We start from the raw sequence: 72,089 nt of genomic DNA, 5'->3' as shown, positions 1-72,089 counted from the left end.
TTGAAATATACACATTTGACTAAATCAGGAACATCAAAAAGATTATTTACAACTTTATACAAAAAAACCAGATCAGATACTACTCTTCCATCACTAATTTTAAGTCGATTCAATGTATATAAGGGAAGATTATATTTTCTCGCGGTAAATGCGGTTTAAAATTTATGAACCGAAGAAATTTCCGCTGGATTTTGTCAATTTCGTTACAATGGGTATTTTATGTGACTATTCCCCCGCCCAAAGATATATCTTTCCACTAGATGCGACACTAAACACCCGACTTGTGTTTCATTCGACATAGGTTCCGGAGCTTATCTTGTATTTGGTGGGAAATAGTATTTTTCCTTGTATACGCTAAGCAAATGAGAAGCAGAGCGAAGGGGCTCGACGTACAGTTTTGCATTCAGAGTAAGCGGTATAATCAGTTGGTCCTTTTTACTCCACTACGCGTTTGTTTGCAATGTTGTTTGAATAGAATTAAGAATAGTCCGACAGACAGAACAGAAGGCGACCAAATTACTCTTAGAGGAGTAGTTTTACGTTTTGAGCATTAGTTTCTTAAGAGACGTCGCTCAGTACGCAACTCCCGATTTGAATTCAACTATGCCGTGTTGTATCGTTTTAAAGTGTAGAAATACTGCTGGGATCAAAAAGAAACAGGATGGGATTACATTTCATGTGTAATTAGAAAATGCATGTGTTAGTAGCAAATGCATTACTTTAAAATTGAATTATTTTTCCATCTGTCAGATTGTCAAAGAAAACAAAATGAATATCTTGTTAGTGTTGCCAAGGTAGTAATTTTTTTGCGCTACTTTGCTCACCATATATTATTTAACCTGACATAAAAATATCTGCTTTATATAAAATAAAATTAGTTACATTTTTTAAGTTCAAAGTTAATTAATTAAATTACTCTTATTAAATAACCTTTTTTTATCTACACTGTTGTGTCATTCAATGTTTCGCGTGTACAATAAAACTTTAGAGAACTTTAAAAAATGTATATAATTATCTTACGTAATGTGTTATGATTATATTTTTCACGATCTGGCAACATTACGCGGTGACTTCACGCATGCGCGCAGCGGAAATGGGGCGAAGTGGGGGGTTTTTTAGACACAGTCTAATGTATTCAGATATGATTCTATGCTCTTTCTGGACTATTCTTTATTCTATGGCTGTTTGATATTTTTAGGACATGATTTCAAGTTCGCATTATATGAAGCGTCATCTTTATTTAATTATGTCTCACTATGATCTTAAATTGTTGAAGGCAACGCAATATTTGTTATATCTTAGATGTAACTAGTATAGAAATAACGTATCCATTTATTATACATCAATGGTGCTAGTAACGTATCTATTTAATTATATGTTTATGTAATATTAATCTATTTAATATGAGTCATTGCCATGCAAACCTGGATTTATTATACGGCCTATCACAACCTATTCAAATATGTGTTTTTTTTACTGCTTAAATTGAACACATAGTTCTCAATTATCGGAACTAAATATTGCAAACATATCCGCGTAGTATTAACTTTGCACAATTTCTAAATATGCAAATATGCGTCTACATAGTAGTAAATTGTTTTACACTTTTATTGTAAATGTCTTGCCTAAACCTAGATTAAGTCAAAACTGACCTTTATAATTCTGTACCTCAGAGGCAGACGGATGCAAACCCAGAATTTGTTGAAATGACATTTCGATTTTCGTATCCAGTTTATGAACATGTCCATTGATTTTAAAGAAATGCACGTTTTACAATAAAATAACCAATGTGTTTGGGTACTAAAAATACAAATTAATGGTATAAATTATTAGAAATCACTTAGAGAAAGTAGATTCTTTAGGCTTGTATTCAACATTTGATGTTTGGATTTGCATCCGTCTGCCTCTGAGGTACAGAATTTAATGTTCAGTTTTGAAAGGAAAGAGACATTCAAGTCTAGCCAATATTTCGTATTAAGCTTTGTACAAATATGCATGTTAAGCGTTGACTGTATTTGTCCTCCCATAAACCTCGTAATTTAAGGACTATTGGTAAATCTGAAATAATTCATTAATATCCATAGATTTTTTACTTTTTTTCTTTTAAATGTTACATAATATTTTAAACCTATAATATACCTTTCCAAATAATGTAAAAATGTTTTATCAGTATCTAAGAATTAACTCATAATAAATATAAATATTTTCAGACAAATAATAATAGCTAAAATAAATAGAAAATATATATCATTAGTGAGAAATTTTCAATTTTTTAATTTACTTCTTAAGACAAGTATTTTAATACATTTGAAATGTGACGTGTCTTTTCTGACGGGGCCGTTATAATAAATATTTACATTTATAATAAATAAATAAATCATTATTAAAAATTCCATACTAATTAAAGTTTTAATAAGAATTTTGTTTACGAAAAATTTATTTTTATTGGGGTCTATCGAAGAATATTAAATGTTTATTGATAAAATTTAATTGTATGAAATTTCATAAATTTGTATAATTATATTGAATTGTTTCTTGGTCAACTATTGTACATAATTAAGAATAATTTGTAACATTTTTATATAACTTCTATTTGCCACACATCTCCATGTTTTTCATCACAATTCACTATTTCATAAGTATTTCAATGTTATTCCACTCGTGTAAATATTTTGAAAATTATTGTTAAAAAATGGTGCTCATTTGTTACATTATTATTCTTGAAATTCTTTTTATTGTGGTCTGCATTAAATCACAAAATTGATATTCTTGTCTTTTATTTACCCTCATCAAAACTCATAATTTTTCTGTGCTCATGAATACAGTTCTGTTATATTATTATTCTTGAAATTCTTCTTATTGTGGCCTGCATTAAATCACAAAATTGAAATAAAAAAAACAAAAAACAAACCGACACGAGCGTTGACTTAGAGATTACACACATGTTGACTCATGACTGCGATAACTTAAGCATATTCATTATTGTTCATTGTAATAGCTCAAATGCTTAGCATGTTTTTAAGCACGTCAATAGTAAAAATGTATTTCGTAGTCCCTGGACTGGCACCTGAAGCGTAAGACTGATCATCTTACCTTCATGTAACAAAAATGATCGAGGCACTGCGACTGGTGTACCAATGAATGACGACTGTAAATCGAGCGATAAAATAAAAGATCGGTCAGTGTTTAGCAGAGTAGTTCGAAGATAGAACAATAGCATTTAGCAATTCGTGAAATCTTATTTATTTATTATTTATTTTACAGAAACAAACAGTCAACAATGATTTAATAACATAAAAAAGATACGACTTAAAGAGAGACCAGCGAAGTTTCTAAATAAAAATCATACATATTAAATTGTGGTACAACAAAAGGGTGGGTTTATGTACATTTGTATGTGAGTAAGTGTAGAGGTGTGTATTTGTGTGGGAGTAAGTGTTCAGGTGTGTTTAAGTGTGAGCATCATTAAATAGCAAGTAGGATCGTATCACAGCCAGAAAAAATCAGTCTTAATTTATTTTCAAATAAATTAAGAGGAGAAATTAAGAGTGTTAAATATATCAATAGATGAAAAAAAAAACATTATGGTTAGAGCAAGAACGATAGAAGAAGAGAGTGTTGTGCATAGTTAGTGCTACAGACTGGCAGATGGAATAAATACTTACTTCTTGTCACGCGAAAGGGGACTTTAAAATTAATTTTGGAGAGCAGGTCAAAAGAGTCTACTTTATTATTTGATAATTTATATAAATGGCATAATTCAGATATAGTGCATCTATTTTCAAGGGTATAAAATCCATTTTGTTTAGCAGATTGACTGTAAGTGCAAAGCATTTTATTGTGTTTATAATCTAGGTATTTAAAAAAAAATTGTTGAACATTTAGACTAAAAGTCAAAATTGTGTCCCTGTTTGAACATAGTCGGCTAACATCTTCCGTACGGCAGCTTGTTGATGGTTTTCAAATACGCTTTGATGAAGCGAAACAGAATTTTCATAGGTCGCTCCTGCCATTCCAATAGTACTGATTTTGGTGTGGTCACCTTTAACATAAAAATAAAACATCGTTGAAAAGTGAGGAAGTTCAGTGGATTTCAATTTTTAATTTATTTGTTAATAGACTATAAAACTTAACCAAAATTGATGCAATAAATATATTAATGTATTCTTTTATCAGCGCTATGATTTTTTTAAGGATTGTAATTTTGAAAATACTATGCGTGTGACGTCTCAAGTTCTCTTCGGTGAGGTCCGGCGATCGAAGAATCGGCTTCCTATGAACAATCTACCACAACACTCTATCGTTCAAAGCACGAGGCATATCCAGAAAGTACGAGTACTCAATTTTTGTATTGAGAAAGGAAAAAAAAAATTAAAATACAATTCTTTGTTTGTATTTACATATATTACTTATTTTTCCATGTAGTCGCTTTCTCGTTCTATAGCACAAGCTTTTTGATGCCTCTATCAAAGAACCATCACGCAGTTTCCCCGTAAGGGCAGGCAGAGGACAGAAAGCCGCATCACTTGTTATCTTTGCATACAGATTTCGCTTTGTCTACGTTCATACATCTTCTCATGCTTCTCATGCCATCTACATGTATTTGGTCATGCCATGTCTTTCTCGGTCTTCCTCTATTTCTGCTTCCATCAACATTCACATCGTAAACATTTTTAGCCGTTCTTTCGCTGTTCATTCGCTCTAGATGTCCAAACCAACACAGAACTCCTTTGATTAAGTCGATAATGCATATCTCAGCCTTACATAATGTACAGATCTCAACATTTGTACATCTATCGTACATAGTTTTACCACAGATTCGCCTGAGAGATCTTATTTTAACGACAGTCAGCCTACTTTCATCCCTGTTTTTCCAAGTCCATACTTTGCTCCCATACATAAGGGTCGGGACCAGGACTACATTGTGAACTGCTAATTTTGCCTCTTGCGACAAACATTTATTTGTCACGGTGGATTTAAGTGCACCGTTCACTCTGTTCCCGGCACTCACCCTCCTTTTAATACCTTTCTTAGTCATTCTGTCCCTAGTAAACATACTTCCTTGTACTCATACTAACTTGTTTTAATATCTATTTAATATAATATATTACCACTTCCCCTGTTTATCTGAGAGAGCCCCTCCAACCTCTTTCACAACACGGACTATCTCTTCGGTCTGGTAACGAGAGAACCCTTTTAATACCCTGTCATCGCTCAAATTTTTTTGCCTCCTCTTTCACAGTAGTAGCCGATCGATTGTGGAATAATCTACCCACTTATGTTAGAGACGCCCCTTCTTTATTTACATTTAAGTCAAGATTGAAATGTCACTATCTAAATATTGACATTTGACAGAGAGTGACATTTCGTAGTCGTTCGAGAGAATTTATCTTCAACTATACCATCATGGTGAAAGTATTAGGCCAGCCACACGATCGACGAGTGGCATGGGAAGTAGCGAGGAAAGGAGGCAGAGACGTAGTGTGGCAACATTTCTCGTCATGCCGCACGTCATGCTCTTCGTCATGCCCACCGCTCCCTATTTTGTCGGTTTTTGAGCGCGAGTCAAAGGACCGGCAATATGAGCTCGAGTGGATGGCCACATAATGCGCGGTCGCAGTACGCATCGAGCGCTCACACAAGACGCACGCGTCATTTTTGGATGATGTCTATTTCTTTGAATGACATCAACAGTTCTACATACATATTTATAGTAAACAAACAGATATAGTGTATAAACCCAGAATTAATAAAAGATTTCCACAAAGTATACAAAGTTAGTAAAGAAAATATATATCATATTAAATAAATACATATAAGTTGATACATATAAAAATATTATTTTCATGTACTTGTAAATATTTTTTAATAATCAAAGAATTTTTATTTTTTTACGAACAGTAAGTTATTGTTAATTGGGCGGGATTAGGACAAGAACGCTTAAAGAGAGGATAAGGAGGGGAGGGGGAAATGTCTACTAAGTTACATAATACATTTTTAGTGTAAATTTTAAATCTGACAGAGTGATGTTTGTGTAATCTATATCTTTAAATTTTGTATTGTACACTGAAAAAGTCCTACGAAAAAAAGCATTTTTAACATACAATGTTTTACTTATTGGTACATGAAACAGGTGGTACTGTCTACAAATCCTGGCTGGCACATGTATTGTTATTAAACTAAGTAGTTCTGTACAGTCAACTATTCCTGTCATAATTTTATGAAGCAGTAGTTGGTCCGCACACACTCTGCGGTATTGTAGAGAAGTAATTCCATGGAAGGTTGAGGCGGTGAGAGTTGATACATAAGAAATACCGGTTTTGTATTTAAGGTACTTTATAATATAATTTAGCTATACTAAAAATGCACAGCGCGCACGCTGCCACAGTTTCATTGTCCATTGTATAGCAAAGACAAATGACATGTGCGATTAATTGCGCGAGTAGAGCATGTGTGTGTGGGCAGAGAGGGCTACATCGGGCGAGAGGGCGGCAGCGCGAGGAACATAGTGATGGGCAGCGCAAGGAGCATAGTGTGGCGAGAGCACCTGAACGGGGTGTGTATATAGCTCTAGTATCTCGGGAACAAATCTGGACAAGCTTTAAGTATGTGCCTGTTTTCTCCATCATGCAAACAAACATATAATAATACTAAACAAAATTACCTGATCTCCATGTAACCGGTTTAAGTAAGTGACACATAGAACAGCAGCTTTAATTCCCGCCTTGTGAGTTAGGGCAGCCAAACACGTCACTTCCATTTCTATATTCTTTATTCCTCTATCTTTCAATTTGTTCAAGAAGGCCATTTTATCTCCTTCCGTGTAATCGCAAAATGGTCCGTCCAATCTCCCTTGACCTATTGGAAACCAACAATATTTAACCTATAGATATTTCAACACGGGTGAAGATTCTTTTTAAATAAAGCATATAGAAGAAGAGAGGCGAAAAATATAAAATTTTACAAGTCATTCTACAGGGAAAGATTGAAAGGAGACGCAGTGCAGGTAGAAGGCGCATCTCTTGGCTTAAAAACTTGCGCGACTGGTTCCATTGCAGCACTCAGTCCTTGTTCAGGGCAGCTGCCAATAAAGTAAGAATCGCAATGATGATTTCCAACCTCCATCGGGGAGAGGAACCATAAGAAGAAGAAGAAGAAGAAGAAGAAGAAAAGAATGTCATAGACTCATCTTTAGTTCAGTTAGTCATAATTCTAGTAATGAGAGAACCCTTTAAATATCTATTCACCGCTCTTATTTTTGTGCCTCCTCTTTCACTGTAGTCTCTGCTCGATTGTGGAATAATCTACTCATTTGTGTTCGAGACGCCCCTTTTTATTTACATTTCAATCAAGATTGAAATGTCACTAGCTAAATATTTGAGATTTTTTCTTTTCTCCTTCTTAGTTCCTTCCTATCCCCCTTCTCACTTCATAGTAAAGCGTAGATTTTTAGATTATTTTGGTTTCAAATTTAGTATAAAATTATAAGATTCTGTATTCTATACCTAGAATTTGTCCATATACATCTTATTTTCTCAAACTGAACAATTTGGGTAGGTAGGAAGAAATTGCTTTAAGGCAATATGCCCGCCCTTATATGTACTCGCATGTAAGACGTAGATTTATGTATACAGGATGTTCATTAAACCCTGTCACATCCGAAACCGCGGTAATCAGTATGAGCAAGAAGACATATTGGCACATTAAAATTAATTTTTAGAACAAATATTTTTTTTTTCAAATATTCAAAAAAGCAAATGGTTACTTACTTCTGCAGGGGAGAAACGAGGAAGGGGAGGGGAGAGTCTGATACACCACCAACCGCGCGGCCACGCCCCCCTCGCTTCTCCCCTGCAGAAGTAAGAAACCATTTGTTTTTTTTTATTTTTAAAAAATTTCTTCAATATTTTTTTTAATATGCTAATATGTCTTCTTGCCCATACTGATCATCGTGGTTTCGGATGTGACAGGGTTTAAAGAACACCCTGTATAAAGTGTTAAGGGGATTCTAAAAGAAAATATCAAACTTATTATTCATAGATGGCGCTTTTATCATTTTTTTATTGAAAAATGCCATTTTTACGTTTATTTTAAAAGAAAATTTTACAAAACTTGGTTTGCGGAAACTTTACAGTATATTGATTGTAACAAATACCATAACAATATAATTTCGCACCTTTTCACAAAATGGTGTACAAAACAAAAAAAAGATAAGTGATTTTGATGTTTTTTTAAAGCTTATCATGAGGAATGTTCCTCTGGAGTTTCGCAGTCTGGCCCTAAAAAACCGTGTATATAAATGGAAGAAAAATGGAAACAAAATCTGTTTGTGAAATACTTGTGCATTACAAGCAAGGTCAATAATACTGGAACTACCATTTGAAAAGTACCTACCATTGTAAAAGTCATTAGCACACATGGTTCCTCCTATAATTGTTTTAAAGTCATCATCATCCTCGGCCATCGCTGCAATTTCATTAGCCAATCGGAGATCCAAAATGGCTGGAGTTGATACCACTCTACCCAATACTGGCTGAAACAATTTCACAAATCTAAGCTTTTCAGCAAAAAAATATTGACATTAACATATTACAACAGAGATGGAGCACATTTTAGAGAACAGAACATGAATGGCTATGGCTTACGACCTGTCATTGGCTGATTTAAGAGGCCACTTTCCGCCCTACGTAACATTCGCATTTTAATTTTTGGTGGGACACAATTTTTTAAGACAGGTTTATTTTACATACTTAAATAATATCATACACATTTATATCATCATTCCCTTTCCGCTCCTAATGGTGCATAGGGCACTGCATTGGTACACCATCGCAGCGTATCTTGATATTTTTTGTTACATGAAGGTAAGATGATCAGTCTTACGGTTCAGGTGCCAGTCCAGGGACTATGAAATAATAATAAACATTTCATCTCAACCAACCGGGCAACCCGAGACCTCTTGTATGGTAGGCAAACGCGCTGACCACAACACCACGAGGCCGACAAACATACATAACGATACATTTATATATTACCTTTTAACTCTAAACACATACCAGGGCTGCGATTCTGAACAATCTTCCGGCCGTAGAGAACGCTTTTATAGCGCGTATGTACATATTAAAAGCATTCTATACTGCCGTGAGAATGTTTAAAACAGCAGCCCAGCTAATACTATGTATTTGTCTGCAGAAATACTATTAATATGTTGATTAAAAACGTGGTTTTTCACTGCAATATTTCATGTTCCTGGACTGGCACGTAGTAGTAGACTGAAGCGTCAGCTTGCTCACCTTACCTGATGATCTATATACGCCGCATTTAGTGCTCCGAGGCAGTGCCCTATGCACCATTAGGTGTGGACTTGACATTTTAAAAACCTGTCCTGATTACAAAGTCTGGCTATGGCCTTTTTCAGGTTCAGACTTTAAGACCACCCGGAAATAAATGCCCACTGTCAGCTGACCAACTATCGTAATAAAGACAGTGCAGAAACGGAACCACATATGTAAACAATTGATTAACAATACACCTAAATTACTGACGACAAATTATTGCTGACATGCGTGGATATCAGCCATATCGATAAAATCGCTGACAGCCAAGGAAGTAGTACACGAAATCAAGCTCCCACTAGGAAGTAAAGTGAACACTGGACAATATGTAAGCTAGTAATACCTTTAGTTACACAGTGAGAAGTAAAGGCAAGTCGGACCAGTTCAGTCAGCCTCAGTTACTGTTTTATACAGTTCATTAAATGCAGGTACAAAATATAGTTCGGACAACTTACAGTTCCAACATGTCGCACCTTTAGGACGAAAACGACTCAACTCAAAAAATCTACTTTTTGGGAAACTGCAAAAGAAGAATGTAAATTGTGACACCTTCGTATTCTTTCGTCGATTGTTTCGTATTTTTTGAAGTGAGCACCAAATTTTGAATTAAAAATTATATCAAAGGCATTCAGCTATAAATCTATGAAAAATAAACGTAATAAAAATAAATTATTATAAGTTAAAACAAGACATTTATTTAATGAGTTATTGTTAGATTGAAAAAAAAAAACAAATGCGCTTTGATAAATAATATAATAAAATAATTTTATTAGGTCAGATCAGGTCACCAAACACATGTTTTTGTATATTCACGAAATGACATAAATTTTAATAAGTTACTAAGATTATCGGTAAGTCGGAACGAATCAATCACAAAACTAAATTGGTCGTTTTAATTTTTTTAATTCAGTAAAGCTGCGTGACGTCCACTGCAGACTGTTCGTCGGCAGTTTTTGTCAGAACTTCGGGACGAGAACCTGACAGCCGATAGAGATGCATGGAGGCTCTTTTTAAATACCATATATATCCAATAATCGTGTGTTCATTGTACTATACGACATTTCTTAGGCATCCAGATGTTTACTAACTAGGATGGATATGTTCTCATCATCGCTATGGCTGCATCATCTGCATGGCATGTGATGTTAATGACCTTATCATTAGTGGATTCACTACATTTTTATTCTTAAAAGCGTTTTTTTAATATATTTATTCGGCTTGTGTAAGAAAAGGTTTTTGGCGTATATATTGTTGTGCTATATTTATTTTTAAAGGTGCTAAACTTGCTTTGTTTCTTTGTTGTTCTCAACATGTGTTATTTTTAAATGTTAATATTATTTATGTCCCGAATTGAGTTGTTGTAACTCCTGTGAATGTAATTCAACGTATTATACTTGTAAAATACTTTGTGGTATATGATTTATAAATAAAATAAAAAATATGCTCCAACCAGGGAGAGGACAGGGAATGAACCATACTTTACAAAAATTGCTTAAAGCGTAAATGAATTTAAGGAATAAATTATACTTACCAGATCATAAGTATTGTTTAACATTCCATCGAAAGCTTGACCAGACACAACGACAGTTCCTGGCTCTATGTCAATACCTCCACTGGTTCCTACTCTTACAATAATGGGGTCCCTCGCTCGTGCATACTGGAGGAGTTTGATGACCTCTTGGAGAACTACAGAGAGCGTAGTGACTCCGATACCATGCTACGAAACAAAACTAATTGTAATAAACACAGAAAATAATTGAGATGTGTTTTCAGCATAGAATTAAGAATAGTCCAGAAACCGCATACGGGCATCAAAGAAAAGGCGACTAAACTACTCTTAAATTAGTAAGTAAGTAGTTTTACGTTTAGACCATTTGTTTCTTATGAGATGTCCATCAGTACTCAACTCCCAATTTAAATTCAATTATGCCGTGTTGTGTCATTTTAAAATGTAGATTTAAAGTGTTAAACTGCTGGGATCTTAGAGAAACCGGATGGGATCACATTTCATGTGTAAGTAGCAAATGCATGTGTAAGTAGCAAATGCATTACTTCAAAATTTAATTTTTCCATCTGTCAGATTGTCAAAGAAAACAAAATGGACATTTCATTAGTGTTGCCAGGGTGGTCAATTTTTTTACACTACTTTGCTCACTATCCGACATTATCTTTAACACATTAAATATTATTTTACATGACATAAAAATATCCGTTTTATGTAAAATGAAATTTGTTTCATTTTTTAAGTTCAAAGTTCATTAATTAAAAGCCCTTTCCTTATCTACTCTGTTGTGTCAATCAATGTTTCTGCAATACAATAAAATTTTAGAGAGAGAAACAATTATTTTTTTTTAATTTAATTATCTTACGTTTGTATTATGATTATATTTTTTGATTTGGATTCAACTATGCCGTTTTGTATCGTTTTAAAGTGTAGAAATACTGCTCGGATCAAAAAGAAACAGGATGGGATCACATTTCATGTGTAAGTAGCAAATGCATGTATATGTAGCAAATGCATTACTTAAAAATAAAAAAAATTCCCTTTATCAGATTGTCAAAGAAAACAAAATGGCCTTTTTTTAGTGTTACCAAGGGTCAATTTTTTTACGCTAATTTGCTCATCATATATTATTTAACATGACATAAAAATATTCCCTTTATGCAAAATAAAATTTGTTTCATTTTTAAAATTCAAAGTTCATTAATTAAATTACTCTTATTAAATGACCCTTTACTTATCTACACTGTTGTGTTGATCAATGTTTCCGCGTGTACAATAAAGTTTTAGAGAACTTTTTTTTTTTTAAATATAATGATATTACATTTGTGATATGATTATATTTTTTGCGACCCGGCAGCATTACGCGGCGATTTCACGCATGCGCGCGACGAAAGTAGGGCAAAGTGGGGTTTTTTGGACACAGTCCGATGTATTCAAATATGATTCTACGCTCTTTCTGGACTATTCTTAATTCTATGATTTTTAGTGAAAGATAAAATAATTGAAGAGCACAAGTAAAAACGGCTAATGGACCAATAATATATTTTACAGATGAACAAAAACAGGAATGAAAACTTTTGTAATCAGTAAGCTATAATCTACATATTTAAAAGGCAATATTCGAATGGTTCTCCTCGATGGACTCGATAACTACCGGACCGATTTACGTGCGGTTTTCCGATAAATGTACATCTTTGCCGCGAGAAGGTTTAAAGCCCATAAAATCTTCAATTTATTAAGTACAAAAAAGTTAGGGGCGTAAATGTTCTCACTGGCGAAAAATCGGCATTTGCTACAAAAAATAATATAATATATTGCATTTGCAAAATAGTAAGGAGTATCTAATACAAACAAGTGAAAATTAAATTACAATTACAACGGGGACTGCTTTTCTTGCCCGCTGGCTAAATGCAATAAATAGCATGATAAATAATAAATTGATAAATAAAAACAGAAGTTTTGGAATATTTTATATATTTACACCGGTAAAATTCAAATATGTGATTGCGCAGCAGGATTATACGTCACGAAACGTAAATATTATGACATTTAATATTAGGCGTTCACGGATTTTTCATTGTGATCGCGAATACGATAAACAACCATGGTGAGAAATTGTTATCACGTCGCTTATTAGCACGTCGATAGTTATTTGTGATTGAGCTACTGGGCTGGTATTCCAAACGCTCTCGCGGCCGTATTATCTCGTGTATTTACATACAAAATACACGAGAAAAGCTGTTTTTCGTGCCGCGAGAGTGGTTCAGAATAGCATGTCAGGAGGGATCGCCAGATTTTTCCTACTCACAGAGGGGTAGCGTATTCAAAAAGGTTGAAAAACACTGTTATAGATAAATTTAATATGAAAACAACACAACGCGGCGTTGCGTCAAGGAAACAAATCGACAAAGAGTTTGAAGTTGCTTGTAATTTGGATGTGTGATAAAATTTAAGAAATTACATAATAAAAAAAATTTAACTGTAAGATAGATTATCTTGCTGTGATGTATACTAAAGCCGTTATCTATATATGGTTGGAAAACAAATTGCCACGCGGATGCGGGGCGAAAAATAGCGGGGGGCGAAGCCCTAGGGCTCCTACGATATTATTTAGCGGAGAGGACTGTATTTTAATTTAATGAAATAAGTTAATATACTCAATGTGCGGTATGCAGTCAATCAATCGGTCACAACCCCAACAAATGAGATGGATTAGGAATGGATGACACTACCTGGTTCGTTCTTGATGGAATCGCGGTGGTCCGACTGGTCAATTGCGAACATCACCAACACTAGGACAGGCCTCTGATTTGGAGTTGAACACTGGTGGTTGGTGGAAACAAAAATTCTAAGGTGCGGCACACGTTCAACAAAATAAATGCGCGATTCACGACACGAGGTTTTATTGTGGCGCATGATCAAAGGATACTGGCGGGAAGTGAACAGTAGTTGTAGGTACAAAAAAATGTTGAAGTTGTGACAATATTTTAACAATGCATACCCACATAATTCTCAACCAATATAAATAAATGCATAGTTTAGTAAAGGTATTTTTATATTATTTATTAATAAATCATACAAATCCTTACATTTATGGATATGACAGGTCCAACTTTGTAGAGGCAATAGCGCTGTGAGGCTACTGTCATGTCCACTAATCCACAGCCACTCGAGAACTCTATTCCCAGTTCTTTGACTGCAAGTTTTGCCAAATGTTCCATTCGGCTGGGTGTGCCTCCCATACAAACAAACTAATTTCATAAATATATATTTTTTTAAATCAGAAGCAATTTGTTAAACAATGAAAGTTCCTTTAAAAAATTAAATTAGTAAAAAGGAAAATATTTGTTTTCTTATGATTTACTTAAATATTTTAATTTTAAGGACATTTTATTTGAGTTGTAAATAACCCGTGTAAAAAATAGGAAGCAGGGTTTGAACCTAGGACCACCTGGGCCGCGATTATAATGGGAAGCTAAGGACGTCATACCTTCACCATGACGGTATAGTTGAAGATAAATTCTCTCGAGCGATTACGAAGATACATTACCGACCCCCCACCTTCAAGTTTTGGGTAGGTACATCGATATGTAACAAGAGGAAACGTACGTCACGGTACACATATCTACGCACTAAAGTGACGGATTAATTATGACGTCATAGTTGAAGATAAATTCTCCCGAGCAATTACACAGATACACTACCGACCTTCAAGTTTTGATGTAATTACATCGGTGTGTACCTACCGACGGGTTGAGTACACTTCGATACGTATATCTATGCGTTAAAAGTGTCAAAAAAATTGTTTCCCCTGGCAATTTTTCCTTTAAATACGATTAATTTTAATTTTGAATGGTTCTGAGGTTGGCACTTTTTTTCATAAAAGCCTATTAAAAATATAAGAGAGAAATGAGTAAATTTTAATGTCGAATGGAATTCTGACATAACTGTCAGTTTTGAAAACTAACGCCTAGATTCACAGATAACGTGACTAGATTCTGCTCTATTGACATATAAGAGCATCTAGGCTTAAAGTGTTGCAAGCTTGTGACGTTTGGCGGTAAAAATATTGTTTTAAACTGGCTGTTTGAACCAATTCTAAACCTAATCTATACCTACCTACCAGTCCTTCTCATTTCCTAGCGCACTCCATGTAACAATAATGTATTATCAGTACTAATATAACATCAAACAAGTGAAGTGTTCAACTAATCTTTCCTCAAGCGAGCTGTGCCTGCGTCATTTTAGACCGCCAGATCCATACAAGCTGTGCCAGCGTCTCACGACCGCCAACTTCACCAGCCAGTTTCCAGCACTCATCACGCCTCATCATCAGCAGGTTAGTGGAGTTGCACAACCTTCCTTCCTAATAATACAGTCCACTTACTTAATATTCCTCCTCCTAGGACGAGGTATTCTCAACACCTCGTCCACTGCTCAACACTGGCCATTCCCTCTATCCAATTTTTTTCGGTTAGATGAGCGAATCGCAGTACGTTTACAAGTAAAAAAAAAACTGAAATTCTGAAAGCGACTCAGATAATCAGCGATTCGGATAGTCGGAGTTCGGATAGTTGGAGTTCTACTATATTTCCTAAAAATCATTTGGATTTGTCAATAGTGGCGCCAACTTTATGTCATCCTACAAACTAATTAGTGATGTAATATGTATGTATTGTTTTACCTTAACATCTCCAAATAGTTGTCTAAGATTATGCGTTTCTGTATCCAGAGCAAGATGGTACAGACAATCTCTTTGCAACTTCAGCAAGTATGGATTAATGTGTTGCAATCTACCTTCGATGTCCCTACAGAAAAACACTATTATTATTATGGATAATTTAAATAGTGCTATTTTTGTGAAAATCACCTCAAGGCCACTGTACAAAAAGTATCCTAACACTCTTGCCGCTACTTAACGCATGGACGGTTGGGATTCTAGTTTCTCATTTCCAATTATGATAAAATTTAAAAGCAGATATGAGCTAGAATACATTGTTTATTTACAATATACATAAGAGGTAAAACAGAGTATTAAAAAAATAAAGGATAATTACATATCAATGAAATACATATTAACAGTGAAAATAGTAAACAAAAAAATCCCACAAAGGCATGGCCTGTTCGTGGGTATACAAGAAATGTTTATGAATTTTTGCTCCTGTAATAAATCGACAGTTATAATATTTTTGTGTAACTTAAGAAAGAAAAAAGATAATATTCTGTAAAAGATTATAAGGTATTTTCTTTTTTTTATAGTAATTAAAAAACACATATAAAATATTTAAAAAATTATAAACGGTGTTTTTAATCAGTGCTAGACAAAGAAGAATTATAAATGTAACTTTTCACTTCTTTCATTCCCGGCTGTACTTTTTATTTTCTTAAAGAGGGAATATCGAGGTCTAAGCATTTACAGGGTTTACGACCTGTCATTGGCTGGTTTAAGTGACCACCTTACACACTGCATAACATTCACTATTCTGCCTTTGTTTTAACATCCACATTTCCTCAACTCTTTCATTTGTCGATGTGAAGTAAAATAGCCGAAACTTTTATTGATGTGCGTGAGATTCATCGGGCTGAATATTCACCTACTAGGCAACGCCTGAAAATACTTTTCATTTTTCTTACTTCTTTTTACACCGGTTAGTTTAAACATATGACAAAACTAAGCTTTAAGAATTATTTTGAAAAAAAACTAATACGCGATTGTAAATTTGATGTTACATGAATTAAAAGTACTTACAGTATCTAGGACCTCAAGAATATATTTAAAAATAAATCTACATATTATGAATTGAGTATCATAGAATATTTACAGAAGTCCTCGCTTTTGGCCATTACTCATAAAATATTACAGATAATGGTCATACATTAAAGGTAGGTGAAATATGTAGGTGAAATAATTCAATTAGATGAATCTCACCCGCATAAATAAAGGTTTCAGCTCTTTAACTTCACAAACATCAACAGATGAAAGAATTGAAGGAATATAGATGTTTAAATATGGGAAGAATGGTGAATGTTACACAGTGTGTAAAGTGGCCACTTAAACCAGCCAATGACAGGTCATAAGCCCTGCAGATGCCTAGACTTCTATATTACTTTCTCTTAAATGTTCTTCATCTCTGTTGTAATATGTTAATATAAACAGCTCCCCAGGGAGTTGAATCCAGTCCTTGTCTACAAAAATTTGGACAAACTTAAAATATTGTTAATAAAATTTAACCTGAAATTTTAAAAAAAATAAAGTGTTTCAATAATTTATTCTACTCTAATTTAATTATCTAGTTTCTTACCTTTCCAACGCAACGGTACTAAATTTGTATTCTAAAAATTGCTAATTTGAAAAAAATACCAGATTAGTTGTGTAATTACTTAATGTAATTACTTTTAAAAAATACATCATTATTACACAAATAATTATGTATTTTTTTAAAGTTATTAATTTTTAGAATACAAAAGTACCGTTGGGACAAACTAGATAACTAAATTAAAGTAGAATAAAGTTTAGAAACACCGTAGTTTTTTTTATTTATTTAATGTTGAATTTGATTGTAAAGTTTTTTTTTAAGTATTTATTTTTGAGAGAAGTTCCGACGTATTTTACCAAAAAATAATTTTAAAAATACTTAAGTAATGAAAAAAACTAAGTTCTGAATGCTTGAAGGTCAAGTTTGGGAAAAATCTCAATAAAGTATAAAAATGTACATATCTCTCAAACTATAAAACTTTAAGTAAGGTACAATAATTAGCAAATGATCTCCTATATGTGCGAATTTGCTATGGCGGGTTCAAATATTGATTTCATTTATACAGGTTTATTTTGAAAATTATTGTTGAAACTCTACATTGGTGTTTTACACAGGTTTCATTCATGTTTAATGTCAACTAAGGCAAAAATACATTCAGATTTTATAATATTATTTCATTTTAATTGAATTGATTGGGAACATGACAAGTTTTTGTATATTTAGTAGGTATATAATAAAAAGTTTGTTATACTCGTATATAATATGAAATAACAAATTTACAATTACAAGATTACAATAATTTCGTTTTTATTTTTTGAAAATATTAAGTAAAGGTGAATTAACTCTGTTTAACTGTTTATTTATAAGTATATTAGTTATTGTCATTTTTTTATTTCTAGCTATTCTAACAGATTGAGTATATAGCCTTTATTTCCTATGTGTAATGAATGGTTCAGGTTTATTTTTGTTTGTCAAATTATGTTTATTATTGATGAGGTGTTTTGTAAATTGGGATTTTTCGGGCTTTTGTTTGATGAATGCACTTTCTAATATACTCAGTATACCCTAATTGAATTTTAATTACTCTACTTATTTTGGCTTGTATAGAAATCCACAAACACAAAATAGCAATTATTTTTAGTATATAAGGAAACTTTGTAAATATTTTAGTTAGTTTGTTTGAAAATGTTCTAACAAGACGAAACGCGTCACAATATACCCTTTGTATATTTTATAAAAAATAAAGTAGAATTATAATCCAATAAACTTGTTTTATTTTAGATACATTACCAAATTATGGAATATGGAATTCTACCAATTGTCTGCATACACAATAAATATATTTCTTTTATTTTAATATATGGTATATTTATTATTTATATAATTTAAACCGTCGTCACTTTATTAGTATAACTTAGTGAATACATATTATTGGATGGCAGGCCCTACTATGTATACATTTTCTATAGTTTTTATTTATATTCAATTAACCTGTACATTTGTTTGTATTCGAAATAAATAAAATAAAATATTTGTGTATAATATTATTAATTTTTAAAAAGACACAGAATTTTGGAAAAAAAATATCAAAGCCAAAATGAACATGATCACAATACCAGAGAAAATGTAAAAACCAGACTCCCATTTAGAAAAAAAGGCGAAGTCACAAAATTCAATTTTATACAACGTAATAAAAAATATTATGAAATGGGAAAGAAACATTTATGAAGAAAAAAAAATCTAAATTAAAACAGAAGGTTAAGAAATATGTGTTGAAAAAACATATAAATTAAATATATTATATATGTGTACTATCTCAATATATAAAATAAAAAATAAATAAAAAACATTAGCCAGCTAATGACAAGACTTTCATATTCCCAGAGGAGACTAAAAGAAAACAATAAAAAACACTCAGGAAATGTCAGTAGAAAAAATCAATCTTCTTTACCTAGGAAGTTGTAATTTAAATTCATTTTTCCTTTCTTCCAATTTGATTGCACACGTATTGTAATGCTCGGGAACATCTTTCCGGCTAAATTTCGTCACAATAAATTCACAACTGCATTTGGCGTTTAACATGTTAAAAGATTATGGAAACCGACTGATGATCTATAGTGTTGATTGGTTGAGCTCTCACTTATCTGTAAGGCAAAAATTAAAGGAAAAATTGATAAAAGTATAATGAGCACAACATATTGGGTTTGAAGCATAGAAGATCAAAACCTACAGTACATTAATTATTTATTTGTTTGATGTTTTGGTATAAGATAGAAATACCACATTGTAAAACGAGGCTAGCACAGAAACATGCATATTTTATAGGCCCAAAAACGTTTCATTTATTTATTTTTATTTATTTATTCACTTAAAGATAGTTCATTGCACATTGTTTGAGACATAAGTCCCAACTCCATGGGACTAAAAGTTCTGTGTTGAGTTGGGACGAGCAATTGTTTACACAGACACATCACAAATATTTTATAGAACCAGAAACACATCAGGTCATGCAAGGGATACAGAACAATCTCCTTGGTATATCAGCACAGGTTTTGAGTGGATTCACGCCACTCGATCTAAGGATCAGGGAGCTTGCAGAAGCATTTGAGGTGAAGAGGAGCCTCACCTTGCGAGGCTTGCCGCAGGACAGATTTATTAGACAGACATTATTAGACAGACTATTTCTCACTTCCTCATCCGGCGGAGCGCTATCCGATAGATCATGGCTACGATGATCAGGTTCTGCCTGGGACGGCGCAGGAAGAGTTGAGGATCTACACAGATGGCAGTCTCTTGGACGGCAAAGTGGGTGCAGCGTTTGTACCTTACGATGGCGTCAGAGAGCTACCGTCGAGAAAGTTGAAACTCGGCGATTTTCAGGCGGAACTCTTTGCGATCAGAGAAGCCCTGATCTATGTTTTGAAGAAGCCACCAAACAGATGGAAGAAAATAACGATCCTGACAGATTGTAAATCTGGCGTCTATGCAATAACTGACCGAAATTCGGTCAACCCTATAGTAATGGACATTAGAACCGATATCCTGAAGCTAAGATGCAGACACCAGGACGTGTACATCAGCTGGATACGGGGACACTGCGGAATCCTTGGCAACAAAAAGGCTGACGAAAAGGCTCGGGAAGCTACGCTCAAGAAGACAGCCCCCAATTTTGCCGATTTCCCGCTCAGCTTTACCAAAAGGAAAAAAGAAGCTGAAAACTTTAACTCTGGAACGATCGTTATTTAAGTGAACCTACCGGAAGTATAACTAAAATGTTTTTCCCTACCATTTTCCATGAAATTAAACAAAATTTTTGACATTTTTAATGCGTAGATAGACGTATCGAGGGGTTCTAGACCCGTCAGTATAAACCGATGTACTTACATCAAAACTTAATGGTGGGGGGATTGGTAGTATATCTTAGTAGTCAGTCGGGAGGCTTTTATCTTCAACTATGACGTCATACTGGAGCTATGTCATTTCGGTGCGTAGACATGTGTACCGTGACGTACGCTTCCCCTTGTTTCATTTCGATGTTCCTATCCAAAACTTGAATGTGGGGGTCAATAGTATATCTTTGTAATCGCTGGAGGAAATTTATCTTCAACTATACCATCAAGGTGAAGGTATGACGTCTTTATCTTCCCATCATAATCGAGGCCCAGGTCTCTGACGAATAAACATAGCGTTTTCTTTCCGTCTTTGCCTTGGGTATTCTCCGCTTTCTGTTATTTGCCTCCGCTCTGCCCGCCAGTTGCTTTAGCCTCTCTACACCGCTTGAACCGAGTGTAAAGTCCTTTTCAGGGCTATTGAGGGCTTCTGTTTACACTGAGCAGCATGACTGAGGTAGATAGTCACTGTTCAGCATGTATTTGTTTTAAAATATTGTCTATAAACAGTTAAGGCAGGTTTTGATGCTCTACGATTCGTTTAATCAATCAATCCTTGACATATGACATAATCTAGTTATGACATACTATATACATAAGATATCAAAGAGTTACTGGTACGTGCACCTTATTAGGCTAACCATAACTAATTAAATAAGAAGACAGAATTTTGTGATTTTCGAAAATATTATTAGGAATAACCTGTTAGACCTCTATTTTAGAGGCTAGTCAGCAGGTGGGAAAGCGAAGATGTGGAAGGAAGTAATGAAAAATACAACACATCACACAGAAGAACTGAGAAAACATATTTTTTAGATTTTTCCTAGCAACTGGCGGAAATCGAACCCACAATACCAGTTTTACAGTCGGCCATCTAAATAACTACACCACGGCGCCTGTCATGATAAGGTTTGTTATCAATGTTACTTAATTTGTTATATTTATTAGATATCAAACGGATGGTAGCTTAATATCCAGCTGATACCTAATATTCAGTTAACTGCAAAAATTTCATTAAATAAACGCCGCTACGTGGATTCATAAAACAAACAAAACAACAAACAAACCATCACGCCGTTTCCCCGTGCGCAGAGAGGATAGAACGCCACAACACTCTTTATTTGCATGCAGATCTCATGCACGCACGCCGATTATTCCGACTTTTGACAAGTCCATCTTTAAGTATTTGTTGGATTTGGAAATGCCATGTCTTTCTCGGTCTTTCTCTATTTCTGCATCCATCAACATTCGCATTGTAAATATTCCTAGCCGTTCTTTCGCTGTCCATTCGTTCTACATGTCCAAACCAGCGCAGAGCTCCTTTCTTGATTTTGTCGATAATGCTTGTCTCAGCCTTACATAATGTACGGATCTCAACATTTGTGCATCTATCGTACATAGTTTTACCACACATTCGCCTGAGAGCTCGCATTTCGACAGCATTCAGCCTACTTTCATCCCAGTTTTTTCAAGTCCATACACCAGAGACGGGACCAGGACTCCGTTGTGAACTGCCAATTTTGCCTCTTGTGACAAAAATTTATGGATTCATTGATATCGCAAATAAAATATGTTTATCAAAAATAATTATTTAATTAAAAATATAATTGCGTAAAAAAAATTAAGCGCAGAGGGGGAAACTACCATTAAGAAACCATTATGATTATTTCATTAATAATCTTATAAACCATACTAATATGCAACTCATTGATCGATACGTGACCATTAAAAATATCATTAAAATATTTTAACCGCTTTTTATTTCATGGATATCAAAACTTTTGTTTTAACTGTGATAGGAATTCGAGTGCCGGGGTGTTGATATATATTTTTTAAACAAAGAGTTGGATATCTGGTATCTGGCCAAGCCACTATCTGTTTCATATACATAGCATTAAGAATAGTCCGGAAGGAGCGTGGAGTCATGTTTGAATACCTCTGACTGTGTCCAAAAAATTGTCGATCGTACCCCCGTTTGGCCCAACTTTCACCGCGCGCATGCGTGAAGTCGCCGCGTAATGTTCCCAAATCGCGAACAATATTATCATAACACAAATGAGGGCATCGGAAGCAAAGATAGCAAACTCCCGTTTTGGTGTTTTCGAGAAAAATAATAAAAGCTGCTACACTAATAAATGCCAAAGAGAGTCTTTATGTTAGAAATGTTATTTTCACTGAATATACACTGTAATATACTAATAAATTAGTTTTAATAGAAACATGAATTCAAAAAACTTTAATAATATTTGTATGGCACGGCCATTTTGAAAATTTAAATCTCAAGCGAATAATATGGCTGATGGATACTGCCATGTTTGCTTCCAAAGACTATTTTCAAACCATCAGAAGTATGACTTTAAACTACATTTGCAACTCAACTCATGATTTTTATAAAAATAAAGTTACAGAATGACATCATAACTAAAAAAAATTTTTTTTTGGAGGTTGCTGTCTTTGCTTCCAATGCCCTCAATTGTAGGATATATAGGTGTGTAAATATTTTTAAAGATAATAATATTTTTTTAAAAGCAATTTGTTAATTTCTCTAAAATGTTATTGTGCGCGCGGAAACATTGATTGACACAACAGAGTAGATAAGTAAAGGGTCATTTAATAAGAGTAATTGAACTTTGAACTTAAAATTTATAACAAATTTATTTTACGTAAGACGAATATTTTTATCTCATCTTCTTTCTATATCTATATATATAAAAATAAGTTTATGATAGTTTGTCCTTTATAGACTCGATAACTAACTGGATTTTCCGTAATGCTAAAATAATACATTTTCGCATTACTGACATTCAATATATTTTCGATCATATTCCTACATTATATGCACCCCTGTTGGTAAAAAGAGCAAAGTTTGACATTTACAAAAATAATTCTGTATTTGAAAATGAATTATTTTTAGTTTTGGGATTTAATCATAAACAAGTATTTAGGTAGCTACTGACCAATAAAAAGTTACACCATCTTTGTTACAAAACGTATTCCCGTATTTTCTCCCTGGAATATGGCATTAAAGCAATTTTTTTTCACACACATTATTCTGGATAAATAGTTTATTACGGGAACTTTAACCATCTAATAAACTCGTAAAAACGCCAAGTTTTATCAGTTTTCCTTGGGCGCATGGTAACATATAAATATATGGTAACTATTAAAAATGCAAAACATACATAATCGCATATCAATAAAATTACCTCCAAAGCATTAAGCATGTTAGGTTTCACAATTCAAATGAGTAAACACTTTGATAATCCAAAGGCCCTAATTTCATTATATTATACATTTGTCAGAAGCCATTTGGAATACGCCTCTCAGATATGGAATCCCCAGTATGCCATATATATAAGTAGAATAGAAAATATTCAAAACAAATTTATTAAGTACCTTAAATACAAAACCGGTATTTCTTATGTATCTACTCTCACTGCCTCCACCTTCCATGGAATCATTTCTTTACAATATCGCAGAGTGTGTGCGGACCAACTACTGCTTTACAAAATTATGACAGGAATGGTTGACTGTACAGAGCTGCTTGGTTTAATAACAATACATGGGCCAGCCAGGATTTGTAGACGGTACCACCTGTTTCATGTACCAATAAGTAAAACATCATATGTTAAAAATGCTTTTTTTCGTAGAACTTTTTCAGTGTACAATACAAAATTTAAAAATATAGATTACACAAACATCACTCTGTCAGATTTAAAATTTACACTAAAAATGCATTATGTAACTTAGTAGACATTATAATAATAAATATGTACATCTCCCTTCCCCTCCTTATCCTCTCTTCAAGCATTCTTGTCCTAATCCCGCCCAATTTACAGTAACGTTCTTAAAATAAATATAAAAAATTCTTTGATTATTGAGTACATGAAAATAACATTTTTATATGTATAAATTGTACGTATTTATTTGATATGTAATATATTTTCTTTACTAACTTTTTATACTATGTGGAAATCTGTTATTAGTTCTGAGTTTATACACTATATATGTTTGTTTACTAAAAATATGTATGTAGAACTGTTGATTTCCCAAATAAAATTAAATTAAAATAAAATACCGGCAATGAAAATTTTAAAACTAAAAAAAACTTTTACATAAACACAAAAAAAAACTCACGAAGGCATGGTCTGTGTGTGGATATACATTTTAATTTAAATTTAAATAAAGGCTACTGGAAGAAAACCATACATTTTTTTAAAAGTGCTAATGTTAGAACATTTTTTTTCTCTTCTTCTTCTTCGATTTTTAAGGGCCTTTTCACTTCTCAACTCGGGTGTTCTGGCCAGTGTCGAGTTTTTGTTTTTTTTTTTCTTTATATAATTGGTACACATATTATTTATATTTTTATGTATTTCATTGCTTTATATTTGTTTTATTATATATTATACTATGTTATTTATGTTTAAGCAACATGTATTCTTGGCACATATATATACTTTATATTTGTATAATAATGATTTTTAATTTCTTACATTTGATTAGCTAGGTATTTATAATTAAGTAGATTTAGTTTATGTTATTGTTTTATTAGTATATGACTACTTACGCTCTAAAGATAGAAAATCTCCATCTTAGAACAGGCTGTGCCATGTTAGAAAGAGACTATCATAAACAGAGAACACTCCGTTTTCATTTTACATTAATTGGTTTTAAATGGATTCCCTGTTATTAAGTATGTATATTTTTTTTTGCAATAAATTTATAAATAAATAATATATACAAGTTAGTATTTAATATAATATAATAATATAACATATTTACATAGAATTTTAAATACATGTTTATTGGGTGGGGACAGGATAGTAAGAATATGAATAGGAAACGGGACGTTGATATCGGAGAGGTCGGATAGGAACTCAGAATAAAAATCATTTATGGGGCATCTAAAAAAAACATGATTTAGATCTTCCTCCTCAAGCTGACATTCGCACATGGCATATTCCCGGACAAGATTCTGAACAGGTGAGAACCATTACAACAGTGTCCAATACGCATTCTGCCTATGGAAGATGTCTCAAATCAGTTCAGAATCACTTTGGAAAACCAAGGCTTCTCTGTTACATTTGGTTTTAATTGGAAAATATGTCTTCCCTTGGCTTGAGATGAGGCTACCCAATATTAAAAATGAGAAAATTAATAATTTACAAAAAAGAAGCTGTTTAAATCTGCTTTTTTATTATTGTTATTATTATTTAATTAATCTCTATAATAAAGATACAAGTCTCGAAAATGTCGCGAAAGCGATGAAACCGGTGACTGGTTTTTCCAAATTTATAGATTGAAGTTTAACTCGTCTTTTGTTTTTATAATAAACCTAATATTTTATACTAAAATAGTTATAAATTTATATATTTAAAAAATAAAATTATATACAACCTCCACTCGTCTGCTAAAATAAATCGGCTCCAAAAATTGTAATGTCTCATTTCATCATCATCATCATTCCCCTTCCCACACCCAGTAGGTGCATAGAGCACTACATTAGTAAACGAAATGCAGCTTATTCCGATTATACGTGTATGATTCATATCATTAATTGTAGTGCTTTCACACTTATAGATTACGCAGACAGGGTATAGTCTAAGCTTATAACCGAGTTACACAGTTTAAACCCGCGCTGTGCCAGCGGGTACCCTGCAAGACATCGGACCCTCCCATTATCTCATTATCTGTTATTATCTCTCCAGGTGCCAGTCCAGAAACCTTTAAAATCAATATTTCAAGTCCACCCTGCCAGGAATTAAACTCAGAACCCAAAGCATGGTAGGAGAAAGCGCCGATCACTACACAACGAGGGGGAATTATCTCCACTCAATTTTCTTATCCAGAATTTTTACCTGAGAGCAGCCATCAAGTTGAAAACACACGTTCGGGGTTCTGGCTCTCTTTTAAACTGTATTCGATTTCAGGAGAATGCAGAATGCTGGCTACGAGCTCACCCAGATGCTTACGGGTCATGGTGGGTTTATGAGCTACCTGCATCGCTTCAAGCTCTCCGAGATCGACAGCTGCCCATACGACGATGAAACTCCTCAAGATGTCCCTCACCTGTTGATGCATTGCCCCCTTTTCAGCTTTCAAAGACAAGAGCTGGAGGCACGATGCAGAAGCTTGGATGAAGATCTATGCGACATCCCATTGGTGATAGGTAATAAAGAACTTACACGAGAGGTAGTATCATACATGGTCAATATAGTGCAGGCAATTGGTAAAATAAACCAAAGTAGGGAAGAAAATGCCAAACACTCCTCTAGTGGAACGGAAGGCCTGTTGACTACTGCCAACAGGCCGGCTTCTCCTGAAGAGTTTTAAGTGGTTTCCTCTCCACATGAGCAAATGCTGAAAAGTTCCTGATTGACCCACATTAGTATATCTCTCCTGATCCCAACAGTTTAGAGAAATTTAATTGCAGAAAAATCCACTTTTGAAATATAAACTTTGTATATTATAAACAAGGTAAATAATAAAGCAACTCCTATATTAAAAATAAATAAAAAAATTCTTCATCTGCCTGCACGTAGATTTGTGCCATTAAATATTTTAGAACCCATTTAAAACAGTTAAATAATGGTTGACCTGAATATTAACAATATTTCATAGTAAATATTGACTGAAGCATTTATCATTATTTGATATGATTCAATCACTTTTATCGGTATCTAGTAATTTTCTCCTTTGGGTAAATGTCAACAGTTATTATTTATTCAAAGGGTAATGACCAAAACGAATTATTATTTTCTGTGTCCGGGCATATGAGAATACGGTTTGAGTGAAATAGAGCTGGAACCCCGGGCGAACGTTTTTTAACTAATCATGTATAGATTTAAAAAATTACAACAGGGATGGAGAATACCTTAAATAAGGGAATATGGAAGTCAAGGCATTTACAGGGCTTATGACCTGTCATTGGCTGGTTTAAGTGGCCACTTTACACACTGTGTAACATTCACCATTTTGCCTATGTTTGACCATACATATTTCTTCAATTCTTCCATTTGTTGATTTTAGTAAAGTTAAAGATCTAAAACCTTCATTGTTGCGAAGAGATTCATCTGACTGAATTATTTCACATACTAGGCAACGCCTGAAATTTTTTTTTCAATTTTTAAACTTCTTCTTGGACCAGTTGGTTTCATTACAATATTTGAGTTTGTCCAAATGTTTGTAGACAAAAGACTGGATTTCACCCCCTCGGGGGACATTAAGATTAACAAATTACAACAGGGATGGAGAATACCTTAAATAAGGGAATATGGATGTCAAGGCATTTACAGGGCTTATGACCTGTCATTGGCTGGTTTAAGTGTACGATTGTTAAGTACACCGTCTTGGTAATTCTCAAAAGTCATGTAAAAAGCATGTTTAAGCGAGAATTTTTTGCTTGAATTGGGAATTATTGGAATTTATAATGGCTTTGAAGTAGGCACTTTTTATCACAGAAGCCTATTTAAAATATAAATGAGAACTATTTAAAATGTTAATAAAGCAAGAAACGCAGACTAATTTTTCAGGGTCATTCATTGGTTCTATTTGATGATATGGAGTCGAGATAACAAGTCAGTAGAACATACCGAGGTAGATACAGACAGTACAGAAGTTAAGTATACCGTCTTGATATGTAAATATGAAAATAGCGTTCATAATCGAGGCCCAGGGGGGTTAAAAACGATAGATAGAGGTTTCACTATTTCCAAGATGTAGCTAGTATAGAAATATTGAGTATGTTAGGCGCGTTCCATCCATAGATACTGTGGATGCGGCGCATCCCTTGAAAATTAAAAAATAATACGAATTTTACAAAAAAAAACATTATAAATACGAAATAAAACCTTCAAATATGTATTCCTAAAATTCTCACTGAGAACGTTCGGGTGCACGCGATTCAAACAACATATTCAGTATACATACCCAGCTACATATTATGCGAATTTTCTATATCAACGTACGTACTAAATATCTAGGTATCTTGTTCTTGATATTTGTTGTATACGCGGGATGCTGCTTGTCGAGCTGTGTCTAGTTTCTAGTTCCCATAGCAATTGTCCAAATTTTCGCGCACGATTTTAGATTTCTCTGTCGAGACTCGGAGAGATAAGAAGCATCCAACTTGTATAATGCAAAGAAAAAACGACTCTATTAACGTTTATCATAAAGTTTGAAGTAGCGCATTATTGACACTTGGCCCAAATTTAAGAACGATTCTCTCTGGTCTTGTTTTAGGTGTTTTGATGTTTATATTGTTTATCTCCTTTTCACACCTATGGGGACCGTCCTGGAAGACCATCGATGGCGATCTTTCAGCTTTGTTCGGCGGAACTAAGGGACGCGGAATTGACATTGGAGGAGGCGAGAGTGCCGGCTAACGATAAGGTCTCCCGGAGGCGAAAATAAGAAAAATTACAGCTTCACCTTTAGACGTGCATGTGCTCTGTCAATTTATTGATTATCAACTGTTAATTATTATTATTCTAATAGACAACTTATATAGAGTATTAAATAATTCTGAATTGAATAAAACCTAGTAAAATTGAGAATATGATGATTTTTTGTCAGCATCCTTACTGATAAAAGTTACCGCACGCGCCTGGTGTAAACGTATATTTCAGTGCTGGCCACATAATGACTTTGCTCTATTTACTTAGCAAAAACATCAAAATTCGAATTATGCGAAAATTCAGCATTCAAATTATCAACAATATTTTGAGTATGTCCAAATTTTTGTAGACAAGGACTGGATTCAACTCCCTGGGGAGCTGAGAACATTAACATATTACAACGGAGAAAAGGTAATATTCAGGTAATAACAGATAATAACAGAAAAGGTAATAACAGGTAATTCAAGGTAATGACAGAAAAGGTAAAATTCACCTGGTCCATGAAGAAGTATAGAAATTGAAAAAATTAAACTTTTAGGCGTTACCTAGTATATAGGTGAATTAATTCAATCACTTGAATCTCACCCGCATAAATAAAGGTTTCAGCTCTTTAACTTCACAAACATCAACAGATGAAAGAATTGAAGGCATATAGATGTTCGAATATGGGCAGAATGGTGAATGTTACACAGTGTGTAAAGTGGCCACTTAAACCAGCCAATGACAGGTCATAAGCCCTGTAGATGCCTAGACTTCTATATTACCTTTTCTGAAATGTTCTTCATCTCTGTTGTAATATGTTAATTCAAATTATGTTTGAAACGACAAAGCTCAATTTTGTTTCAAAGCTCGAAAGGTTAATAAAAAAAACTGCAGTATTTATTTTTTGGAGCGAAAAATTCATATTTACAATAATAAATATACTCACATTGATCGATCATTCTACAATTATGCTACAAGTATGAATTGGGAATTTAAACATCGGCCAAAATTATTTCCTTTTCAATATCTGATAATTTAGGGGCTGTTTTCACTGTGGTCAAGTCAGGTAACTCTAAATTTGTATACATTCCCACAAACTTGAACGCTTCCGGCGAAATGGAGTATAATATTAATCCAAAGTCATAGACGGGTAAAACTGTGTTATCTGGAACACCTAGAATGAATAAAATGAAAAATGTAAGTTATTTTATTTTACGTATAATATGCACCCCGAGACTTATTTTTAATACGATAAATCAAGATGTTAATAAATACAAAAGAAAGGAGAAAAAGACATGGTATCATAGGTTCAGTTGATACAGAGAAGCAGATACTCGCTTACAGGGGAGGAGGGAACAACATGCTCGTATCAAGGGGTAAACCCACTCCAAAAGCTTAAGCCGCTCGACAATCTTTGAAGTCAACCAGTAGCTCAATCACAAATAACGAAATAACAATTGACATGCTAATAAGCGACGTGATAACAATTTCTCGCCATGGTTGTTTATTATATTCGCGATCACAATGGAACATCCGTGAACACCTAGTATTGCCTATGGCCTAATACGAACTCCGTGGTGTAGTGGTCAAGACGCTTGACTCACACACGGAAGGTTCCGTGTTCGATTCCCGGTGAGAACACAAAAATTAAATGTGATTTTTCTCAAGCCTGGGTGTTATGTGATGAAATTCACCACTGTAATTGGGCCTCCTGGCCTCTTATGCAAAAAACGCGTTTCGCGATGTATAATCCAGCTGCGCAATCACACATTTGAATTTCACCGGTGTAAATATGTAAAATATTCCAAAACTGCCATGTTTATTTGTTTATTTATTATTTATCAGGCTATTTATTGCATTTAGCCGGCGGTTGGCAAGCTAAATGTCAAGAAAAGCAGTCGCCATAATAATTGTAATTTAATTTTAAAAAAATGTATTAGATACTCCTTGCTATTTTGCAAATGCAATAGTATATTGTATTATTTTTTATAGTGAACACTGATTTTTCGCCAGTGAACTGTATTTATTTAAGAGGAAAACAAAAAACATACTGGGAAATTAGAAAAAGGTGATTGTGCTGACCATGCGTATTTGATTGATCACAGATTGACAATACTGCAGTGAGGGGTACAATGAAAGCTTTTAAAGTTTCTTTGTTTTGTTATTTTTGCGGTTTGATTGTAAAGAAATAATACATTTTCGCTTGATTAGTTTTTGAAAAATTGATAGTGATATGTGAAACTGAAGAAAGAGACAAGTCTTTATGAACAGTTTCGGGAAAGGGGTGGATGCTTTCATTGTGCAAATACTCCCAGGCAGAGACACGCATTGTCGACAAATTAAAAGTTTGGATATGAAGAGAGAAAGAATGACTATGCTTTAAACTATGCTCGGGGACCTTTTGGCTATACTGTATTATTTGATAAGCTAATCATTTTACTAGTCATGTGTCAACCGTTCCATGACAAGTTAATAGATAAAACAGAGTTATAAATCTGCCGATAGATAACATCCCCCTAATTGACTTAATCCTGCCATAGACACACATACTCAAAATAAAAAATCTTTTGAAAGGCAATAAAAAAATAGATAATGGAGGCGGGTAAAAGTTAAATGGATTGCGTCATTAGGCCAAACCAATTTTAAATTCTCTACAGCATTAGAATTAATTTTGTAAATAATAAAAAAAAATTACAATATAAATTATACATTTAAAGAAAAAGTTGCAAAACAATGTTATTGCTATGATATACAACAACAAACCATCACGCCGTTTCTCCGTAGCGGTAGGCAGAGAGGACAGAACGCCACATCACTCTATATTTGAATTTACACCTCACTTCCTCTACATTCATACATCTTCTCATGGACGCATGCCGATTATTCCGACTCTTGACAGGTCCATCTTCAAGTATTTGATGGACTTGATCGTGCAATGTCTTTCTCGGTCTTCCTCGTTTTCTGCATCCATCAACATTCGCATCGTAGACCCTTTTAGCCGTTCTTTCGCTGTCCATTCGCTCTACATGTCCAAACCAACGCAGTACCCCTTTCTTGATTCTGTCGATAACGCATGTCTCAGCCTTACACAGTTCACGGATCTCGACACTTGTGCACCTACCATACATCGTTTTTCCACACATTCACCTGAGGGATCGCTTTCGACAGCATTTTACCTACTTTCATAATTTTTTTTCCAATTCCATACTTCGCTCCCATACATTAAAGTTGGCACTAGAACTCCATTGTGAACTGCTAGTTTGCCAAAGTAGATTTCAGTGCACCGTTCACCCTGTTGTACGTATATAGGAGTTACATCCAAAAAGAAAGTTCCGTTTGACAGATTAAAGAAAACAAGTACATACTCAGAAAAAAAATCCTCGGGACAAAATCTTAAGACCTTAAACTATTTTCCTACATATCGTCCACCATTTTGTAAGCACTTGTCATAGTGCGACACTGGTTTTTGTATTCCCCCTCCATAAAAGGGGACGACCACTTGTATCATTGCTGTGCACAATATCACAAACTTCATTGAATTGTCTCACTCATCTTCTTATCATTGAATCATTCATCACATGTTCTCCGTACACCTCACAGATCTATCTGTTGATGTATGTGGACTGGTTTAATGTTCTCTGCATTAAGGAAACAAATTACAGACCTTATCTCACAAACGGTGAGATTATCAATTCAAATTTTTTAATAAGGAAAACATTCGTTCACATCACCCAAGATTTGTTCCTCAAAATTTATAAAACATATGTTCATCCACTCCTTGAGTATGCCAACCAAACCTGGAGTCCCTATTTTAAAAAAAGACAGAGTTGTTGGAGAAAGTCCCGAGAAGAGCAACTAAAATAGTAGTTTCTCTAAGAAATAAATCATACGAGGACCGCTTAAGGGAGCTCGGGTTAAGTTCACTGGAAGAGCGGAAGCAGCGTGGCGACTTGATTGAAACATTCAAAATCTTAACTGAGCAATATAATGTGCCCAAGTTGAAATCAATGTTCACTATGAATGAAAACCGCCATCTCCGAGATCATTCATTGAAACTAAACACTACCTCCTTCTTATCCAACCCCAGGAAGAACTTCCTGACAAACTGAGTTGTGGAGAAATGGAATGGCCTTCCCGAGAAAATGATTGGTGCTAGTTCAGTTAATGTTAACTAGATGCACACAGAAATGTATAATGTTTAATAACCATGTACACTTGATATACACGCATCAGCTTAATAGCTGCTAGTGTATTATTATTAATAATAATAATTTGGCATTTCAAACAAGCTCCATGAAGCGTATACAACAGTCAGCTTACTCATAATGATGACATCTTTTTTTCAATAGATCAGGGTTAGTAGCACGCATGCGCAAAACCGATTGCAATGATGCGACGGCAAGAAATAAAATCGGAACTTACTTTATGGATATACCTCATATATACACAATCAATGTTCAATGTATTGTAAAGTTTCTGATAGTACTTCAGTATAAAAAAAAAACCTGATGTGTCCTCGGCACAGGTTATTATTATTTTTTTTTTATATTATTTATTCATTTTTTTAAAAACCTGTCAGGGTTATATAAGAAATATTGTAAGGTCTATTCATGTTTTGTCTTGTCTGGTTAGTGATTCATCGTGTGCTTTTTAAGGTTGATTTTAAATTTGTCTGCAGTGTAATTTTTTAATGTGGTAATGTTGTTGTTGTCTGGTATAATATTTGTGTATGTCAGAATTTTTGGTTATGTTATGTCATTGTCTTGTATGTTTCCCGGTGCAATTTTGTGTACAATTTTTATCATCTCAATTTTTGTCAAGTATTTTATCTCAAACTGGAGTGCTTTTTCGTACAGTTCAAAAAATAATACAAATAAATATAATGGATGGAAATTTTAAATGACAAAGTAGTTGGGAGAATTGGAAAAAATCTTTATTGCGTTGACAATAGCGACTGGCATATCTCTCTAGAAAGCCTCCGGAAGCGATGGAGACAAGAGGCTGATGGAGGCAGATCTTGGCAACGCGCTTCCCTCCTAACACTGACCATGACTGCTCTGGCAAAACCAACCAAGAAAAATATAAATAATTCAGAAATAAAAGGCAATATGTTTCTTACCTTCCCCACATAACGGATCATTTCTTTTTTGACCATCCATCGCAGTCTTTTGACTATCGATAATTCTTTGCAGATCTTCTGACAGTTTTACATTTCGGTTTAAGAGCAACTTGAACACCTCCTCATTACTTTTACCTATCTTTCCAGTAACCTTTACTTCATTAGATTTGAACTCGCCAATTTCGCTTTCAGATTCAACATCACTCAGACTATTGCTATCTTTTTTATAATTAGATTCATTATTACTAATTGCATTAACTCCTACGTCTTCCAAATCAACAGTTTGTTGTTTGCTATCTAAAACAGGCATGGGACGATCTGAATTTTTGGCATCGTTCGTTTTCAAACACTCGGCGTGTGATTCATCTCTTTCAGCCTTTCTTTTTATCGGAATATCTTGGGGAATAAGAATAACAGTATTAGACTTTCCCATTTCGGTAATTCTTTTCATAACCTCTTCATCTGAGATGTTATCATTGAACCCATCAAAGAGAGCTCTATTTGAAGAATTTCCTAAAATGTTTTTTTCATTCAATATATCTTTTGTATAAGTATGATCGTGTCTGAAAAACTGGGAACATTTTTTGGCTAATAATTTTATGGGCGACTTTTCTTTAGAAGGAATATTTTTGTTTAATTCTGTGGCTTTATTCGGTTTAAGTTGCACACCATATTTTTCATTGACTGAAGGTTTTTGGTTAGAATCAGTGTTTGTTTTTAATTCATTTATTCTATTTTTAATGACATTTAAGTCCATCAATTCATTTTCTCTTTTGATAACAACCATGTTTTCTATGTCATTTTTGTATATTTCATTTAGTTGTTCAATTCTTTTATTTATGTTTTTAAAATCGAATATTTTATTAACCTGCTGACTTTCAAATAAAGGGTTAATTTTGGTGTTATTGTTCACAGTGTCATTAGAATTTGTTCCTCTTTTATTTAAATTTACATCAACCTCCATCTGTTTTGTTGTTGATGAAGGAACATTTTTAGAGAAAACCGTATGTCTCGTTTTGCTCTGTAAAAAAATATAATCATTAAACATCAGAATTACAAAACCTCTTCGACATCTTGAATGTGGAAAATATGGATTTTTATAAATCTGACGTAAAAAAAAATACTAAGCATGTTCTTTGTAAGCTTATCAATGAAAATTAAGCACTAAAATTGAAGTAATTATTAAGGAAGCAATCACGACTCCTACTACCACTACCATCACACCTTCCCGTGAGGGTAGGCAGAGAGGAAAGACCACCATATACGTCTATCCTGGCAAACATTCCTAGCTTCTTCCACATCTTGTCATACATGCTCTTCTGTTGTGCTGCTGTATGTGTTTTACAATTTTGTCGTCATTCATTAGTTCTAAATAACCAAACAATCTTAATGACCCATTCGTAATCTTATCAATTACACCTGTCTCAGATTTGCACTTTTGTCTGATGTTATCATGCGTAACCCTGTCATACATATATTCCCCACACTTTCATCTAAAAGATTGCATTTCGACAGCATTCATTCTGCTTTCATCCTTTCTCTGCCAGTCCCATTTTTTACTTTCGTTCATCTAATTCGGGACTAAAACTCCGCTGTCGTGCACTGCCAGTCTATAAATAAAAACTGCAAGTAAAATACAAGCACTCGTGCAGGGTTCTGGTTCTATTTCACACAGAACTGTACTCTTCATCCGCCTGGACACAGAGAATAAAAAACCTTGTACATTATAAGCATGGTCAATAATACTGTAACTTCCATATATAAACCATTAAGTCTTTCTAATTGTTTTATAATAATTTTCTATGCATAAATGTGTCCATAAAAATGCCCATTGGGCGTATATATAAATAAATAAATAAATATAAAAACAAACAAGAATTATCAATATATAAAATAAATCAAAATAAATTATATTTAGGTACCTTTTTCTTTTTCAAATTCAAATTAAAAATGGTTGGAATGGCGTCATCGCTCAATGCCCTATTTTTGCGGCTCTTCCAAAAGCAGTGTGGTTCAAAATGGAGCGAACACAGGTAGGAACGGTTGTTAGGAGAAAAGTCACCTTTATCCATATTCTTAATCCATGCTTTTAATCTAACATTATCCAAAAGAGGAAATCTGTATAAAAAAAAAAACAATTTGAATTAACAATATTTTTATAAATATCTGTATAAATAGTGAGAGAAATACTAGAAGACTCAGCAATGTTTGAGTATGTCAAAATGTTTGTAGACAGGCTGCATTTCCTATGGAGGGAGTTATTTAGATCTAAATTTGTTGCAACAGAGAGGGAAAACATATTTTTTTTCATTAAACATTTTTTTTTGTTGATTAATCTAACTGGTATGAGAAGTATAAAAATTGTAAAATTGTTTTCAGGCATTGTCTAGGGGGCGAATTTGTTCAGCCAGGTGAATCTCACCCACATGATAAATGTTCTTTCTGTTCAGCTCTTTTACTTCACAAAAGTCAACAGATGGAAGAGTTGAGGAAATATAAATATTTTAACATGGCCAAAATGGTGAATGTTACACAGCGTGTAAAGCGGCCACTTAAACCAGCCAATAACAAGTCATAAGCCCGGTAAATGCTTAGACTTGCATATTCCCTTCTCAAAAAATGTTTTCCATCTCCGTTTCAACAAATTTGGAAAAAAACTCAACATTCATTTAACAATGTGTTGCAGTTATATATATATATATATATACTAGCGGACCCTACAGACTTAGTCCTGCCTTAACATTGGCTTGCCTGCTATTAGCTTGGAAACAGACTTTTCATTGATAAGTAGGTACCTAGGTACTTGTTTACAATTGTATCTTAAAAAATAAAATTATTAATGTTCAAATATTGAATTTAAGTAGGTACCTAGGTACTTTTTAATGTTGAATTTTAAACATAAAATAATCATTTTTTTAAATACAGAAATGTTTTTGCAAATGTTAAACTCTGCTATTCTAACAGGGGTGAACTTTATTTAGGATTGCGATTTTCAAAAATGTATTGAATGTCAGTTAATGTTATTTTAGTTTTACCAAAAATCCAGTTATAAGAAGTAAATGGGTAGAAATTATAACGAATTTAAGGAAAGAAACGAATGCTCTTTGTTAACATTCAAATTCAAACTTTTTTATATGAAATAAAAAGTATCTTCCTAATATTTTAGTATACGCATTCTCGTCGAATGCAACCATAGTAGGTGGATGAATAAAACATTCATGCTCCTAACTTTTTTTTACAGATAAGATTAAAGATTTTAATATCTACGAACACACGCAACGCAAAGATCTACATTTCACTAAAAACCGCACGTAGATCAGTTAAGACGTTTAGAAGGAGTTCAGTGACATCACACGTACAGAAGAATTATATATATAAAGATTACACATATTCGATTCGTTTTTTTTAATTCCCTACATCCCTCTTTTATTTATTAGGTGCGGTATGCACAAGGGTGATAATTAATATTTTCAAGTATTTTGTTGTCATGTTGTAGTTTTTAAACAATTTTTTTTGTTTATCTGAAATTATTTTATGCAAATAAACCTATCCACTATTGTTTTTCTTTAAGCATGCTATTTTTACACGGTACTGTGTGGGAGAAAGAGGTTTCGGTGGGCTTAAATCCGTTTCTAAGCATTGAAATAATGGGGTAGCAGAGTGAAACTGTACATATTTATCATTTTGATAAAATCATATATAAATTTATCAATAGAACTTCTTGGTTTAGTTTTACTTTTTTATTTTTTTGACCAACGAGCGCTTTCGCCTAAGTAGGCATCTTCAAGACTGGTAAATTGTTTACAACTTTTATAGCTTTCATACTATTTCTAACATATTTTGGAGATAAGAAGTATTTTAACAGGGGACAGAAAACATAAATATTTACAACTGCATAGTTTGCTAAACAGTTCATTTTTGGGAGTTATTGGACCGAAATTGGGATTACGCATTTATTATTTAAAGGTGGTAAAAAACACATGGCGAAATACAACCGAGTGTGAAATACACATTTTAATAGGTTAAGTTAGCACAATACTTTGATATTATGTATCAAAATATATAAATATGTGGGCACGACTAAGCGTTTGAGCATGAGTTAAGTGTCATCATGTTTGAGAGCTCGGGGCATGTCTACATGTATTAATATGTCAATGATTAGTGAACTTTACAAGGCTGAGACAAACATTATCGCATTAGATTTGACATGTACAGCGAATGAACTACAAACAGATGTACGACGCGAATGTTGATGGATGCAGAAAACGACAAAGATCGAAAATGAACACGGCATGGCCAAATCCAACAAATATAAGTTGGATGGTGACATCTAAGCCCGCCAATGTACAGTTTAGATCTTGTACAAAAAGTTAAATAAATCATTGAAAGGGCGGGACCAAAAAATAATTTTGAATATTACTTACTTATGAAAGTCTATCTTTTCTTTTCCTGGACCGCCACCGGTGCCTCCACAAGCGCAACATGTTTTTCCCATGACGAAATAAACAGTTAAACGACAGATTGAAACATTTAGATTTAAACTAAATACATCAGGATTTAGGATTAGCGGGGAAGCATCAATCAGAGTTATTTCAATATTATTGTGCAGAAATATAAGAAATCGTCGTTTTTGTTTGGTACTTCACTTGAGTTGACATAACCACACGCAATCATAATCACAAAAATTGGACGCAACACGGAACTGACACTGACAGCTGTAGCAGTTGTTTTAAATACAAAGACAAAAATTAGACTCGTAAACTAGAACATAGAAAAAAAACTATTTATTTTGGAGGGGCAAGATTGATCATAGTTTGAGAGTTATCCTAAGTTCCTATCTGACCTCTTTAAAATCAGCGCCCATTCCCTACTAATATTTTAACTCCTGTCCCTACCCAATAAACACATTTTAAATTTTTTATGTAACTATGTAGTTATAAATAGTAATAAATTGTAAATAAGTTATATATTATGTAAATTGTATGTAATATTGAATACTAACACAGTAACTTGTATGTATATCACTAACACGTGTGTAAATATTTAAACAAGTCAATCTCAAACTTGACACGTGCTAAAACACCTCACTTAGGGATGAAAAAAAACAACAAAAAGAAACAAAAACTAAGAAAATCATAGTTTGACTGTGATTTACTCGTTTTTACAAGCTTAATGGATTGGGGAAAGAAAATTCAACAGAGATGGAGAACAATAATTTAAATGAATGCCCCGACACGGACTGTGCTCAGTGAGATGTTCATCTAAAAAATAAAAAAAATTGTGTGAAATAAATAAATAAAAAAAGTACATAATTAAAAAGGTAATTGGGGAGTCTTGTCAAGTTTAGTTTAAGTAATAATTTTATGTAGGTTCTGTGTTGCATTTACCATTCTGCCTATGTTTAAATACAAAACAAAATGATTAACTATCACACCGTTTCACACGCTTTAAATTTGCATACTAATCTCGCTTCCTCTACATTTGTACATCTTTTCATATCAGCATGCACCCGCGACGATCATTCAGAATTTTAACATGACATGTCCATCGTCAATAATTAGTTAGATATAGTAATTTGATGTCTTTCTTGGTCTTCCTCGTTTTTTATATTTATCCGCATTTACATCGTTAATATTTGTTGCCGTTCTTTTGACGTCCATTCGCTCTATATATCGCTAGTGCGGGTGGGTGGCGGAGGGAGGTAGTACTTATACATGGCGAGAGAGAGATAAATGGAGCGGGCGACAGCGCGCTATCTCTCTCGCGACGGGATTGGTCGGTTTACTCCCGCCCGCCATTGGCCAGCCTGTGTCGGCTTGTGTCGGCCGCGCGGATTTGTTATGTATAAAAGGACGCAGTGCCGTCAAATAAATTAGTTTTTATCACTCACTCGTGATTGAATCATCTCTCGCTCTACTCTCCGCCGATACCGACTACGTTACAAGACCTCCGCCTGCCCTTGGATTCGATTTCTGGACTTCTCACCTTACGGATCCCGACCGCGGCGCTCTCTTGGAATTATAAGCCCTTTTCAGGACTACAAGTCAAATCGGCTTTTCGCTGCAGTGAACCAGTGATTATGCTTCACCCTTCGGTTCCCGCCGCCAGTGAAATTCAGTGTGTGCTTCGTTCTTCGGTTTCCACTGCCTTACAAACAGCGGAAGGGACAAACTCATGAAAAGTGGTGGACCCGCTAACTCGTCGGTAGTGCGTCAGCTACAAGCCTTAAATAATAAACGTTTTTTTGCATGGTGGATTTTGTAAAATAAAGTATTTTGATTTATTTATTCGTTTGCAATACAGTTTATTAAAAAACACACATAAATACAGATCACTTCAATTTCATTTTTTCATTTCAATTTTTTTTTACCGTTTCTATTCTAACCAGGATCAGTACCCTATGCTAAAACCGAAAAGTTGTTTATGTATTTGAATTATTTTATTTCGTCAACACAAACACAATATTTTTTTAATCTTTAAGTTTAATGATTTTTTAGTAACACGTAATAATGTTACTAGCGTTTAGGTATAAACAGTTTATTTGCTACAACAGTTTTTGTGTTTCTTCGATTATAGTCCGACCCCTTCCGACCAATGGCATGTTATTTAAGATACACTTTCTTTAGCTTGACAAGACCACTATATTTTCATGTTAAATGGATAAGGTTGTATATTAATTTGTTGCCCAATGTAGTAGTGTTGTCTCTGTGCCAATGAAGTGTTGACAGGCATCATGGCAATGTTTTTTAGACAGCTAACTGTGAAATTTGTGTCACGGGTTCGATTCCCGCCAGTTGTAAAAAAGAAATCCGAGAGAGTTTCTTTTTTCAATTGTTCTGGGTTTTGTGGTATGTTTTGCAAAGCTTTATTCCATATTCTCTCTTTTCTACCTGCTGACAAGCTTTTAAGATATTGGCTTAGCGGGTTATTCCTTTTTATAAATAATTTTAAAAAATGCTTTTTTGAGAAATCGGATATAAATTAGATTTTTTGGTGAAATGGTTATGATTGGCCGTTGTATATTTATTATTTTGCAATTATTATATAGCCACCACTGCTCTTGTTAAATATATTGTTGACGAAAATCCAACCCCTTTGAAAAGTAAATTACTCGGATATCGGTGAGGTTTTTTCCAAAATTACTGGTGTTGATTCGGAAGCCGGAGTGGTTTTAGTAACGCTTCTCTATCAAATTACTCCATACATAAACTCAGAAACTACGTTTTTTATGCCTCATAAATGATTGTCAACCTTTTCGATAATAACACTTTATTTCCCTACTCATATTTCAACTCTCCTGTGTCAACATGGTCCCTACGCAATAAACTTGTATGTAAAATTGTATATAAATATCTATCCATTAATGGTGCTTAGCTGTAAATATATTGTATACAGATATATATATATTTATATATCAATGTGTGAAATCAATGTTTTTAAAAGAGAAAGAAAAAAACATGCCAGTAAAAAAAAATAATGAAACAAATTAATATTTCCTATACTATAAAAATAAAACTAATTCGATTAGCAAACCTTCCAATTTGGTTTTAATAAATATTTCAAACTTTCACTTTGGTCATTTTTGAAATTAACGATTCATACATTATATTATATTGTAATTATAAGGTAATAATGCTAAATACTAACGCACTAACTTGTACCACTTGTAGGGGAACCCGGGGCGTAACGGCATAGCTAAGCTTTGATTGCAATTTGTGAGAGTTTTAAATGAATAATTTAATTATTTGTCAATTTGTACGTTTATTTCCTCATTTATCTACGAAAAACAAGTGTTTAACTAACCTTAATTCATAATTTCCAACAAAAAAAAGTCTAAAAAAACAATAAATTTCCTATTCTGCCCCACCCCCCGGTGCACAATGAAAAATGAACTCGGGACACAAAAAAGTACTCGTACCTATTATACGGTACAATTATATGTTTTGCGTGATTTATTATACGAGTAGATACATGAAAAATAAACTAAATAACGACATTGTGCATTTCTCACCCGTGATCTGTGCTAATAATTGAGTAATTATTTGTACATTGGAGAATAAATCCGTACACGACATGTCCGCCCATTTTTTGCAAACGCTACAAGAACACCGGCCTCCATTAATTGAACTTTCGTCAGATCCGGTTACGATTATTTTATTTTTTTGACTTAGTTTTTATTCCTTCTTTTGCATTCTTGATATTTGTTTCCCTTTTTAATACACTCTTCGAAATTATTCTTATAAGTTGAGGCGGTAAAAGAATTGCTAGTACCATTTATTTTGTGTTTTTCTATAATCTCATTAAGCAGATTTAAAAATTCAATACTGCTACTTTGATGAAATACATAGCGCGTGCTCCAGGTGTTGCTTCTGGTTTTGTCAGACCTTAATCAGGGTGTCACTTCAAAAAGCCTTTAATCCAGTCTTCTCCCGCCATTTCCAAAGTTCTGTTGAAATTATGTCTGTAATTATTATTTTCTGCTAGCTGGTAAACCAGTTGAGGAAATTTTTTCATAGTCATTCCGAAGAGTTGTTTTTGCATAGCTTTCAGGTGTTTTACAAGCTTCAACTCTTGCTTATCTGTAAAAAAACGGTGGCAAAACTTTCTTGACTTTGTATTAACAAGAGTTTCTGGATTTTCCGAACATACTTCTCAAGTGTTGATTATGGCACTTGGTACCGATAGACGCCACCAGGTATCCTATTTTCCAACTTATGACTGCATCAATGGCTTGATACATAGCATTCATAGACTAGGAGTGCCAGCCGGTTTTTTTTATATCTGTTCGTACCATCTGCAGTTGAAAAAGTGACGTTCGAGGTATAAAAGCGTAACCAACAGAAACTCACTTTCGCATTTATAATATTAGTTAGAAAAATAATACCTTTCAAATATTCTCAGGGGCAGAACGGGGTACCACCCCATTTTGCCCTGACAGTTGCGTTTTTTAAAACACGGGAGTTATAGCCGATATAAGTGTTGGCCTTGAGTTATCACTTGACTTTTAGTCAGTCGAAAGTATATTGAAATTGACATGTAATGTAATTTTTTACATTAGCAATGATGTATAAATATTTACCTTGTTGTAACAGAGCAAATATTAGAACTTTCAAGCTTTTTCTCCAACATTCGATGAATTTCAAAGTAAGCGCACTCCGAAACCGACAGCAACCGTTCCATATAGCGCAGAGCAGTGAACTGACTAGCTAGTAGCGAATCTCTTGCCCCTTTCCCGTTCCACCCCGGTAGCCTGTTCCACCCCGGGTTCCCCTACCTATAGTAATATATTACTAAAAGTGAAAACTATGGTTTAAACTCAATACTGGCTAGAACACTCCAGTAGGGAGGTGAAAAAGCCAATAAACATAGAAGAAGAATATTTATGTTGCCAGTAGAAATTCGAGTCAAATACTATTTTTGTAGTTGTGGCACTTCTGACCGGAAACTGGTAGGTGAGTCAAAATGAAGTGAAAATTAAAAACTAGAGTGAGGAAGTCAAATCCAGTCAAATCGAGTTGAATTCGTCGAGAAAGCTATTCGTCAACGGTTTCGTGTTGTCCGGATTTTGCGTATCTTCCGAGCCTCATAAAATACATAAAAATGGCTTCTAAATTTAACGAGTACAAAGATGTCCTCGAGAAAAGCCTGAAAGACAAATCAAAGCCGTGGACGAGATATTTAGAACTCGCGGAGGCCAAAACTGGTGTTAATCGTCTATATTTATGTGCCGGTCGGTCTCACGCACTGTCATTTTTTGTGACTTTTTGTTCTATTTTTAGCTGTTACTACATGGGATTTATTTTTCAGGGTTCTCGGCATTCTTAGCCATATATTTGGTGTTTGGTTTCGGCGCTGAGTTGGTATGCAACACGATCGGTTTCGCTTATCCCGCATATGTGTCCATGAAGGCCATCGAATCGCCCCAGAAGGATGATGATACTAAATGGCTAACATACTGGGTGGTGTACGCAGTATTCTCTATTGTAGAATATTTCTCAGACACTCTGGTCAGCTGGTTCCCCCTGTATTGGTTGATCAAGGTAACGACCCTTATCGATTCCATCATATTTTATTCATGCATTCCGTTTCAACCTGTTCTAAAACTATTTATATTGCACAATTTCGCCGTACATTCATCTCTGCCGTACGTACATCGTTGCTAATCGCGTATGAGTACTTGCGGTCGGTCAAATAATTGAATGACAGGTATGTGTTTTATATATAATATGTGGCGCGTTAACCTATGAGCTGTGTGACTATATTCTATATTGATAGGTTAATTGGCCGTCATGTGAATCTACGCCGCGGGTAGAATGTCAAAACTGGTTTTAAAACACTCGAATGAACACCTATAAAAAGCACGCGATTTATTAAATGATTATTATTCGCACATAAACATAATTAGATGCCGATATGCCAAATAAACATTATTTTGAGGCATAAGTTATCATTTTTAAGTTATAAAATTATATTACAACAGAGATGTAGAATATTTTAGAGAAGGAATATGGCATTCTAGGATGTTACAGGGTTTCATTGGCCACTTAAACTTACATTAAAATCAATACAGGTAAACGTCGTTTTACGCCGGGGTTCTATTCCGAGAGACACCGGCGTAAAATGAACACAAATATAATGAAAGATATAAGGTTAGGTTCCGTGTCAACATTCTAAGAACAATCTAACATGTTTATTTAATATATCTTTATATATATATAATTCCTCTGTATGTGTGATGTCACTGAACTCCTCCTAAACGGCTTAACCGATTAACGTGCGGTTTTCGGAGAAATATAGATCTTTGCGCTGTGCGTGTTCGTAGATATTAAAATCTTAAATCTAATCTGTAAAAAAGAATTAAGGAGCACAAATGTTTTATTCGTCGATTTACCAGGGTTGCATTTGAGGAGAATGCATTTCCAAAAAATGGAAAAATGTTGTTTATTTGTGTATAAAAAAGTTTGTTTTTGAATGTTTATAAACAACATTCATTTTTTGTGGATCTCAATCAGATTCTTTTCTTAAAATTTTTACCCATTTATTTCATTTTACTGGATTTTTGGTAATACTAAAATAATATTAAATTCAATAAATTTTAAAAAATCGTATTCCTACGTAAGTACATCCCTCTGTCAGTGAGAAGACCGGAGTTTGATGTTTGCAAAAAGAATGCCATATTTGAAAAAATATTTATTTCATGTTTTGGAATTCAACCATAAACAAGAACCTGGGTACCTACTTATCAATGAAACGTCTTTTTCTAAGGTAATAGTTGACATGCCAACATTTGGGCAGGACAACGTCTGTCGGGTCCGCTAGTATCCTATATATATAATATACAAAATAAATTATGAATGTATTTATTAAATACAGTTTAAATTCCTTTACAAAATAAATAATCTCTTGATACAAATAATCTTTTTTATAATAAATACTAACTCACCAGTTCATCCGCACTAAATTAAATTCTCACACTTTTTTGAAAAAAGCATCCAATTTCATTTGCCTTGATTATTGCTTCCTTTCTTGCAGAATCATAGCATAAACTTCAAATATTTTATTATTCTTTTAATTTTAATAATAAAATACAAAATATAATCATACCTTTTTGTTTTTCTTAAAAACAAAGGGAAAACTAACTCGGGAACAATTTCACATACACAATAGGCTGCTCGCGTACACGGTAATAGAATAAATCAACGTGTAAAAGTGTGTGCTATTAGAATCGCGGCGCCTACTGTCGTCTGGTGTTAGCCGAACCGGGGAATCCCACGCCCGCACCAACCGACGTAGTTGTAAATCGCCGTAAATCGAATCAGTGCAAAGCAATGTTTACCAGTATTCCTTTTATTATTTAGAACAGTTGTTTTGTATGAAATAGGCAGCTTTTCTAATTCAATCACTGATAAACATTTGCCTTTCTCTTAATAAAATATCAACTCATTCAATATTTATAGCGCCCTTGAGGTGATTTTCACAAAAACGGCGCTATATAAATTATCCAAATATAAATAAATAAATAATGTTTCTTCAAGAGAGATGAAGCTGTTAAGAATATTGAAGTATAGTCATTTACAGAGCTTATGATCTTTCATCGGCTGGGTTGTGTGATCACTTCACACCAATCTTTCTCAAAGTGGCTGATAACACCCCCTTGTGGGCGCTGAAGGCCTTCAGGAGGCGATAGAATTGAGGGACGGGTCTAGGGGGGCGATGGCTATAAAGAGGCTTTCAAAAGGTACCTGACTAGTTAAAAAGCATTCAAGATAGTTTAGTCTTACCATACAACCCGGTTTTACAAATTTTGTGGGCTCAGGGAAATTTTTCGTGGGCGAAGGGATAAATAAGTTTGTTAATCCATGTTTTACTCACTAACATTTACCATTCCCCCGGTGGTTGACTTCCATATTCACATGTGGATTTTTCTTTCAATTCTCTATATATTCTTAGTTTGAATATTAAATTCACATGCGTGTTGGTCCACTATCGAGACTGATTACGATTACTAATTGTTTCCTCCTTTTTAATTATTATGGCTTATGAGCACAGCCCAAAAGGCCATAATTCAACAACAAACCATCACACATTTCTTGAATCCAAAGAAGTGCATACTTTGCACTTCCGAATTACCTTCTTGCTACCAGATTACAGAGAGCTTCCTGTAACCCTTCCTTTGGGCAGCTTTTCTTGTTTGACAATAACAACAACAAACCATCACGCCGTTCCTCCGTAGGAGTAGGCAGAGAGGATATAACGCCATATCACTCTGTCTTTTGCATACAGACATCGCTTCCTCTACTGATTATTATGTATATATATATATCTTCAAATATTTGTTGAATATGGTAATGCTATGTCTTTTTTTATTTATTTTTATTTTATTTATTGGGGATATCAACCGTAATACATGTAACACAAATATAACAAATAAAATATACAGAGAATAGAACCAATGACAGATATGCACAGAAATAAATTAAATACACGTACAATACATACTAGTGTGTTTGTGTGAGTGTAAGTGAGTGAGAGGGTGGGTGAGTGGGTGTTATATTGGAATGAGGGTGGACATGTGTGCAAATATTGCACAAGTGTCAAGTGTCGAAATTATAAATAAAATATTAAGAATTAGAGATAAAATATAATAAAATAAGATAAAATAAGACTTTATTATTGAAACTAAGTATAAGACAAAAAAAGTATGTTTTAAGATGCGCATTTTAAATGTTATTTTTTTACAATCAAATGGATCAATAAGGGGAAAGTTCAAATTATATTCACTAGCAAAACGTATAAGTGGAGAGTTCTGGGCATAGTTCGTAAGAACTGCTTTCTTGGTCTTCTTCGATTTCAGCATCTACCAGCATACGTATCGTAAATCTTTTAAGCTGTTCTTTTGCCATCCACGTGTCTAAACCAGCTCATGTCTCTTTTCTAGATTTTGTCTATTCAGTTTGTTTTATCCATACATAATGTACAGATCTCGGCATTTGTGCACCTACTGTATGTATAGTAAATTTGTGAATGTATGAATCATTCATAATTTTCAATTAATAAATTAAATAATAAGTCTCGCAGTAATTAAATGATGCAAAATTATGATTGAAATATCGTTAAAACAAATATGATTAGATTCACTGGTTTCAAATTTACACCTTATTGGTTAAATTTTATTTTAAACTACACCTTTTCTTTAAAAGTGGTGTTTGAGGCCACAATCTCAGGCTGGAGGAAACCAGATTTAATCAAACCCATGGAAGCATTTCCTGAGCAATAGGGTTGTTGATGGTTGGAATAAACTGTGACAAGATCTGGTCTCGACGTGTAGTCATACAAAAATGGGCTAGATTTGCCTAGGAAAAGTTTAAATACGCCAACAATGAACTATCGTTAAAATAGTAATAAAGTGTTTTGTTTACACCGCAAATAAACATTATTCCTCACTTGTTTTCTCTTGCTAATAATGTACTTTTTTCAGTGTGTGTTCCAAATCTGGTGTTTCATTCCCTTTGAAATGAACGGGTCACTCTTCATCTACCGCAGAATTATCCGCCCATATTTCCTGAAGTATGAGTCCCAGATCGATGAGATGGCCGACTCAGGTATGTTCACTGAATCGCACTCACCTATATCACTCACCAATATTCGCTCATAATTATTATTGCTCTTATTCTGCTATGAGGAAGTTCAGTGTTAGAAAGAAATATTAATATTTGTACCATCAAATGAACAAAAAGAACTCCATCAACAGAGAGCACTTTTAAAAGAAAACCTTTGCAAGAATAAATCTGCATCTAAGTTTTCAACCTTCCAAGAACAATCGTATCGGGGTTCAATTTCGTTAATCAAACTTTAGTTTTATCTTGATAATTAGGGTATTTTTAAAAATCAATCAGGAGTACTACCTACAAGTTCAACGCCGTTTGCATGAAGCGATCTGAAAAAAATGCCCGGATTTGTGGCAAAAAAATTCATGGCTGTTGCACCATGATAATTTTATTTATACGGTATCACTTTTTTTTTCTATGGCATCACTAAAAACAACTGTCATATAGGTCGGTTTCACACTTTTATGCCACCTTTTTTCACCGTCTTTTTTATAAATTTAAATATTTCTATTGTTATGTTTTAAACAGCGCAATTTATTGATATTAAAACTTTATTGTTCCTAGCACCTGCTTTGAATATACGTTAAGACAATAATTTATCCTTTATTAGTTTTTTTTTTTTTACTTGATTTTATTCTTCATTCGTGTGGCACACGCGGTGGCGCCATTATTAAAATGTAATTTTGGATTTTTGACACATCAATAGAATTCCAAAAAAATTTTAACGTAAATCCAGGGTGATGAAAAATGTGAAATATGTTAATTGGGGGGAATATTTGTATTAAAATGTATGAAGAAAAATGGGTCCTGAACATTTTGGTGTAAAAAGCGGGAAAATGTAAAATTGAGGAACGCAAAAACGAGGTTTTACTGTATATTGTTTTTATGTAAAAAATAAAGCATAATTTTTTTATACTTTGCTTAATTTTACTAAGCGACTATTATTATCCAAAGTCATATGTCCCATAGTGATCACAATAACCTAACAAATGTATTAATCATTGTACATTATTGGGTAGCGACTAACATGTAATTTATTTAGGTGATATGTTATCATGTTTGTATAGTAAAATGCATTCACTTTAGCTAATCAGCAGTACGTAGCATTATCTCCCAATTATTATTAATTATCGTGTTTTCTGACTTTAAACTTGATTGTAAATTAACATTTCAATTGATACAGAAATTGGATGTAAAAAATATTTTCTTACATGCAGGAAAAGTTAGAGCATTTAATTGTATGGCGAAGTCTATCAAAAATGTATGAAAAAATTTATAAAAATGAATTACATCACAAGTTCTTCCAAATCAACCAATGATAGTGTTGTGATAGATTTCCAGTTTCCGGAAAGCTAACTCGCCTATCAGCAGAATTCTTTGACGAGAACTTGTGACATCACGGACGGAGTAATTAAAAAATTTCAAAACTTTGGAAAATCATAGCGCTTTTAACACAATACGTAAAAATATATATTTTTTGATTTAGCGTTGTTCGATAGTCTATTAACACATATATTTTTCTTAAAAACCACTGAACTTCCTCATTGTACCCACTCGACGGACACTTACAAGCGGCGAATGAAAGCTTTAAGTAATTATTCATACTTAATATAAGAACCATGTTAGTTTTACAGTGATGAGTAGAGGTCACAAAAATTAATTTGAAAAAATATCAGCATATTAAAATGTTTCTTAGAATTGAATTGAGTGTCTCTTAATTAATCATCAATATTAGGACATTCATATATTATAATATTTTTACTATTTTAAGACCAAATAAATAAAAAAAACATGCACAAAGATACATTCTACAGTTATAGTGTACTAGAAATTCCTTACTGTAAATCAACTCAGCAACCTTTACAAAAGATGTTAAAAATATTATCATTAACAATAAAATATAAATTAAAAAGTAAAAAATAAAAAATATTTTGTTAAATTAATGTGATCCCATCATCATCAGTTTAAATATAAAAATATTCAAACTGATGATGGGATCGCCTTGCGTTGCCTCTTGCCTATGGGGGCGATACCATACCAATACCCCACCAGACACATCATACAACTTACCTACATAGATAGATGCTACAAAAAAATACATGGAAAAATATACCTTGTACATTATATCATACTATTTAAAATAATAGACAACTGTATTTTTTAAATGCCAAACAAAAAAATAACAGTACAAGAAACTTAACTTTACACACTACTCAAAAATAAGTTAATTTTAACTCATCGAATATTTTTACTTTCCATGTATGCAGTGTTTAATTATCTCAATGATCTCCTTAACCGCGATGGTAAAAATACTAAGACGAAAGAGCAGTAAAAGGAATAGTTGAGTATAGCCGATATATTATTAAGGAACTAATGGTTTTCCCCCGTCTATAAATGTGGAATATTGTCCGATTTTGCATGAAACCCTCGCCAATCCGATCTCATTATGTTTTGTTATCCAGTTTCCAAGAATGATTGAAGTTTCACACCAACTCGATACGACCGATCAAGGTAGGCAAAGACCGTGTCAACTTGCCTGTTGCTTACTTACTCAATTACTCAATAAACCAAATAAATTAACAAAATAAATTCCATGTTAATACAAATTATAACACTAACAAGGAAATTAAAATTCAGTCGTGCTTATTTTCAATGTTTTAATGGGCCACAAATCTTTATTTCTGTCTGTATGCCTTCAAGTTAAATAACTTCTTTGTTGTTTACTTAATCAATCAATTTATTAGACAAGTAATGTCCAATACTATAATTATTATTTAGTTTTAAGCCAACACCTTAAAGCTGATATGCTTAAATCTTAAAAGACTACTAAAAAATCTCTCTGGAAACAGTGCTGTTATGTCGTGTTACATTAAGCAAAATATGAGATATTTTTTAATTTAAATAAAATTAACACATTATGATATGTTTAATAATCTATTTTCCATAATTTGTAAAATAATAACATAATTTAGCCATGTTATAGCAAAATATGACTTAATACATATTTTTTTTCAATTAGAGATTAGTCGGCCTTGTGGTGTAGTGGTTAGCGCGTTTCTTACCACGCAAGAGGTCTCGGGTCCAATTCCCGACGTGAAATATTTATTTAAAAAGGTGTTTTTGCACTAGAATATTTCATAGCTCCTGGACTGATACCTGAAGCGTAAGATTCATCATTTTACCTTCATGTGATGAAAAAAAGTTGATCAAGTTACGCTGCAGTTGGTGTTCCAATGCAGTGCCCTATTCACCGTCAGGTGCGGAAAGGGGAATGATGATAAAAGAGATACATATATAAAGTCTTGTATTCTATGTAAACTTACGTAATATCAAGAGCCACACGAGAGTTAAATCTATTTTAACGAAGGTTAGTTGCTGGTGGATTTTCTCTTGTCCGAAACAAATCTAGCTCATTTTTGAAGCTGTTGAGAGGGCTCGGCTCTTGTAGCTCATTCCAACAATCGACAACCTCATTTCTCAGGAAATGCTTCTGTGGATTTAGGTAGAATCTGGTTCTCTTCAGTCTCGACTGTGGCCTCGATGTCGAGCAATAATTAATTGAATCGAGAATGTAAATTTGAAACTCAATAATTCTTTTGTATTTTGTAATATTAATTTATACATAAAACCACAGCTTCCTGTAATACCTACGTTTAGTCATAGCGAAAACAGATAATCACAAAAAAATTCTTTGAAAAGAATTCAATATAATATGGTATCGTGTAGTGGGTAGAACGGTTCATGAACTTGCATGAAGTGTAATGTCTATTTTAAAGATGAGATTACAATGTCATAGTTGATGACACGCTTTAGTTCATAGTTTATCGGGACAGTTATTGTTTTATATTGTAAAGCAATAATGTATTCTATTAGATGAATTTATAAATAACTTTTGCCGTTTCTTTTTCTTATCTGCCTGTTTCTTTATAGGCTTCTTCCAAATTTTTCCGTGTCTCTCTGTCTTGGGCAATCTGTTTCCCCCCATGTCTCGCGAGTTCAACGGTGTCATAGTCCATCTCCTCTGTGGTCTCCCACCTTCATTTATTTCAGTTTGGTATTCTGAGGGTGCACCTATTGACTTCTTGTCTCGCCACATGACCCGCCCACTGCCATTTTTGTCTTCCCACTCTTTCTGCGAATCTGTCACCTTTGTACGGCGTCTTATTTCCTCATTCCTTATTCGGTCTCTTAAGGAGACACCCATCATTTGTAAACCGCTGAGTGCACTTAATTTTGTGGACACTACCGGCAGTGCTTATTGCTTTTTACATTATTATACTATTTTGGATAGATCTATTTCAAACTAAATACATAGTTTATTAACAAAAATAACAATTACTTTATCTACTACATACACACTTAATAATAGATTTCTCTGGATCATGTTTATTCTGCCTAACTAGGTACAACCTGTTTTAAGGCAGACATTTTTATCCAAAAATAAACAATAACATTACTACCTACTAGTTTATTTACTATACAGTTGTACAATATTAATTCATACCATTAATTATTTAAGAATGTATTTTGAGTAAATTTTCTGTTTTTTTTCGACCCAAACCCAGTACCCAATTTTTTACAAATTTATTCAATCGAATCCGGGTCATGGTATTGCAATGTTTGAATAACATATTGAATATTTTGGGGCCCAGAAACCTGAAATTTCTTTGCCCGAATTCAGAGTTTGTGATAGACCCCATGACCCATCCTCTAGTTTGATTTCTGGTAGTGTGGGAGTGTTCCTTTTATATAATTGCTTCATATCTAAGATCTCAAATTCCTCAATAGCAAATAGCATCTGAATTTTGTCATTTGATTATTGTATTTATTTTAATATGAAATAATTTTACCACATATTTATTTAGTTTCAAATCATAATTAATTTCCTTATCCACATCTAGTAGTACATATGGCACTCCATTGGTACTCCAATCGCGATGAATCCTAATCATTTGATTCGTGAAGGTAAAGTGATCAGTCTTACGCTGCGGTTGCCAGTCCAGGGACAATGAAATATTGTGTAAAATAACCTTCTAAACAAATATTTCATTTAAACCATTACGGGTAAGTAATAGAACCCGGGATCTCAAACATGGTAGACAAATGAACCAACCTCTAAACTAGGCGGAAGACTTATCTCCGCTCAATTTCCTTTTTTAGGATTTTTACCTGAAAGTAGCCATCTATCTGAAAGCACGCGTCCAGGGTTCTGGTTCTATTTCACATACAGAACTGCATTAAAAAATATAAGAAAGTGTGTAAAATCACTCAATTAAAATTAATATGTTGACCGGTTTTTGAGGCATAAAAATAAACTTTATAAAAATAATATTGTGGGATAGTTACCATAACTTCAAAATCAGCAGTTTTAAGTTGCCCATTAAAATCACATACATATTTGTATTTTCCTCCATGAATGTTACAAATAGGCAAGCGTGATTCATCAAATATATATTACAATGTAATAATTTGAATGCATGATTGCCTATTTGTAGCATTCATGTACGATGAAAAAAAAGTGTTTTTAGTGGTCAACTCAAATGCTGATTTTGAAGTTATCAAGTTGTAGTAATTACCTCGCGATACGTATTTGCGTGTTAGTATACTAAAACAATGCTATAAATAAGGGAGTATGGTAGTTGTCCGTGGCTCTATCCCACTGCATTCCTCTCGGGCATTATGAGGACCAACAGTTTGCAACAACATAGAAGGAATGGAATCACTCTGACCCATTTCTTCAGGCCGATAAAAGGTTATATCGAGAACTCGATCATTTTGGAGAGTATCAATTTTTATATTCTGGGTGGATATCTCTCGTTTTACCTCCCGGCTTCTAGAACCATCTTGCCTCCGATCATGCCGATGTCGAGTCAGGCACTGAACACGATCACTTTGGAGATCGACATCTTTCACATTAATGAAATTTGTGGAAATAGATTTCGTAACTGAATTTAATACAAATAAACGGTTTTTGCTACCATTCGTGTTTGCAATGTAGTCATGAGAAAGATTAACAATATCCTACAAAAAGCCTTCCATAAAATTTGTCACACGCACAGTGAAAAAGACAATGAAAACAGTTTAAATGAATTGAAATTGTGGTTTATGAAATTGAAATTTTTAATGAGTAACTCGTTTATTGATGAAAATAATTGTTTTTAGCACGATGGAAACTGATAGCAAGACCCGCAGTCTTCAGAACTGTTTTTAGAAATCTGAAGAGATTGGTTTCACACCAGCGAAACTATGTTTAAAAGGCAAATACTTTTTCTGTTAGAGTATCGTGTCTCAAGGATTCCTGGCCTGATAATATTTTGTTTTATTTCTCATGTTATTTTAATCCAATATTAAAACAATATATATTCACGTAAATTAGTTCAATATTCCACATTTAGACCTTTGGTTTTGGTATATATCTTCATTTCCGAGTTATGGTCAAGGAAAAACATTTTATATAATCAACAAATCAAATATTACACTTTGCAAATTTGTACATACTACACATTTCACGATATAATTCCAAGTATGCATTATTGTATATTCTGAATAAGAATGCATACAGTTGCATAAAGATAATACGCCACAATAACATTCCATTCTAGAATGTGAATAGTCAGACGAAAAAAGTATTTTCATGTATCTTGTACAAATATATCGCAAGTGACTCATGGCATGCTCCCAATCAATAATGCTTACTCATATTATGCTATTATTTAGCTGCAATGTTTTAAAACTTTCTAACTATTTACTAATTATTTACTAATTACTATTATAAGGAATATTATAAGGAACAGAAAAGTTATTGAATTCGGACATAGGTGTACCTCAACAGAGATGGACAACATTTTTAAGAATGAAATTTGAAAGTCTAGGCGTTTACAGGGCTTATGATCTGTTATTGGCTGGATTTATTATTCTGTCTTTGTTTGAACATCCTTATTTCTTCAAATTTCCCATCTTTTGACATTTGTAAAGTAAAAGAGCTGAAACGTTTATTGATGTTGGTTGAGATTCAGTCTGAATACCTACTAGGAAATTCCTTTAAGTACTTAAAAACATATGTTTTTTTTAATCGTCATTTTTCTGGAACTTTATTTAAACATTTCTTTTTTAATCTAAAAGAATTAGGAATGTAATTTTTAATATTTTTCTTAAATTATTTGCATTCTTGACTGATTTTTTTGTTTACTTTATTCATTTCATTAACGAAAAATACTGTACATTCTTTAGACCGGCTGGTTTAACTAGCGATATTTTGATTCAGAAAATATTTAATTGCGATGTACACAAATTGGTTTTAAATATTTATTTTTTTCATTTGTCAATATTTCAATTTTGGGGCTCATTTTCAACAAGTCATAAATAACTCACTATTAGGAAATGGGAACCAAGTTGCAATAGAGTGAGGTGTGAATCTCGGACCTATGATCTGTGAGTCCGCGACACTATCGGCGGGACCACAACCTGATTTTAAACGCATCCTTATTTTGATCCAAAATGTACAAAATAACGCTGACTGATTGATGATTACCTTGCATTTTCAGATTTGCAAAAAAATAATCATGTAAAATTTTAGAAGTTAAATTACTAAAGTAATCATTGTTTAAAGAGATTAGATTAGATTATTTAGATTAGTTTATTATATAAATAAAAGACAAGTGATACTTTATTTATTTATTTATTAACGGACATTGTCCATGTATACAATTTATAGGGTTTAAATATTACAGTAAAAGAATAGTTTAAAACATTAAAAAAAAAAAGAAGCATTGACAAACATAAGGGACATCGAGACAAGATCTGGACTATTTATTTAGTGCTCGTTTAAATCGTTGTAAACTTAAACCAAAAAAGTCCAGATCTTGTCTCGAGTTAACAATCCACAAATTTGGAATATCCAGTGACCGGTTTCACCGCTTTTCAAATAATAAATTACAATGAACTTCCATCAAGAATTTTCACTTACAAACTTAAATGTTTTATTTAGATTAGATTATTCGATTCGCCGGTTTGTCTTTGAAGTGATTTTTTTTTACATTAAAACTGAATGACAATAACTTTATTCATAAAAATGACATAAATAAGTATATTTCGGTTACTGATTCCATAATAAAATGTAATAATCACAGTTTATTTCACATTATTTATTACAAAATATTAATTTAGTCTTAATGATATTGTAATAAAAAAATGTGTCAAAATTAAATAGTGTGTTGTATAAACAAATTATGTCATCTTTATTAGTGGTGCAATGGGTTAGTTACGTAAGTGTGCAATGTAATTATACTAATTAAATGATGCTCATAGTTAAGTATTAATTTGTGTTTTAAAATGCTTTCATTTGACCTGATTTTGTTGCTAACATTCCACATAAAATCCAGTAACACGCATGGGCTACCTCACACTTTCATATACGTTTTCCACTTGCACTAACATCTTTAGAAATTGCTTGTTTTAAAATTTATTGGTTTGATTCTGAGGTTTGATCTCATTTTCTCATTTCTGTTCATCTTTTTAAAAAATAACATCAAATGCAAAATATTTTCTTACAACAAATAGAGTTGGTTTAAAAATATGCCATTTTCTTTCATTTGATTTTTTATATAGTAAAACAAAATAGAAAACGGTATTTTTTAAAATCTGAAACCAAATTTAGAGCGGATTTTTACAATTTTAATGTTATAATTGAGGGATTTAAAAGAAGAAAACGCCACTGTCCACAATCACTTTTTTGGGAAGACTAACAAAACCACTAGCGAAAAGTCAAAAAGACTCGTCTTATAACCTCCATATATTAAGGTTTAATATTTAGTAGTCAGCCAGCGTGTTTGCCTACCATGCAAGAGGTCTCGGGTTCGATTCCCGACATGGTTAATATGAAATATTTATTTAAAAGAGTGTTTTTACACTAGATTATTTCATAGTCCCTGGACTGGTACCTGAAGCCTAAGACTGATCATCTTAACTCCGTGTAACAAAAATACACTGCGATCAGTGTACCAATACAGTGCCCTATGCATCATTAGGTGTGGAAAGGGAATGATGATGGTGATGTTTAAATTTTAAAAAAATTGATAACATTAATTACTAAATTATACTTCGAAAAGGAAGCTTATGTAGCTTCGAAACCTGTCAGTAATAAAATTGAAAAAAAATTGTTTTTTTTTAGTCTTTATTTAATAAAATACAAACATTATTACAATATTAATACATTATAAAAAGAAATAAAGCAGTAAAACATATTTTGTCCTGATAAACTATTAAATAAGAGTTTGTCATAGTTTGTTGAAATAAAGTTGTTTTATTTTAATTTTAAAATGTTATTTATTTTAAGTTGTGCAAATTATGCATAGCGAAAAGACTATTCATATTTAGTTCAATGTGCACTTTGAACTTGCTCATGGTTTTATTGGTCTTCCCAAAAACAGCGATCATGGACGGTGGCGTTTTTACATTTAACCCCCTAAAAACAAGTTTTAGATTATAACTCTCGGGTTAAAATGCTGGTTCTATTTTATATTATATCAGAACTGCATTCTTAGTCCGCTCGGACACAAACAAGTTTTGGGAGGAGATGTTAATATAAAATGTATTATTATTAACTTATGTAATGATGCAAAATAGCAGAAATTCGACCTAGGTCAACCCAATAAAGATTGGCTCGTAGAAACTTTGTATGTGTGTCGCATATGTTGATAACATTTGTACAAATAGTGACATAAAAACAAATGCAATCTGAATTCATTTATTTGTTAAAAATGTATCGAATACAAGTTCAAAGATTAAAATAATTAATGATGTGCATTCGAGTATGTCTGTTGTATTATATATTTTTTTGAAACATTTTTATTTTTATAGTTTACATAGGTATTTTGTTCATAATTAAATTCGATTTTTACATTGGTGGGTTTTAAGTCCCAGGCGACTCTTGAACCAAAAACACTGGCCGTGCATTTCTTGTAAACTCTTGCCATGAGCATTAGGGGCCTCCGTAGTGTAGTGGTCAAGATACTTGACTCACGCACGGTAGGTTCCGGGTTCGATTCCCGGTGAGAATACAAAAAATATAAATGTGATTTTTCTCAAGCCTGGGTGTTCCGTGATGTAATTCACTACTGTAATTGGGCCTCCTGGCTTGTTGTGGTGAAAAAAAAACAGTAAAAAAAATAAGTCTAGCGTGGTGTTGTAAACGAGCGATAATATAATCTGCAATGACAGCCCGCGCATAGGAACGCTAAGATCGCCATTGCTTTTGTTTGTATACTGTTACCTCATGTTTGATAATCCTATGTTCATGAATTAAACGTAAGAAAATAATTAGATGACAGTAAATTAAGAGATGGTTGATTTATTTAAAAAAGTGTTTTTACGCCAGAATATTTCGTAGTTCCTAGACTGACACCTGAAGCTTGAGACTGATCATCTTACCTTCATGTGACAAAACTGATCAAGATGCGCTGCAATTTTTATCCTAATGTAGTGCCCTTTGCACCATTAGGTGCAGAAAGGGAATAACAAAAGTAAGAAAACCGGTAGATGACGGTAATGCAAGAAAATAAGTAGATGACAGTAAAGTGATGAAAATAAGTACAAGATAATAAAGTATGAAACTAACTAGAAGATGGTAAAGTAAAAGACAGTAAAGTAAGATAAATCTGTACAAAGACGGTTAATGTATTTTTTAAATAACTTAAATTGACTTATGTCATTAGTGTGAAATACCTAATTTAAAAAATTTAGTACTTGTCTATAAAGATTAACTCCAAATATTGTTTGTAACAGCCTTCTTAAACATGTCTATATTGTTGTCTTCCAGACGTTTGCTTGTGCGGTGAAGATTAAGTATTATTCCCTACTGCTACTCTCCTATCCAAAATATCCCTCCTCAAAAGGTATCCTGTATATTATTATTTATTTCAACTACCTTTATTGGGTTTATTCCTTTTTAAAACCAAGTTCACTTTTTATTTTAATTTTCATTGGAACATTTGGTACTTATTACAAGTAGTAGTTACAATACAAACATTTAAATTAGGTGCCTAATAATCATAAATTAACGAGAGATAAAAAGAAATGATGCTTCAAGATCATTTGAATAATTATTTAGCGTATAATCACAAATTAAATTGTTTTACTGAAGGGTTTGGATGAAATTAAATTTAAATTCCATATTATCGCTTTTCTAAAGCGCCTTTGAGGTATATTACAAAGATTGCTCTATTTAAGCTATCCATTATAATGTATTTTTAAAAATACTTTCAAAGGAGGATTTTATTCTAATTTTATAAAAGAATAGGGTATTTTTATAATTTATTACATAAATAAAACACGAGTGATACTTTAATCCACAAATTTGGAATATCCAGTGACCGGTTTCATCGCTTTCGCGACATCTTCGAGACTGGTATCTTTATTAAAAAGTTAAATGTATCTATACAGAACAGAGGTAAGGATACATAATTCAAAGTTGTATGTAAGTAAATTAAATAAAGTTATTTTTATCTTAAGGATCATTATCAACAAATGGATATTCCGAATTTGTGGATTAAAGTATCACTCGTGTTTTATTTATATAATAAATTACAATGAACTTCCATCAAGAATTTTCACTTACAAACTTAAATATTTTTATAAATCTGGAAATAACATTGAAAATATTTAGATAGAATATTTAGAATTTTAATGATACTATCAATGCATGAAAAGCGTTTATCGAGCACATACAAAACGACTCGCAGTTGGCGTCATGTCGCTTTGACGTCACACGTCATGCAACCGAGTGCACTTCTAACAAGCGTTACAAGTGCACTCGGTTGCATAAGCGTACAAGTATGGCGGGATAATGTAATACTTACTGTTTGTCACTTAGGGTGTGAAATATCTTGTTTTGTGATTCAAGACATGAATATGTAAAATCACCGTCGATAATTTATCTGATGTCGCGCGTAAAAAACATATGATACCATTATTATTGTAATAATTGTAAAATACCCTATTGAATTTTAATTGAACAAATTTAAATGTGATAATAGTTTTTTTTTTTTTAAAGAAATATTTGTGTTATGTTTTATCTAATAACTCGCCATTAGAAAATGGGAATCGAGTTAGGGTAGAGTGGAGTTCGAGCCTCGGATCTCTGATCCATGAGTCCGCAACACTAGCCACGAGACCACAAACCGGTTCAACAGGTTCTAACAGGAACAGATTTTTGAGAATCCTTTATTTTCTTTATTCTCCCTGCAAAATTCCTTCCAAAGAAAATATAATTATCCTACAAATTATCATTATGTTAACATATTCTCTCTTATATACTTTGTGTTACTTTAAACACATTTCAAGATTGTTCATGAATTATTTTATTGGTGACATTCTGGAAAGGTTAGCTACATTACCTGAAAATAATTATGTGATTAACGAAAGTAACAACAGACAATGAAAATATAGAACATTGTATGAAAATGTAAATGTATTATAAAAATTAATATCATAAAGGTTTTTAACCCTCCCTCCCTGGTGATGTGTAGCTAGTACACATTGTGTCTAATAACTATAATATCTTTATAAATATAATAAATATTGGGTTTAGATTTTCAGTATTCCTCCATTACACATTTACGTATCGACTGAAATAATTTGTTATTAAATAATAAGTACTTATTAGGCACAAAAAAAGCATTTTATCGAAAATCGGGGATAAATTACAAATATTATCAAAAGTATATTCACAGTATACCAATGTTTCGCATTGTTGCGTATAAAGAAAATATTAAAGAATTTACGCCCGTCACAGTCAGTCACGTAGTCCAGTACTTAGTAGCCTCGGGAAGTTGGCGCGGGTGCACGTTTGTCCGAGTCGTTAGCGATACCCAATGGTTTTTTCATGTTTTCAGATTTGAAATATTATCATCTTTTTATCTAAATATTATCATCTTACGGAGAAACGTCGTGATGGTCTGTTGTTGTTGCTGTATATTTTGGATTGAATGTAATGTAAATAAGGTAGCCAGCGATTGTTGGTGTTCAAAATGAACACCGAGACACCTTTCCTTGGGCCAGTTTTCTGAACTGAAGATGAACTGCTAAATATGAAGAGGCTCGTGAATTGTGACTTTTTACCGATTCCTTCCTCATACTAACAAAACACAAACACATACTAAACTCGCCGTATAACGTATTCGTATGCGTAGGGCGAGTAGGAACAATTTGACATATCACAAATGTTTGTGCGGTTACGGTTACATTTTTTTGTACCTAGACGTACGGGATATGCCTTGTTGCGTTCGTGCAATAATATTGTGGCCGTATTACGTACGTTGGTATGGGTAAGGCGGTTAAATCGCTCATAATTGTTACAAAATCCGCTCTGCAGGGTTTTTCTACTTTTGAGCCAATCACAAAAAAAATTAAATACAGTACAATATTCATATGACAAACGTATGAATGAGTCAATGCGAGTTTTGCAACTCACCTAGTATTTTAATACAGTTGAGCGTGAGTTGTGACTCACGGTCACCTTATTTTGTTAATTTTCTAAAAATTGGGGGGGAAATCCAGTCCTGTTCTACAAAAATCTAGACAAAGTAATAATATTTACACGTGTTGCCCAGTATGTGGTGAAATAATTCAGTCAGTTGAATCTTACCAGCATCATTACAGGTTTCAGCTCTACAAAAATCAACAGATTGTATTTTCAAACATAGGCAGAATGGTGAATGCTACACAGTGTGTAAAGTAGGCACTTAAACTGCCTCCACATAACACAGCATTTTATTATCTTTTTTTTTTTTGCACCACAACAGGCCAGGAGGCCCAATTACAGTGGTGAATTACGTCACAGAACACTCAGGCTTGAGAAAAATCACATTTAATTTTTGTGTTCTCACCGGGAATCGAACCCGGAACCTTCCGTGTGTGAGTCAAGCGTCTTGACCACTACACCACGAAGACCGACATTTGGCCAGCATTTGGTTAAAGGATTTTTTTTCTGCCAAATTGTTTTATATGTTTCCCCGTAAAATGAAGTTACTAGATAACAAAAGGTATTTGAAAAAATAGATCAACATCTGGCTGAAGAAAATTGGCATAGAATTTTTTTTTTTAAATTGAGTGATGTGTGAACTATGTAAATTAAATTTTGAACACTGTACAATGTACAGTCCTCCTCAGAACAAGTTTATCTAGTAAGGAGGTCTCTTGAATTGATTTTGTCTAAATGTTTTTATTGATTGGTTTTTTCTGGTTTTTGTATTTTTTATGGTCTCATTGTAATTAAATGATGTGATAACTTATATTTACTTATAAGTGATTAATTTTAAAATACTTGGTACACTTCCACTTATTTATTTGGCCAATTGGTGCTTTCACCCTCTAATGGGCATCTTCTCAGCAGAATTAAAATTAAAATTTAGAAGATTTCAAAATTTTAATGAATCAGCAGATAGAATTAAAAAACTCACCCCCCTTAGTTGGACCCTGTACACTGTGATAAAACAATAAATGTTTTTCATAGAATAGAATCCTCTCTTAAAGTAAACCGCCAACACATGTTTCAATAATTTGTCTCACTCTGTTCCATTGAAATATAGCGTATTGTATATTTTTCAACTTATTTTTAAATATACCTACACTTAGGATAATATTTGGTTTCATATAAATAATCCTTACACTGCATAATATTCGCCAGTCTGAAGATGCCCATTAGAGGGTGAAAGCGCTAATTGATTAAATAAATAAGTGGAAGTGTACCGAGTATTTTTAAATTAATAACTCATATGTAAATATAAGTTATTAATTTAAAATATATAAGTTATTACATCATTACAATAGAATTCCATCAAGAATTGTCAATAAATAATTTAAATAATAAAAAATAAATAAATTAATATTTTAAAAAAATCATTGTAATTTGTAAATATGTAACATGTTTTCGGCCGATATTATCATATCTCGGTAAAAGGCCTCGATAAACAAAACAGCCAATGACAGGTCATAAGCCCTGTCATTGGCTGTTAAATGCATAGACTTCCATTTTTCTTTCTTTAAAATGTTCTTCATCTCTGCTGTAATAAATATCAATCATAATTTTAAAAAATGGAAATTCATTTAGAGCGGGTTTTATAACTCTGAATGGGCATAGTAAGGAGAACAGAATGATTTGATATATTTTAGAGCTACAAAGGGCTTTCAAGAAATTAAACAAACGATTTCAATAGTGCTAGGAACTGAAGACAGACAGTTGGACAAGCAACTGAAGAGACTACAAATTAGGATGAAAAATGCTGGTTTGTTATAGCACGTATGTAGATCACTTCAATCCTCATGTGGCGGCTATGAAATCAGTGTGGGACAGACATAGTATTAACAAAAAGCTTTTAGGAATAGCCTCGTGTATTGTGTTGAAGAAATCTCACTGATTTATTCTGATTTGTCTCAAAGTTATATCAGTGAAATGCCTATGAATTTTATTTTACAGAAATGTTATGCTGGTGGTGTTTTTTTAATTTATTTTTAATGCATTGCCTTTTTTTTCCATTGGTGGTGGACTTAAACATATGTTTTTGATTTTTGGTTTTTGTCAAAACTCTAAGTACAAAAGTATGTACTTTGATATTAGGGTTAGATACATTTATTTTTTTTAATCCTGGAATATAAAGCCTTTATAAAACCTTTTCAAGATCAAATATAAAAGAAAGTCAATGTCACATTTTTTGCACATCCATCGTTTTACGATCACGACGTATTGTGTGCATATCTATATTATATAAAAATTTAGGTTCCGTATTTTTGTGGCCGCAAATATCAGGAAGTAATCGATGGATTGACTCAAAAATTTTACAGAACATTGGATTTTATTAAAAGAGTGTTTCTATATACTTTTTATTCAGAAGTTCCAACGGAAACGGAACAGTCTATGCGTTTAAAATTTACTCATAATTTATCATAGTAACAAGTACTGAATGACAGTTCTACACAGTGATGCCATTTTATCAATTCTAGTCAAAGATACAACTTTCTTTCCTTATATTCTACAGCATAGGCACAGCAACGCAAATTAAGATATTAAATTAATCTATTTGTTTTCTCGGTAAATGTATAGTTGCTAGACTATTTATATTTACTCCCCTAATAATTAATATCAAAGCCACAGCGAAGCTCAAGCTTAAGCATCTTAAGTGTGCTCATAAATATTTTCTTAATTTTTTTATTAAACTCTGTAACCAGCAGATAAGTCTCAGCTTTGCGAGTACAACAATACAAATATGTATGCTATTTTATTGTTAAAAGAAATAATAAAAAAGAGGGTGGCCAGGTTCAGCTTGTAAATTTATAAAAAAATATGTTATATTGTGTTGTTTTTATTAAATTTATTCATAAATGCACTCAAACAATCCGATAACATTAAATACTTAAAAATATCTATTTTTTGACTTATTTAATTTGGCACTAAAAATATTACATTAGTTTATAATAAGAAAATTTCATAAAAGTTTTTTTCGTTTTGGGTGTACTCGAACATTATATCTCAAGAAATGAATGAAAAGTTTGCGCGTATCGTCATATATGCCTTTTGCCTCATAGAGTGCAGAATGATCAATTTTCTCAAATTCTAAATATGTGTAGCTAACCTTTGTTGAAAAATTATCAAACGCCTCGTGGAAAAAATGAAAACACCTTTACTATCGTAATTATATGCTAATCTAATAATAACATCGAAAAGACACTCCTGTCTTGAACAGGCCAATTTATTGTTGAAATCTGATATCTCAAATTTGATATTCAATATATCGATTGCATTTTTCAATTAAAATATCGATTTCTAAAAATATGGGCAAAAATGCCAAAAAAATGCCTTGTAGGTCAATCAAGTTTTACAAGCATGTTAACTTGAAAATTTTCTTTAATACTAAAGCTAATAATATGCAGAACATTATAACGCCAGTTTTAAAAAAAATCGAGTATTTGTTCCGGCATTTACTTAAACATTACCGTGCGTGATTTTCATATAAATTTATAGAGCGAACTGAGTGAAAAATTATTTTTTGTTAAACGCATACTTATTATTATTCGTGATAAGCAGGCAGCCTTTGCTGACGCACCTATATCTCGTGTACTGCTTTTTGTCTGCGTTCTTCCTTCAAAAAAGCATCCAAACGGTTTGTGAACTGGTTGACCGAAATGGAATGGACAACTAGACTTGGCAATTTATTCCAGTCTGAAACTAACCTGCTGGAAAGAAAGTTTTTCTTGAGATTGAGGTGGAATTGGGGACGAAAGAGCTTCGAGTCTTCGTCTTTAAAAATTTAGTCCGAGAGGCACATTGGAGCCGGACTGACGCCATGTCGCTTGAGGTATTGTTGGTATATCTACCCATTAAAAATGTGTTTTACTCTCGCTAGCCTACTACTGCCTCTCCGTAGCAATGAGAAAACATAGAAAGGCAGCACTGAGCAATGTAATTTATTGAATAGGTCCGTTCTTTCCCCACATATCATATTTCGAGACCCGGATTATCTTTATCCTTGAATTTTTTACTTTCCCCGCTCGAACTAGTTGGAAACTTGCCAATATTTTTTTCTTTGAAGATCAATATCCGGACCCAGCATTAAAGAATTTTCACTTTTGGCACATTGACAAAACGTTTTAACGATGCACTGGCAATACAGTTGGATCAATTATAATTAGTTTTTGTTATCTGATTGATGCTTCAACTCGCCAATTAAAATAGACATTTCATCCGAGCAATGAAATACTTTTAAAAAAAAAATGATCAACTTGAAACTGGTTGTAACTCCGTGGGTGTGCCGAGGACTTTGGATCGGAAGGTCCGTGATTCATACCCAGCTCTACAAAAGCTTGTTCCCCATTTTCCTACATGGTTATTTACTACTAAAAAGGAAATGCCTTCAAATTCAATGTATTTCGATGAATTATTCATTAATTTATCATCATTCCCTTTCCGCACCTAATGGTGCATAGGGCACTGAATTTGTACAGCAACCGCAGTGTATCTAGATCATTTTTGTTACATGCGAGTATGGTGATCAGTCTTACACTTCAGGTGCCAGTCCCGGGACACCTTTATAAATAGATATTTTATGTCAACCGTGTCGGGAATTGAATCCGAGACCTTTTGCTTGGTAGGAAACCGTGCTAACCATTTGGCCACGAAGCGGACAAACGGGCGAATTATAGTAACACAAATATTAATGAACTTTTATGCAAAATACTTGTCAGGTTTATTTCTACTAGTGATGGGCCGAGTACTCGTTTAATACTCGGTACTCGGCGTATTCTCTGTTTAAATGACGAGTATACTCGGTTAAACTAAAGTAATATAATATTTTGGGAAATGTAATAAAAACGTTAAGGCGTTCATTAATCTTCAAAACCCATTATCTTCCACTATGGAAATCGATTGGTTGTCAATAGCAATCATTTCGGCGACTGTTTTGTGGATTTCATTAGCCTGCGAATCATTTATGTCCCACTTTGCTGAAAATGACTCCCGAAGGCTTTGTTGCATTCGATTCCGACGACGAAGTTGAAGCAGCCGTCTCACGATTTTAGGATAGAGGTTCATTCTGTAAATCTTTTCGTAGAAGCATTACGTCCAACACCACTTTGTGAAATCAAAGAATTGCACAAGGAACATTTCACTTTGGTTTTATCTTCTTCAATATCGTAAAATTTCAAAATTTGCAATCTTTTGCGTGAACTCGTCAAGAATTTCTGTACACATTTATCAATTATTTATGCAATTTGACTTGAATTTAAATGCTATTTTGTTGTAAAATAACAAGCCACTGATTACTCGACGTTATAGACGGGGCGGGAGGTGGAGTGCCGCGTGCCGGTCGTATGCGACGGGAAAGCACCCGCGGATCTGTTTAAACCTATTTTCGCGCCCCAAACAAAGCATTTGATTGATTGAACCGATTTATTAGGCCGAGTATTCGGTTTGGCAAGCATCAAACCGAGTAAAACTCGTACTTGGTAATTTGGTAAATCTTGTACTCGGCACACCTCTTATTTCTACATAGCAATTAAAAAAACTTAAACGGTCAAATAAATAAATTAAAGTTAAATGTCATAATTATTATCAAACCCTTATCTGTACCCTGTGGTGCATAGGGAAGTTACAGGAAGTTAAAATGATTAGTTTAGGCTTCAGGTCCAGGAATGTAATGTTGCAGTGTAAAACCCTATAGGCAAATATTTTTTGTCGACCCCCCCAGGAATCGAGCCCTGGACCTGAAGCATGCACGTATTTTTCTCCTTACACGAAAAGGCGTAATGTGCCGTTTATTTAAATTTAAAAAAAAAACTTATTTACTTGTTTTTTTTATTGCCGCTGTCTGTCTACACAGGATTGCATTACATGCTTATTTGTCTTATGTTTTCTTTTTTATATGTGTATTTATTTTTCTATGTAAATATTACTACGGTTTGTCTATGTTATCACCGCCGTCACAAAATGTGCTTTTTATTTGAAAATATTCCATCTCAATATAACCATCATGAAATTATTGCTAATGTTTAGAAAAATGTCTGTGATATAATGACAGTGATCATGGATGTCTTCAATTTTAAAAATAAATTAAAAACAAAATGACCAATAATATCGTCACACCGATGCGAAAATAGTAAATCTGTCGCTCTTGCGAAACGAAACATTCTTTTTTAGAATATATTTAAATAAGATTGTGCACTGAAGCAAATTCTTAAATCTCTAGTTACATGAATATGACATCTATACAGTGTGTGCATAATCGCTGTCCTTATATTATTTGATAAACTTTATGAATTGTAATCATTTAAATTTCAAATATTTTATTTATGAAATTGATGGTTTATAATGATTGATAGAACTGCTTTTTAAATAATAATTTCAACCAAATAAAAACACAATTGGAAGGCTTTATATTAATAAAAATCATAGCTATTAAATTAAAAACTTTGTACAATTACCTTGATGGCCTTGTAATATAAGATAACCTTTTACTCCTTTTTTCTACCCCTGCCTTTTTGCAAAGAATGTGTGAAAAATCTCGATAAATTTTCTATAAAAATAAAAAACATTTAAATTGATTTTTTAAATGAATATATGTGTAACATGTTTTGGTGAATTGAGTGAGGTCTACAAAATATCACCAAACACCTTGAAATTTTTCAAGCTGCAATAAAATGACATAAAAACTTGGGTAACAGTATTTGAATGTTTTGGAATTTCGTCAACAGCAATCCACCACCGCGTAACTTAAATTTGACCACTTTAGAAGAGAGAAATTAAAACGTTTTTTTTATGAGTGTTTATTGTAAATTATGGATTTTTTTGACATTTAGGTAAATCAAAGTAAGATTTATCAACATGTATAAAAAAAAAAAATTTACTGAACATGCATAAAAAAAACCTTTTAATCTCTCCCCCGAAGTGGTCAAATTTGAGTTAGGCGATGATGGATTGTCATTGACGATTTATTGTATTGAAACCTAACCATTGTAATTTTTTTTGGTTTAGTTTATTATTATTTTTGCTTTATTATTTTTTTATTTTGTTTTTTATGTTTCTAACGTTTTTTTTGTTTATTTTTCAGCCACCAAACTCGTGTCTGATGCTATCAAGAAATCCCACTGAAGACAATCTTGCTTCCAGTGAAGAAGAAATTTACATAGTGCAAAATCAACATTTTAACCATCATTTAGAATAAGAATATTTTCGGGAATTCATTAATTACATGGCACTCTACCATTACTTTATTACGCCTTCATTGCATCTTTAACTATCTTATAACATATATTTATAATTAAATTCATCAAATTAAATATACAAACAATAATATAGAATACTTTTATAATGCATCAATTTTTTCGCCAACCGTACTATAGACAAATCTTAAGAAACAGGGTCTTCTTTTTGGTACGTTATTTTTTTTAAAATATAAAAAAATTTAAACATGGACAAGATTTTCATACAGTTTATTAAAAACACTTTTTAACTTGTGTTGATTGTATATTTTTGTCTTTTTAATTTGCGTAGATAGTTTTTTCATAATATTACAATTACGTTAAAGCACAAGTAGGCATTTAAAAATGGCAAAAATGTTATTGAATTTAAAGTGATTTTAAACTTTTACTTATAAATCATTACGCGTAATTAGATCATGTAACTTATTTTATTAATGTTGCTCAATCAAAATAAAATGATTATTAGTTTTTAACATTAGAATCTTCTTATTTTTTTTTTCTCCGTTTATTGATTTTTACTAAGAGGTCATTTGCTTTCCAACAATTCCTCAAACTGCGTGGCCTTCAATCTAAAACTCGGTGCGATTTCTAGTCTGAAGCGACTTGGAATTTCTTTTAGTGATTTTATACCTAGATCGAGTTTTTTTTATACCATGTTAGTTATTAAAGATAATTGAGAGGTTTTATTTATGTATAAATTGGCGCTATTCATTTTGTACCTAAAAAATAACATTTTGGATGAAATAAATCATGTGGCTCTAAAACTCCGAGGAAGGTGCTGAGCTGACAAATTGGCTTTACAAAATTCCACGGAAAATTTTGAGCTGTTTATAAAATATAATATATAGTTATAGCAAATGCATTCACGAAGCTTCATTCACGTGTGATAGTGTATATTATTCCTAGTTGATTAAGTACTTTCATGACAAGTTGTATTTTTTAGATCTTATCAAGTTTATTTCTTCTTGCGGAGAAGGTGTTTTCATTGAATTAGCTATAATATTGTTTCTCGCAGTCAATACATTATTTCAGATCAACGCTGTAATATTGTAAACAGATTTATTAAAATTGTCTGTCCAAATGTGTGTTTTATTTTTATCTTTATTTTTCCATCTGTGTTCCTACGTTGAGTACTCTTACCGCATTGTTGACAATTTTGAGATATTCCATTATTATGTTATGCACGATCCTTATTTATAAACGCAATACGTATACAGGTGTTCTTTAAACCCTGTCACATCCGAAACCATGATGATCAGTATGAGCAAGAAGACATATTGGCACATTAAAATAAATTTTTAGAACAAATAAAATTTACAAAAATTAAATATTAAAAAAAACAAATGGTTGCTTCCTTCTGCAGGGGAGAAACGAGGAGGGGGGAGTCTGGTATACCATCAACCGCGCGGCGGCGCCCCCCTCGCTTCTCCCCTGCAGAAGTACGCAACCATTTGTTTTTTTTAATATTTTCTAAGAAAATTCGTCGTTTAAAATATTTTTAAAAATATTTTTAAAAATATTTTTAAAAATATTTTAATATGTCTTCTTGATCATACTGATCATCGTGGTTGGATGTGACAGGGTTTAAAAGCACCTGTGTATGAAAACACATAATTTACAGATGCAATTCAGATACAAAGATTAAAAATCTTATAAGCTCTTTCCTGCAAAGTATGTACTATATTTGCAAATATAGTACTTTACGCGTACATAGATCTGATACTTTTGATTTTTCCATTCATCATATTACTGATTTATGGTATTGGATCGAACACCTAGAAAAGTATTTGTGTTAATGTTAAATGTCTCCAGTAACACTAATGAATTTGGACCTATCGTGTTAAAATAAGAACAGCCGTTTTTAACTTCAAATGGGATGTGCTTAAAACCTCTTATTTTATTAATTCTTTTAACTCTTAAAATGCTGTGCTAAAAAATTGCTTTGGGAACGGTGCTGTAACATCATGTTACATTTATCAAAAGATGGAATATTCTGACCTTCAGACATTGGAAAAAAAAATTATAGAGACATGCTGTTCAATAACTCCTTTTCCATAATTTATAATAATATAATTTTGGTGTGTTATAGCAAAAAATAACACTGGTCATTTGACTAGGTTGTGCTCTCCCGCCCACTGCGAATAACTGACTAATATTAATGAATGAGAAAAACACACTACTGATGTTTTCCTTGTCTTTTGCACGGTACATGTATCTATCGTGCTATCTGGATCATCATGTCTTCATTTGCTCTCAAAATATTTTTTCCGACACTTTTTGATGGTGTAGTTGGCTCTATGTGAAGGGCTGTACATAAAGTCTTCATATATTATGTAAAAAATGTAGATTTGAAAAAAATTCTAACAACGCCTTCAGCCACTCATGTTTTCACTTTAATATCAAACATAAAGAAATGAAGATGTCTGCCTTTGACTGTCCTGAAACAAGATGACTTCCAGAAAAAGAGAAGCAATGGTAGTATTACAAATATCATTACAACATTAATGTTTTTAACTAATGTATTCCTAGATTCTAGGCATTTGTATTTGTTTTAAACCTTTCAAAAGCCAAGTTATGTATATTGAGGTTGATGTTACCCTCCCCTTACTACGCCAAAAATATCCTCGTCTCACTGTGCTGTGTAATTGATTCACATGCAAAAATTAGAGATTTTAAATCAGAATAATGGAATATTGATTTATCTCTGATTTACTACTAGCTACACATCACTGGGAAGGGAGAGTTCAAAAACCTTACTGTCCATGATCACTGTTTTTGGAAAGACCAACAAAACCAGTAGCGAAAAGACTATTCGTTGTGCACATTGGATTTAAAAGAAATAGTCTTTTTGCTGCTGTGGCCTTATTCTGTAATTAATTTATTCCGTAAATTCATTGGTATCGTATGAGAGGGAATGAGACCAAAATACAATTTTGATTGCGTTTGAGTGAAGTGGATATATGAAGAACTTACAATACAGAATTGTGACAAAACAAGCCTGTTGGTTTGGTTGGTCTTCTCAAAAACAATGTGGACAGTGGTGTTTTTGCTTTTAACCCCCTAAATTATGAATTAATAAACCGGGACAGAATTTATTTTACTTACAAGGCTAGATTTATAACAACTTTTAGTTAAGATTAACTGGATATTTACATAGCATCTATGTAATTCTAGGATATGCTAAAATGATAAATACACATAAAAAAGTTTAAGATAATTTATTCCTATTTAGTTTATAAGAATTCATTACAGAA

The 72,089-nt window shown here is 33.0% G+C and overlaps 2 protein-coding genes across 7 annotated transcripts; one reads left to right on the top strand and one right to left on the bottom strand.

The window, feature by feature from the left end:
• Positions 1 to 3,219: 3,219 nt before the first annotated feature.
• Positions 3,220 to 38,719, bottom strand: LOC148284437 (uridine phosphorylase 1-like). 4 transcript variants are annotated; one of them, XM_088240282.1, is made up of 11 exons: positions 38,407 to 38,719; positions 35,905 to 36,100; positions 33,983 to 35,003; positions 29,810 to 30,037; positions 19,048 to 19,240; positions 15,524 to 15,647; positions 13,929 to 14,090; positions 10,867 to 11,052; positions 8,395 to 8,533; positions 6,665 to 6,858; positions 3,220 to 4,042 (listed from the first exon to the last, which is right to left on the bottom strand). In XM_088240282.1, exons 5-11 carry the CDS (start codon positions 19,176 to 19,178, stop codon positions 3,926 to 3,928), a joined length of 1,053 nt encoding a protein of 350 aa, XP_088096408.1. In that variant the 5' UTR covers positions 19,179 to 19,240; positions 29,810 to 30,037; positions 33,983 to 35,003; positions 35,905 to 36,100; positions 38,407 to 38,719; the 3' UTR covers positions 3,220 to 3,925. The 4 variants fall into 4 exon arrangements, with proteins under 4 accessions (XP_088096408.1, XP_088096423.1, XP_088096414.1 ...); XM_088240297.1 differs by having other exon boundaries at positions 8,395 to 8,529; XM_088240288.1 differs by lacking the exons at positions 3,220 to 4,042; positions 33,983 to 35,003; positions 35,905 to 36,100; positions 38,407 to 38,719 and having other exon boundaries at positions 6,785 to 6,858; positions 8,395 to 8,529; positions 29,810 to 29,950.
• Positions 38,720 to 43,372: 4,653 nt separating this feature from the next.
• Positions 43,373 to 69,916, top strand: ReepB (Receptor expression enhancing protein B). Of its 3 annotated transcripts, none has more exons than XM_088240252.1 (5): positions 43,373 to 43,712; positions 43,790 to 44,022; positions 47,961 to 48,084; positions 50,358 to 50,430; positions 68,685 to 69,916. In XM_088240252.1, exons 1-4 carry the CDS (start codon positions 43,583 to 43,585, stop codon positions 50,420 to 50,422), a joined length of 552 nt encoding a protein of 183 aa, XP_088096378.1. In that variant the 5' UTR covers positions 43,373 to 43,582; the 3' UTR covers positions 50,423 to 50,430; positions 68,685 to 69,916. The 3 variants fall into 3 exon arrangements, with proteins under 3 accessions (XP_088096378.1, XP_088096387.1, XP_088096392.1); XM_088240266.1 differs by lacking the exon at positions 50,358 to 50,430 and adding an exon at positions 50,553 to 50,601 and having other exon boundaries at positions 43,446 to 43,712; XM_088240261.1 differs by lacking the exon at positions 50,358 to 50,430 and having other exon boundaries at positions 43,384 to 43,712.
• Positions 69,917 to 72,089: the final 2,173 nt, after the last annotated feature.

The sequence above is a fragment of the Micrasema longulum genome, unplaced genomic scaffold (genome assembly GCF_059751315.1).
Source record: "Micrasema longulum isolate JH-2025_06_02 unplaced genomic scaffold, ASM5975131v1 h1tg000120l, whole genome shotgun sequence".
Classification (NCBI taxonomy): domain Eukaryota; kingdom Metazoa; phylum Arthropoda; class Insecta; order Trichoptera; family Brachycentridae; genus Micrasema; species Micrasema longulum.
Note: the sequence above shows the minus strand (reverse complement) of the source record. Positions and strands in the feature narration are given on the sequence as shown.

Excerpts from the sequence above, each read along its gene's own strand:
- LOC148284437 (XM_088240278.1), bottom strand. The coding sequence starts at position 38,477 with ATGGGAAAAACATGTTGCGCTTGTGGAGGCACCGGTGGCGGTCCAGGA. Across the intron at positions 35,004-35,904 it reads TGAATTTGAAAAAGAAAAAG|AGCAAAACGAGACATACGGT; the intron begins GTACCTAAATAT and ends ATTTTTTTACAG. Across the intron at positions 30,038-33,982 it reads TGATCCGTTATGTGGGGAAG|GTGTTCCAGATAACACAGTT; the intron begins GTAAGAAACATA and ends TATTCATTCTAG.
- ReepB (XM_088240252.1), top strand. The coding sequence starts at position 43,583 with ATGGCTTCTAAATTTAACGAGTACAAAGATGTCCTCGAGAAAAGCCTG. Across the intron at positions 43,713-43,789 it reads TCGTCTATATTTATGTGCCG|GGTTCTCGGCATTCTTAGCC; the intron begins GTCGGTCTCACG and ends TTTATTTTTCAG. Across the intron at positions 44,023-47,960 it reads CCCTGTATTGGTTGATCAAG|TGTGTGTTCCAAATCTGGTG; the intron begins GTAACGACCCTT and ends TACTTTTTTCAG.